This window comes from Chiloscyllium punctatum, chromosome 35, assembly GCF_047496795.1.
Source record: "Chiloscyllium punctatum isolate Juve2018m chromosome 35, sChiPun1.3, whole genome shotgun sequence".
Taxonomy (NCBI): Eukaryota; Metazoa; Chordata; class Chondrichthyes; order Orectolobiformes; family Hemiscylliidae; genus Chiloscyllium; species Chiloscyllium punctatum.
The window spans coordinates 44,058,802-44,130,890 of record NC_092773.1 but is presented as its reverse complement, the minus strand read 5'-3'; the positions used below and the strand labels follow the sequence as shown (position 1 = coordinate 44,130,890).

The window sequence follows — 72,089 nt, the reverse complement described above, 5'->3', positions numbered from 1 at the left end:
ATCACTGTTATTGTGGGAAGATCATTGATGAAGCAGCTGGAGATGGTTGGGAAGAGGAGAACTTAGGGATTCCTGAAGAGATATGCTCGAGCTGGGATGACAAACTAAGCGCTGCCATTATTTCTGGCGTTAGTTAAAACCAAACAACCAGAAAACGCCTTCTCTTGTAATATATTCAAATGTGAGGGCCAGGAGAGTTCCCATTTCCCATTTAAATAAAAATGTCAATTGATTGCCCTCATTCTAATCGTGAACACTGAACAAAGAAGCTGTTCTCAAATCCAAGCTCCCTTTACTTAACGTTTTACTCTCTCACGCAAATCTATACAATTTTCTGTTCCAGTGCAATTATTGGACATCCCATCTTAATCTCAAGACCACACAGTATCTGTCTTGTTCGCTGACTTCAATCTTCGTCAGCTGATCGCTCAACTTTATTTGGTTTTGATTGTTAGCATGTTTTACATGAAAAGGCACCTTCGGTAGAGACGTTTTCTAATTTCGTTGAAAGAAAGATATTAGATGGCCAGCAACGTCTCCAGCTTCATGACCGATACTTAGCTGATCGGTGGCAGTTGCACACTGTTCCAATTGTCAAAATTCCCTTGTATTTCAGGCACCCCCAACGTAGGAACTTTGCATTGGACTGATGTTGTCAAAACAATTACTTCAAATTTGATTTGTTTTTTGTATCAAGAACTTATTAAACAAATTGGTTATATATGAATTGTTGTGATTCAGCAACCAAAACTCAGCTACCAATTTCACAGCCATATGCCACATGTATCTATCTTGTTTCACAGCCTTTCCATTTGCCGCCTGAGCAAGCACCTCAAGTGTCCATCAAAATTCAAAAAACTCTTTCTATTTTAAAGTAGACATAAATGATTAGGTCGTATTATTAATTGGTAATGTCAAATCTGCGGTTTTAAGAATGGCACTTGTGATGGCACTGAGTGAAGAATGTTGCTGTTAAGAAACATAATGGAGAGCCTCGACCAGCGAGGCTGGAGTTGAGAGAATCAGAGGTGACATAATTGAAACAAAAAAAAGGATCCTGAGGAGAATTCACTCGGTGCATTTGGAAATCGTGCTTCCTTTTTAAAGAGCACCAACATGTGAAGATTCAACATTTCTTTTTTAAAAAGGAGATGACCCAATCTGATGAGAAAGACTGGCAAAATAAATATCTCAGACATTTTTTGGTTCTCCGCTATTCACTTTGTCAAAATGAACTTAATGCAGAAACCTTTGAGGATTTTTAGTCAAAGATGGATACACTGTTGTGCGTAAATAAGCGAAGAGGCTGCTGACTAAAAACATTATGTTGTCCTCAGTTTTATTTTCCTTTCCAGAGAGTTTGTAAACGACACGGAGTCCAAAAAGTCAATGGTTGAAGAGATTGACGGCTAATTTGATAATAGCTAACCAATGCTTTCTCAGGCTGAAGGCTTTCACTTTAAAAAGAAAAGTTTCAAAATGAAAGGGGCGCGGCCAGTTCTCGCAGCTGATCTTCAGTCAGTTTTGGCTTGGTTTCTAGCACGAGTGTGGAAGAAGTTACTGAACACAAAGAAGTAGATCCAGGCAGGTATTCTCTTTCTAATTACTATCGTGCAAGAACTTTTATTTGATTTTACTTTTTGTGTCCGGATTTCTATGCGGATTGTTGTAAATGTTTGCCCATCATTAACTGGGATGATATGTCGGGTTTTAGGAGAGGTTAAATTACTCGGGATGCTGTTTTCTGTGAAATGTGGTCCATCGATAATCCCCTCTATAAATTCTGCCTTGTTTAAAAGTAAATGATTTCAACATTGGCATTTTTCCTGAAATATCACGTTCAAGTTGCTTCAAACAAACCGGCAAAGTTATGGTCTTCTTGAAATTTTTTTGGGGTCTTCCTTGGTCCGTAAAAGTTTGTGGGCTCGTTGCAGGATTTGTAATGTATTTTCAATTTGGAATTAGGATTCTTGGACTCGACGGAAGCATATGGTAGGTTTTAGGGTCCTTTAGTTTTCTGAATGGTGAACTAAGTTGGTTTAAACTACGCTTGAAACAACAAGTTACGAAGAGTTTGCTAGGAGTGGAACAATTGATATTCGGGGTTTTACAAAAGGTGATCAAGGCCAGCCTGCTGGAATGAGAAGACACCCTGGACTTAGAGATTATTTCTTGCACGAGGAAAGGAGAGATAATGTCAGCAATTGCTCAGCATTTAAATTTGCTGGAAATGTAATCAGAATCAAAAGTAATTGAAGCTGGTGAAATTTCAATTGTCAACAAAGTACCTTTAGTTAGAGGCAAAATACAATGACGGTGCAACAGAAACGAAAGAGTTTGATGCACGAATAAAAGCAGGCGAGAGAGAAAAGGAAAGAGAGTATGAAGAGAGAGAAATTGAGAGAGAGGAAAGGAAGGCAGACAGGACTTTTGAACTTCAGAAATTGGCAATTATACAGGAAATTCGACGTAAAAGGATAGAGATGAATGCTGAAGATAAGCTTAGTGAGGAAGAGAGTGAGGATGAGCAAAACCCTGACATTCAAAGATATGGTGACAATCTGCTTAAATGCATTCATGAGTCGCCTACTTTTGCTGAGAAGGATGCGGATGCCTTTTTTGTTAATATCACGTGAGTTATTTTGATCCAAACAGAATTTGTGGTTCGAGCTGATGAGACATTTCCATCACTGTAACAGGACGGATCGGGGGGTTAGGAGGAGTTGGAGAAAGCCGTCACAATTCCATTGAAACTGGTGCAAGAAGCCTACAGAAAACGCTTCAGGAATCTAAGGAGGGAACCTGGTTAAACTTCCATTGAGTTTGAAAGGATCAAATAAAGTAATTTTCTATATTGGTCATGGCATTCAAAATAGAGCAAACCTACGACGCTCTTCGAGTCAAAACCAGTTTGGAGAAATTCACAAATACACGTCCTGAAATGGGAACAATCCATGAGGTAAAGCAGACGATCAAGACGGATAGATTTGCAGCTGAAATGGCTGATGGCTATGAATTGGGTCAGTGGTCAAGTTTGGCTTCCCTAATGAATTTCAATCAGTCAGGGACTTAAATTCGGGAAAAGAGAATTTCTCACGTGGACATGGAAAGGTAGATTTCGATGAAATTCGTGAGGATAATTTACCACAGGTTAAAATCAAACGGTTAAAAGGAACAGGGAAAAGAAATAAAAACCTCCCGTGTTTGCATTGCAATAAAGTAGAACATAGGAAATCTCACTGCTGGTAGGTGAGGAAAAGCTTTGGGAAAGCAACTGTAAGGAAACACAATAAGCCAATAAATTTTGTTGCAGTGGTGACTGACAATCCAGTGAAGGCTAGAAAACTGAACCAGAAGGTACAAGGTGGCCGGAGTTTGGTTGAGGAGGAAAAGATTTTCTTAAAATCATATTCCTGCGAATGTAAAATTTAGTCCCATATGTCAGGAGCAGGAAGGGAATAGTTGACAATTTCCTGAGATACCTCTCAATATCTGATGCTGAAAGATGAGGCGTTATAAATCTCTGAAAGTCTATTGCTGGAACAGGTCCCAGAGACAACAATTCACGGTGAAACAAGGAACGCTCTATTATGTAAAATGATGTTACAGTGTCTCAAGAACATTGGGGAAATCATAGTCGCACAAGTGCTCTTTTCCAGGAATGTAAATTGTGATTGACAATGATAAAGGTGATTCCCCACTAGAAGTGGTAGAAACTGAATGGAAACTCAGGTAATTGAATTATTCCATCACACTTATTCTAGAATTTTTGCTAACTCAATGGTATCGAGGTCACAACGTCACAAGCTGAAAGAGGAGAAAACGAGATCACAGAAAAGCAAGTTGACGTTTCATCAGCAGAGATTTGGTCTGATCACACGGTTGAAATACTTCAGGAGCAGGGAAATGACTCAGCAAGTATCTGTAGCTCAGATAAATAAACTCACTTACAGCAGAAATATGAACGCTGAAACTAATCATAACAAAATTCATACTCAGAAAAATAATCAGAATGTATGCCTGTAGCTTTAAAATTATGTCTTCGTGGGCAAATGGAGACCATCACATATTCAGGCAGACGTGTAACGTGCAGAAGTTCATCAAATTCGATTGCCGGTGGTTTAGGGAAAGGCGCTGTTGCGCGTGGCGCAGAAGCTACCTCCAATGGCTCATTTAGGAGTGAGAACAACTGAAATTAAAACAAAAAAGTGTTTTATTTAGCCTCAAGTGCACAAGGAAGTGTTTGCATTTTGCCAGCCGTGTCGTACATTTCAGGTAATTGGAAAACCAAATTCGCACCATACTACCGACTGCAAAAGTCTTGATTGTTTGTGTAGCACCCCTACCCAAAACAAAAGGTGAGATTCAGTATTTGTTAACAAAAATTGATGTTTCTAATGGATTTCCAAAGGCCGTTCCATGATGCAATATCACAGCTAAATGAATAATTGAGAGATGACTCAAATTTTTCACAAGATACGGACTACCCACAACAATACAATCACATCAGTGTCAAAACTCACATCAACTGTATTCAATTAAGTTATGGACAGCTCGCAATATAACAATTTAAATCTACTGCATACCATCCTGAGTCACAGCAAGCACTAGATTGGTGGCATCGGAAGTTAAATGCCACGTTAAGTACTTCGAGTGAAGACTATTCAGATGACTGGGGCAAGAAAATTCCGTTTGTGCTTTATTGCGATCAGAAATGCACAACATGAATCGATCAAATTCAGTCTATTTAAACCAGTTTTAGGTATGATGTGAGAGGTTAGTTAAAATTGATGAAGGAGAGTTTTCTCAGTCAGAATTCTGACACATCGCACCGTAATCTGTTAAGTTTGGAGATGCAAAGAAATATTCCAAATTTCACCACCTCAAGAAAACAATACTAATATTCTCATTCTTTAAGACCAACAAAGAACATTAGACAACGACTATTTGCAAACCTTACTCTTAAACATATCAGTTACCTCCCAATCTACAACACTGGTTTGATAAAAACACAGTATGAGATTTACAAAAAACTAAAAACGCGATTCATAGCTGGCGTGCACTGTCAATTCTCGATGTCAACTAATCTCTGTCATTTTCCTCTATCATTTTCTCTGTGTCGATTTTCCTCTGCCGATTTTCCTCACTCGATTTTTCAGTGTCATCTATTCTTCTGCCTTCTGCCGCACAAATCTCTGATGGGCAGGTAGCTTTCGAAGAGCTATTCAGTTAGCAGTCGGCTGATCTTGCCCGTTCTCGCAACTGGTTAAAGTGCCCGATTTTATGGCCGAAAACATCGAATCGTCTAATTGGTTTCATATTATCAAAAGGTTAATATTCAAATTCGAATGCATTTTGGTATGTTGAGACAAAATATAAACTGATTGTCCAAATTCGAATTCATTGTGCACGATAGCAATGCAGCTCAAGGCATTCTTTTCACAACCAAATGCTACCTTTTAAAATTGTTCAGCACACTCTGTGCTTTCAGTCTTTCCTGGCCAGGTTTCATGCTCTATTAAATGTGCAATATTCACATGCGTGTTCATAATAACAAATTGACCTATGATATAAATTGTAAAAACATTGCAGCATTCTGCAGTGCAGAGGGACCTGGTGTCCTGGTTCATTAATCAGAATAAGTTGCTTTGCAGGTGCAGCAGATAATTAAGGCAGCATATGGAACAGGTACACACCCAAAGACACAGAAAAAAACGCAGATACAGACACACATACACAAAACCTTAATCACAGAGTCATACAGAAACAATATTTTTTAAATTACAAAAATAAAAAAAATGTTTTTGATTCATAAGGGATCAAGCATTATGGGGAAGGGCAGGAGAATGACGTTAAGGAACATAGCAACCATGATTGGAGAGCAGAGCGGTACAAATGACCGAATCCTGTTTCTTTTTACGCTCTTATTGTATTATGGGATCTTAAAAAGTGTCCTTCGAGTCCAGAGTCAATTAAGGCTGCTGAACATTTGATTGGGGATTCCGTGGTAATGTGGGATAGGTTTAAGAGATTGAATTCTATATGTCTGTTTCTAATTGTTGTCTGTAGGTCCCAAAATAATTCGTTCCTTAGTGTGGGTTTAACACACTTTGATCACAATGGATCCCCGATTGAGATAAAGTTGTACCTTTCTCTTTTGCACTGTGCCGTCTGCAGTGCCCTCATCCCCAGGGAATAGCAAAAACTGGGTCTCTGTAGATGTTCAAGGCTGAACTCAACGAACCTTTGGGCATTGCAATCAATAATTATTAGGCAAATAATATTCAGACACAATCATATCATCAACGAGCATTCTGAATTGGGCAACTGTTTCGGAGCCGAATGGCCAACTCTATGCGTTTCTGTCACACTCAAGCCCTCAACACCTTTGCGCAGTGAGAGGAAGATCCCATTCAACCACTGAGGAGACGACCATTCTATCCCTCAGGAGTTACACAGGAATAGAATGAAGCCATTCAGCTCTTTACGTAATTACAAAGCACGGGACGAAGCCATTCAAACATTCTATACTGTGGCGCAGGAGCAGCTTCCCCATGCTGACCTCAACATGTTCCAGTTTGGGGGTCGAGTAACATTATTGTACGATTCAGATCAAAGAGGGAGAAAATGGAACCTGCCTGAGAAGGAATGGTCTACTGCACATTCGGTCGTTCTCTATTCTCCTCATACCAAATTGGGGGAACAGAAAACTTTTCACTCATCTTTACCACTTGTACAGGATTCCAGACGATGATGCACTGAAACTTCCCCACTGTCTGAATCAAAGGAAATCCGCAAAATCCACTTGTTCTTGGTGGAAATCCCATTGCTAACAGAATGTTTGAGCAGAATAACTTTCAGGTGCAGAATACGATTTGGGCAATCACCTATTTCTTTCATTTCTCAAGTGTTTAGGTATTGTTTGGACAATTTTTTTTTTCACATTGACGTTCTGTACAGGCGTGTGTCTGTGAATTGAGGTACAGACAGGAATGTTTGCTTCGACCCCAAGCAGATTATTCACCATCCCATTGCTGGTAGAACAGTCAAAGAATTTCTGCTCCTCATCCGTATTCCCTTTGTGACTTAAAGCCCCTCAAAACTCTGCTGAGAAGCGTGGCAGTCAGGGAAACCGGAGGATTTCATGAGCCAGCTCTGGGAGAGATTTGGGGACTTTATTGATGGTGAACCTGGGACTGCAAAAAGGCCAATAGATGAAGCATGAGTTTCGGAGAGGGTAACCTCTGTAAAGAGAAAGGAGGGGACTCTTTTGTACCCAGGCGTATTTTTCACGAGCATTGCCCAACTTACACCAAACTGTATGTGATTGATTTGATGAGGAACTGATCTCCTCTGTTGGTCTGCACCAGGTAGAAGGAGGGCTAACGGCTGGGTTTGTAGAGATAGACAGGGGTGTAGAGGTGTGCATGTTAAATAGATCGGAAGAGGTGTGGGGTCTGAAAGAGCTAAGACTGACAGGAATCAATGTCGGTTCTGGGTTTTAGAAAGATAGGAATGTTGTAGAGGTTGGAGGAGATCGGAGATATCTGGAGATGTGTAGGGAAACGTCGGGTTACGGAGACAGGGAGACAGGGAAGGGTGAAGGGGTTGGAGGACAAAACAATGTTTTTTTCAAACGTGTATAACACAGTTTGGTGCCAGAACAACAGTTCCTATTGTCGTATTGGATTATCTTGTTTTCAGTTGCTGGTAACAAATAACAACAAATCAATCGAAAGATAACATAACAGGAAACAGTCTGTGGCTGCAGGAAGAAGGACTGCAATAAAACGTCACCCAGAAGCGATATCCAGGAAAGACAATGGGAAGCAATCATTACTAATATGCCTCAACATAACCTCCATGACAATAACAAGGAGATTGGCTATTGCCATGGCCACAAAGTAGTGAACAGTGCAGGAGGAAAGGCCACATTTTCCGTTGGGCTGATTCACAATCCCTGGTAAATACATTGGAGAAGACAGAATGAAAAGTGAACGCAAATCACTGCAAACGATCTCGAATTCTGACCTACACACTCAATACAAAATGAAACGTTCATTCGTGCATGTGTGTCTGTGCGTGTGTGAGACATGTCCAGATATATCTGTGTGTGTGTGTGCTTGTGTGTGTGTGTTTGTGTGTGTGTGTGTTCGTTTGTGTGTGTGAGAGAGAGAGAGAGAGAGAGAGTGTGTGTGTGTGTGTGTGTGTGTGTGTGCGCGCACGCGCGCATCAGTCAGGGCCTACGCAGATGTTGTGATGTTGCTGCGCCTGTAAATAGTTTACGTTGTCCTTGGCATTTTATTCAGAGAGTTCGTCATAGACAGAGACTATGAAACGTTTACGTTTAAAGAGTTTTCGGGCGAGTTTGATCACAGCTAACAGATACCGCCGAAGGCAAAAAAAAATAGTCTTCAAAAGAAATACCTGTCCAATGAAAGTGGAGTAAAGGGTTTTTCTTTTGTCCAGCTGAGGTTTTCTCTGGTTTGATGTAGTGTTTGATCGTGTGGTTGCTGACTAAAAGCTGTGAGACAGTTTTAAACTGCTGGACCACACCCGCCAAAGCTCTGTGACCTCTTTCCTGTGAGACCATTTGTTTGATTTTACCTTTTATGACAAGGGGTATATAAGGTGTTTTTGCGAGCATTGAAATCAACAGAAGAATGTTGTGGTTATCTTTTGGCTTTTCTGATAGTTTCAGTTAATTTGTGTTCTGTTCTCTTTGTTCTTGTTTCATTCAGTAAATATATAAGTAAATTATATTTTGTTAAAAACGAAATGGGTAAACCAGCTGCATTCTTCCTGAATATCTACAATAAACCTGCTTAAAGCGAGTTCTAAAGTTAGGTTTAGGCCACGTTCTTGAAATGCTCTGAAGGTGCCTGATCTGATCCAAAACAGTGTTTGTTAATGAGGGAATGGATGTTATTTGCGTGAGTTTGTAAGTTATGGGAAAGGGGTTATTTCACAACTTTGATTTTGAGATTTTTATCACCACCCGAAAACAGACATAAGATGTCTGGTTCCCTTACATGAGACTAGCATTAGCCAAGCAACACGAAGAAAATTTATATGAAATACAGCAGATAATGGAGAGCTGAAACGTGGGAAAATTTGGTGAAACAGCAGATGTGACAGGGTCAGCGAAAAGACAAAATTCGTTAACGTTTCCAATCCTACATGTCACTTTTGAAGAATAACAAAGAATTGTCAATAGTTTTCAGGAATACACTTTGGTTAAAATAGGAACGAGGAGCGTTTGGAAGCTCTCCAACTTCAGTCATGTTGCCCATATAGATCTTCCAGCTTTGTACACTCCATCCGCAGCTCCGAAATTCTGCTTGAACCTCCCCTGTTTGTAAAGGTCGTTATTTTATATTAATTTGTACTTTGCTTATCGGATGAACTTGGAAAACAAATCATGAAAGCAAAACAAAATGAGCCTTCTCCATGATTCAGTTGATGCACATTTTGATGCACGGTGTGCCCCAGTATTATGCAGCTGTTCGTTCAATAATGCACTTTGCAAGACGTAACACGACAAACAGTTACTCAATAAATGGAAGGACATTAGAAAGCTCTGAGTAACAAAGGGAACTTGGGATCCTTGTTCATCGACAAATGAAATTGGCACCAAACGTTGAAACTGTACTTCGGAAGACAAATAAAGCTTCTGTCCTTTCCTGCCATGTGTACAACAGTGCAGAGAGCAGGGGCGTTCGAGTAGAGTTGTACAAATCTTCGCGTATGCCAGAGCCAGATTACAGTGTGCAGTCCCATTAGCCATGCCAACGATGCTGTGAATTCTCCGGCCGGGGTGCATCACATATCCGCCAAGGTGTTTGCTGGACAGAATAAATTTAGCCAGTAAGACAGTGTGGATAGACCTGAAGGTTTTCTTTATAGCTGAGACGGCTTTGGGTTTCCAGAGTGAGGATTATGAGTTTATGAGAGGCAACGGAGCAGTGGAATTATGTAGCAGTTTATTAAACTGATGGAAAAATAACAAAGAGGACATAATCTTACGTTATGTGTTTTGGGGCTATCAAGGATTTTGTATCGCAGCCAAAGGGTTTGGATGTCTGGAAGTGGCTGCCGGAGAGTGTAGGGGTCAGTCAAAGTGCTAAACCTCACCAATGTTAAAAAGAGTGTCAATGAACACTTGAATTCTGATGGTAGAGAACGTCATGGGCCAAGCCTTGGAATGTGGGATTAGTGTCAATAGGACAGGGCAAGATCATTTCTGAAAGTTCATTTTCTTTGCTGATTTCGCTATGACACTATGCGTGTGGAAACGTGTCAACTGATCTGGGGGTAGTGAGCACGGTTTTCCAATTCTTTCCTTTCAGCCAAAAATCGTTGAAACCACACACTAATTAACAGAATGTGCTTTCGACTTTGCAAGTCTCTCTGCATGGATCACGACATGGGAATCGATGCAGGAATGACCAGATATGACATTGCCAAATTGGACTGAGCACGCACATCACATGCTTCGCAGGTAAGGAACTTTTCTTAGCTTGTGATCTTTCCACATTATTTAATACTATGCATTAAGTATGGCTAGATGAGACACAAGTAGGTCTGTACTGGGTAATCTGTGATTGTTGGAAATGCAGCAGAGAAGCATGAGTGAGGAATCTGGTGGAGGCATGCACCACTTTGAATGGCATTGATTCGGTGAAACAAAAAAAAACCTTTGCGTTAGTCGAGATGTCAATAAGACGATTGCATAAATTAAAGTGGAAGAATTACTGTTAAAACAATACCTTGATTTACAATAAAATAAAGTAGACAAGCACACACACATAGGTGTTTCAGTTTCGTATCATTGTGTGACATATTATGGCAGAAGACAGACGAATAAAAAAAAACAAGTTCGCCTTTGAAACACAGCTGTTCTAGCAAATTCTGTAAAAAGTAGACTCCGTTAATGTTTTGCACAAAGACAGACCTGAAGGCATCAGTGTCGTACCACACTGAATGATTGATCTAAAGCGTTTGATACGATGTTTCCAACCTACCAACCCATCGGATTACAAACAAGTATTGCTGAAAATCAGTTTCGGTTGGTGTAAATTGGTACAAAAATTAGATGGACTGATATGAATTTCGTACTAATTCTAAACGGGATTTTAAATGGGAATTTGGTTTGGAGATCACTGGAATAACATTACCTCTCAGCTCTGCTGAACAAAAGCGCCCCTGCGGCTATATGCACCTGATGTATTGAGGTGGAGTGCGAGGCTACAGAGATGGGAGAAAGCAGTATTCGGTTTCCTCCTGCGAAATCTTCATCTTCGGGTGGGTCACTTTTGCATGGCTTCTGACAGGGACAAATCTGCATGGTTTCCACTTTCGCAAACGGTTTGGAGAAACAACTTTTTTTTGTATGTTATTTACAGAAACAGTTAATGAACTGAAAACTTATTCACAATGACACCACCAGGAAGTAGAGTGGAAGCAGATGACAAGAATGTTTGGATGGCTTTAAAATTTTTCAGGTGATATTTGAAAGTATAACACAATGCAGAGAGCATGCGATTAAGTACTTAATCGTACTAAGGAAAAAAGGAAGTCGGGGTTTATGCTATTATTATTTAAAATGTAAGAATCAACCAAAAAAAGAGAACGCAGCATAAACCCATGTCCAACCTTACACCGTGATTATCAACATTTTGTTTTTGGTTAGATTGTGACAAATTGACACCAACTTCCAGCATACTGTTTTCAGACGAAGATTGAATGCTCATATCATTGAATACATTGCGTCAGGATCTGTTTTATCCAGCGATGACTGCATCAGTTGTTTGTTGTCTCTGTTGGTGGTCGTGCTGCTGATAGTATCGAATAACACATTGAACAGAGCTGCTGATTAACATAATCAGGATGTCCAGGGATCCCAATTAAAAAATTGATTTTTGCAAACCCGTGTCTGGGATGTCTTTTCGCATTGATCATGGAAATCAAAAATGTGCATGATAAATGCAGAAATTTAGAATGCTTTAACTGCAGCGAATTGACAGTGACATTGGGGAATTAGATTAGTCTGTGAATTAGTTTGTTGATTAATGAGTCAAAGGAAGAAATTTCGTCAAATGAACTTTACGATAACATTGTATTCAGACTCAGAAACCTGTTTGCATGCTACCAAAGAAACGAGGAAATTTCACAGAGATTAATTTGGGAGATTGTGGAGAAGCGATATAATTTCCAGATTTAAAGTTTACAGTCGCAAAAGAACAAAATTTGGAGGGTTTGAAAAATGTGTAAGACCACTCAAAAAGCAGGACTCTAGCTTCATAAATAAAGGACAGCATATAGAAGCAAGAAAGCCTTGCACGAAATATGCATTTCCCAATCATAGCAGACGTACTTTCATTTCTTCAATTAGGATATACCGTTTACAACCACTAATGTATCTCCGGGTCAACCATGACCCATCTATTGTGCACCTATATTTCATGGTGCATGAATCGAATTGGAAAGTCTGATTTTACTTTTTGCATACGAGGAGTGATGATTACAAGATGAGATATTCTGTCTTTTCCCGATCTTTATTTCTGCTAATGTTACAGTCCATTGCTATTTTCTACCTCAGTTTCGTTGATTGTAAACATGCATTACCGTAAACGTACAATTTAAAAGGTTTGTGGAATATTTCATTTAATTCATATTCTGCAAGTACATCATAGGCATCCTTGACATTTCCATCAAAATCAAAATCGAAAAGTGTTAAATATGCAGCAGCAAGGCGATGTGAATTTCTTTTTAAATGCGCTTTGTAATTAAATTGCAAATTAAAAATCAAAGGAAACAATCATAAGTACAGTAAGCTATTTTCCAATAAAAGGAGAGGATACTCTTATAAGCCTACTAAACAATTTTCCTACAATTAGTAGGACTTTGTATCACTTGCTTCCGAACATGCAGTTTCTTTGAGGTTTACTTGATAATAATATCCAACATACTTCGAGCGATTCCACTGGGAAGACTGTTGGTACGTTTGAAAAATCAAGTTTTGATGACAGCCTCTTTCCTCCTTCTGATTTCTCATCCCGATCTTATATTTCATCAGATATAAACTGATTGCAGTGTTCCCTTTAATAATATGTTGTAATATATTTTCAATCAGCATTTCTCAGTAGATATTCCCTTCCAACTTCCTTCGGGTATATTTTCAATTTGAATTATGTGAAAATGCTAGTATATCTCTTGAAGTGCGATAACATTGGAGCCCATGGGACAAATAAAAATTTCATGTCACTTCGATGCAACCGACCTGGTGTGCTGCCGTGCCTCTTCTGTTAATTTTCATTCCATGATTTACTTTTTCTTGTTACTTATTGCTCGGACATATGTGTCGCTGCCTATTCCACAAGTGATTGCCAAACCTTTTTTTTGCCAATAGAGGTGTTTAGAAAAAAGTAAATTGTTAATGATCTGGTATCACCTTCAGGCAAGAGCAGCTAATGACTTCCTCAAAGACAACAGTGAACGGGATTTGTTTGGTTTCTTTTATACGTGAAAATCAATAATGGTCCCATGGTCATCACCAGGCTAAAATACTTCATTATATTGAAATTCCGGAAAATTATCCCTTCTCATGATCGATATGTCTGGCCTGGGAAACAGTCCATGTTTATCTATTCCTTCTATGACTTTCAACGTCTTGTACACCTCTATTAAAACATCTCTTATCCTTCTTCACTCCAATGAGATTAGCCTTTGTTCCCTCAACCTTTCGTCATAAGACATACCATCCAGTCCACGCAGCGTCCCATTAAATTTCCTCTGCACACTGTCTAAAGCTTTAGCATCTTTCGTATAATGAAGTGACCACAATTGAACACAGCTTTCCAAGTGTGGTCTAACCAAACTCTACTGATCTGCCGCATAAACTCGCAACTTTAAATCAAAATCCCCTTGCGAATAAAAGCCACCACACCATATTTCGTCCTGAAAATCCAATCAACTCGGGTGACAACTTTTCGGGATGCATGAACATGGACCTCAGATCCTTCTGTTCCTGTCAAGAATGTTGCGTTCAAACATGTATTCACCATTCAAATTCGATCTTTCAAAGTGAAAGAATTCACACTTTTCTTCGTTGCACTCCAGCTGCCACTGATCCACCCAGTTCTGCAATCTGTTAATGTTCTCTTGCCACCTACAACAGCCCTTCACACTACCCACAATTCCACGAATCTTCGTGTCATAGGCAAACGAACTAAACCTTTCTTCCAAGTCATTAATAAAGTCAGAAACAGCAGAGGTTCCAGAACCGATGTCTGTGGAACACCACTGGTCAACGAGCTCCAGCCAGTATACTTATCATCTGTCATTGCGTTTTCTCATTTGTGGGTCAGGCAAATCGGCATCCAGACAGACAGGTTTCTTTCTATCCAATGCCTCGTATTTTATGAAATTGCCTACCGTGGGAAATATTATTTAATGCCTTGCTGCATTTTATGCACATCACCTGTCAGTTTTGTGTTCTCAAAACAATGTCAGTTGCTGAACTGATAATGAGACTTCATTAATTTATTCATCAAAATAAACAAAATACGCGAGCACCCAAAATTTAATAAAACTATCTGAAATTGCATTAGGACATAGAACATAGAACATAGAAAAATACAGCGCAGTACAGGCCCTTAAGCCCTCCATGTTGCGCCGATCCAAGCACACCTAACCTATACTAGCCCACTATCCTCCATATGCCTATCCAATGCCCGTTTAAATGCCCAAAAAGAGGGAGAGTCCACCACTGCTACTGGCAGGGCATTCCATGAACTCACGACTCGCTGAGTAAAGCATCTACCGCTAACATCTGTCCTATACCCACCACCCCTTAATTTAAAGCTATGCCCCCTCGGATTAGCTGACACCACATGTGGAAAAAGGTTCTCATGGTCAACCCTATCTAAACCCCTAATCATCTTGTACACCTCTATCAAGTCACCCCTAAACATTCTTTTCTCCAATGAAAACAGCCCAAAGTGCCTCAGCTTTTCCTCATACGATCTTCCAACCATACCAGGCAACATCCTGGTAAATCTGCTCTGCACCCGTTCCAGTGCCTCCACATCCTTCCTATCATATGGAAAACAGAAGTGCACACAATACTCCAGATGCGGCCGCACCAGAGTCTTATACAACTGCAACATGACCTCCGGACTCCAGAACTAAATTCCTCTACCAATAAAAGCCAGTACGCCAGATGCCTTCTTCACTGCACTACTTACCTGGGTAGCAACTTTCAGAGATCTGTGTACATGGACACCAAGATCCCTCTGCTCATCCACACTACCAAGTATCCGACCAATAGCCCAGTACCAAATCTTTTTGTTGATCATACCAAAGTGAATCACTTCACACTTACCCACATTAAACTCCATTTGCCACCTTTCTGCCCAGCTCTGCAGCTTCTCTATATCCCGCTGTAACCCTACACATCCTTCCTCACTGTCAACAACTCCTCCAACTTTCGTATCATCCGCAAACTTGCTCACCCAACCTTCTAGCCCCTCCTCCAGGTAATTTATAAAAGTGACAAACAGCAATGGTCCCAAAACAGATCCTTTGCGGAACACCACGAGTAAGTGCACTCCAAGATGAACCTTTACCATCAACTACTACCCTCTGTCTTCTTCCAGCCAGCCAATTCCTAATCCTAACCTCCAACTCACCCTCAATGCCATACCTCCGTATTTTTTGCAGTAGCCTACCATGGGGAACCTTATCAAACGCCTTACTAAAATCCATATACACCATATGTACCGCTTTATCTTCGTCCATCTCCTTAGTCACCTTCTCAAAGAATTCAATATGTTTTGTGAGGCATGATCTGCCCTTCTCAAAACCATGCTGATTATCCTTGATCACATTATTCCTATCCAGATGTTCATAAATCCTATCCCTTACAATTCTCTCTAAGACTTTGCCCACAATAGAAGTGAGGCTCACCGGACTATAGTTACTAGGGTTATCCCGACTCCCCTTCTTGAACGAGGGAACTGCATTTGCTATCCTCCAGTCTTCTGGCACTATTCCTGTAGACAACGAGGACATAAAAATCAAGGCCAATGGCTCTGCAATCTCCTCCCTTGCTTCCCAGAGAATCCGAGGATAAATGCCATCAGGCCCAGGGGACTTATCTATTTTCACCCTTTCCAGAATGTCCAACACCTCTTCCCTACATACCTCAAAGCCGTCCATTCTAATTGCTTATATTCAGACTGTAGTTGAATATAATTCTTCTTCTGCTGTTGTTGTGGTTTCCAGCACCACATTAATGTCACGAATTCTCTACTTAGTGAATTTCAGAAAGCTAGACTTTGAAAGCATGTAAAGAGGATGTTTTGACCTGTAAAGGAAATGCTTGCAGTGAAGAATGAGTGATGAATAATTGAATCATAGACTCTCAGAATCATGCAATATTTAGACAGAGCATTCGACCCAACTCGTCCATGCTCACCAGTTTTCCTGATGTCAACAAGTTCTATTTTTCTTTTTTTGGCACATACACCTCCAAACATTTCCCTATTCAGGTACCCATCAAATTGTCTTTTAAATGTTGTAATTGAACTCCACAATACTACTTCCGCTAACAGTGCACTACATTAATGCACCACCCACTTTGAGATATAACTGCCCCTTAGATTTCTTTTAAATCTATCCCCCTCACCTTCAACCTAACCTCTCTGGTTATGGATCACCCCCACCCTGGGGAAAAGACTTTGCTATTCATCCTATCTGTACCACTAATGATTTTATAAACCTATATTAAGTCGCCCCTCAGCCTCCAATGCAAAACTAACAAAATCCTAGGCCATCATATGTCTCAAAATCTACAGTATCCACTCCATAATTTTAAATATTTTATCCCCTTTCCAGTTTACATCATTCTTCCTGTAGCAGGCCTTTAAGATTGCACTCAGTGATCCAAATGTGGCCTTAGCATTCCCTTGTACAGCCACAGCATAATGCCACAATTCCTCTTCTCATTGTTAATGGCTTCTTCACAGCCCTGTCTACCTGCGACTCCACTTTCAATGAACTAAGTAGCTGGTCCCTGTATCTCTTTGTTCCATAACACTCCCTAGGTCCCTACCATTAAGTAACTAAATCCTGCCCTGATTTGTCTCACAAAATGCAATACCTCACATCTATCTGCATGAAGCTCCATCCACCATACCTCAGACCACTGACCCAGGAGATCAAGATCTCATTGTTCTCTGCGATAGCCTTCTTCGCTGTCCATCATCACACAAATGTTTCGTATCGTCTGCAAACTATCCATGATTCCTATATTGTCATCCAAATCTTTTACGAAAACAATGAACAACAGCAACCTGGTCACTGTGGCAAACCGCTAGTCACAGGCGTCCAATTCGAACAAGTAATCTCTCCCAGCGCCCTCGGTCCCTTACTGTCAAGCCATTTTTGAATCTGATTGGATCGCCCTCCCTGTTATTTCACCTTCTTGATCAATCTCCCATACGGATTTGTGTTGGGCATCACTAATTTGTACGCAGATAACTGATGCTGTTTATCTTCCCCTGTCTTCTAGGTCACCTCTTCAAAAATTGCAATCTAGTTTGTGAGACATGCTTTCCCACATAGAAAAAACATGCTGACTATTATGGCAGTCCTTGCCTTTCGAAATGCACGCAAAGTCTGCCCCTGAGACTTTTCAACATACGCTTACTCACACTTGATATCAGACTCACCAGTCTGTAGTTCAATGGCTTTTCCTTGCAGACTTTTTTATATATAATGTAACAGCATTAATTGTTTTCCAGTTTTCCAGCACCTCACCCGTGGCTGTCAGTGGTACAAATTTAATTAGAAAGAACTGCAGATTCTGCAAATCAGACACAAAGTCAGAAGTTACTGCAAAAGCTCAGCAGGTCTGGCAGAATCTGAGCAGAAAAATCAGAGATAAAGTTTCAGGTCCAGTGATCCTTCCTCAGACCTCTGACGAATGACATGAATACCTCAGCTAGTGACCCCGTAGTTTCTTCCCCAGCTTTCTGCAAAGGACTGCGATACAGGTGAACAGATCCCGGGTATTTATCTACGATTATGCATTTTAAGACCTCCAGCATTTCTTCTTCTGGAATGTGGTCACGTTTCAAAATCACTTATTTTTATTTCCCCGAGTTCCCTCACTTCCATATATTTCGCCACAGTAAATACTGACATGATAGATTCATGTGGAATCTCAGCCATGGAACAGTAGCAGGCTATAAGGCAGCGGGGGAGGGCGATTCCTTGTGAGAAGTGTGAGCCTAGCATTGCCAGGAACTTCGGGGCTGTACTGTTGAACTGTGTTTTTGTGGCTTTTTCCTCTTTGACAGGAAGGGCTGCAATGTTTTACATTTTAACTTTCTTTGCTTTATTTTCTGCTTTGTAACAAGATTCTGTACATGGGTGTGTGGAATTTTGTACCTATGATTATGTCAACTGTGCAGACATGCAAACTTTTCACTGTCTCCTGTGAGTACATGTGACAATGACACGAATAAACCTAATTAGTCTCCTGTGAAACTACATATACATGGCTGTTTGATTTGGAGGGGATCCTATTCTCTCTCTAGTTTTTCATCTACCTTTATTTTACTTGCATAATCGCTCTCTAATTATCTTTACCTTATCAGCTATAGCTATTTCATGCTTCCTTTTAGCCCTTCTGAGTTCCCTGGTAAGTGTTCTACTACACCCCATAAGCTAAATGGGTTCATGATCCAAGCTGCCTATTCCTGATATACACCTTATTGCTTTCCCATGACTGGACCATCAATGTATCCTGTCATGTCTTGTTCCCTACTTTTCACACTGACTGGAATATGCTGTCTCTGAGCTCTCACTATCTCGCTTTTGAAAGACTCCACTTGCCAGATGTACTTTTATCTAAGAACAGCTTTCTTTGAATCATCGTTTGAAAGTTCTTGCTCAATACTATCACAATTGGCCATGTCCCAATTTACAACATTAACTTGTGAAACAGACTTATCCTTTTCCAGAACTATTTTCAAACTAATAGAATTCTGGTCACTGGTCCGAAAGTGCTCGCACTCTAACAGCACAGTGACTTGCCCTAATTTCCAAGAGGAAGTAAAGGTGAGGACAGAATGAGGGGCGGAATAGGAATAATTCCATATAATTTCGTGTTTATGGTTTTGTGTGTGTGTGTGTATATATGTGTGTGTGTATGCGTGTGTGTCTGTTTGTGTGTGTGTGTGTGTGTGTGTGTGTGTGTGTGTCTGAGCATCTTTTTGTGTATATGCGCATGTGCATGTTTTGAATCCATTGAAATGGGAATCAAAATGTCCCTTCTCTCTCCGTCTGTCAAATCCCTTGTGTTTCAAGTGATGTATTCCCACCCTCTGCTGGCCGCCGCAGTCCATTTCAGAAGCAGCAGCTTTGTTGGGAAAAGGCACCAAAGACAGTGACTCTCTCAACTTTGAATAAAATTCACTACATTGTCACGTGCACACGAACAAAAACAGTGACATTTTAGTAATGTCTTCGCTTATGACACCACCTCAGGTGTAAGGAATCTCGGTACACATTCTTCTGTATTTGGTGTAGAAGAATATTAAGGCAAAAAGAACGGATTCGATTTACTGACCCTTACACCCGAGTGTGTGCCAACAACGAGTTTCTGGACCGCACCGGGGCTCGTGTCCAGAACACACCAGGCCCAGTTTCCAAACCGCATCCAGCCCAGTGACCAAGACGCACGAGCCCCGTCTCCAAAGTCCCCAAAGCCCAGTCTCCAGGCCACACTGTGCATTAAATCGCGACACCTTGACTCCCTCAGCAAGCCTCTGTTCTGAGACTCACCTTCACCATTACCACTGGAGTCACTTTAAAGAAAAAATAAAATTTTGTGAAGGAAAAATACACCAGAAAGCAGAATAAAAATGAGAGACACAAAGTTGATGGAAGCAGATGAGTTCCTACCCTGCCGCCATCCTTCATACTTCACACTGTTTCCTTTCATGTTCCACGCAGCATATTTCACGCTGTTTCCATCTTCCGCATATAACTTGGAGACTCAGAGCAGCTTTGTCCGATTCCTTGCAATGCTGTCCCTGAAATATGAACAGAGGGAGATGAACAAGACCATTACTATCCTGTATGCTGCCATTGGCTTTATTTCAGTACTTATGCATTCTCACTGTAATTTGGAAAAGTACATCAAAACACATTGGAAGTTAGATAGATTGATATTACCTTCATCTGAACCTCTTCCAAAGTGCTTTAACTCAGAGTGGACTGGATGCAATCGGACTGCTGTGGTCAGCATAGCTCCCCTTGCTGGAGAGTTTTATTTTTAGATTAATTCACGGCATAGCTCCCCGGGGGTGGACAGACATCCCTTCTGGATTTATAGATCAGTACGCTGCTGCCGTTGACACAGTTTTCCACACTTGGCAATTTTCTGGGTTGAACCGAGCACAGCTTGATCGATGCAGTTTTGTGTCCTTACCAGGTAGATCGACCCTCTTGGTTAATGGCTGTCTGTGGTGGATTGAGAACTTGATATAACTAACCATTTGAGTTGATCTGACACTGCGTTATATTTATGTTCTTCTTCTTGTATTTGGAACCTCCGTCTACCACTCTATTCATGATGAAGTGAGCCCATGTATAGTACATCATGTTTGTGAATTCACACTGTTCATGGCAGCCGCCACAGTCTCTTTATTCAGGAGCTGTCAGCAATTCCCATCTTATTTTTGTCTTCACGTAGAAAGGAAGGATGGCCTCTAGGATAAAGGCCGTCCCCTTGGTACATAGTTCAAAACATGCTCCCCCTCACTACTTCACACCGCCAGGCAACCACATGAAAATATTCAGTGTGTAATGAGAGCAATGCGACCACTGGAAACATTAGGTAGCAGAATATCAGCGAGATGGAGTAACACTTCCTATGTCAGAATTGGTCAGAGTGAACCTTCCAGTAATCACTGTGTCACTGAGTTCTACAATCTCTTTCGTTTCAGTAGCACACTGCATTTCATGCTTACTGACAGGTTCACAGGTTCACGTTTAATCACGTTATTTTCCAACTGCCAAATTATTGTCCTATTCTTTTCCAATCAGAGTGCCCCGAAAATATTTGATAACTTCAGTTCCTAACTATCATGGTTACAATACATCTTTTGCATTTATCTAAATCTTTGATATCGTTTGCAAATAGTTGAGGCACAGCACTGGTCACTCTGTCATTGCAGTCATTGATTTGCGTTCAAATGATAAAAATCGATTTATCCCTAAGTCATTCCTATTTAAGGCTCAATGACCTGTCCTCCCCCATTCACATGTAGCGACTTTGGAATGCTGACTATTCCCTTTCACTCCCAGTGTAACAGCCATGAGAGTTAAAAGATCTGTTCCAATTGCTGAGTAAAAGGCTCGAATGGTGAATGGCCTCATTCCGTTCCCATGGAAAACTCTTGATGGGCTGAAAAGCCAGCTTCAGTATATGGGATTAGTGGTGCTGGAAGAGCACAGCAGTTCAGGCAGCATCCAACGAGCAGCGTTTCGGGCAAAAGCCCTTCATCAGGAATAACGGCAGTGAGCCTGAAGCGTGGAGAGAAAAGCGAGAGGAGGGTGGGGGTGGGGAGAGAGTAGCATAGAGTACAATGGGTGAGTGGGGGAGGAGATGAAGGTGACAGGTCAAGGAGGAGAGGGTGGAGTGGATAGGTGGAAAAGAAGATAGGCATGTCGGACAAGTCTGGACATGTCAAGGAGACAATGCTGAGCTGGAAGTTTGAAACTAGGATGAGGTGGGGGTTGGGGAAATGAGGAAGCTGTAGAAGTCCACATCGATGTCCTGGGGTTGAAGTGTTCCGAGGCGGAAGATGAGGCGTTCTTCCTCCAGGCGTCTGGTGGTGAGGGGAGGGCGGTGAAGGAGGCCCAGGACCTCCATGTCCTCAGCAGAGTGGGAGGGGGAGTTGAAATGTTGGGCCACGGGGCGGTTTGGTTATTTGGTGCGGGTGTCTCGGAGATGTTCCCTAAAGCGCTCTGCTCGGAGGCGCCCAGTCTCCCCAATGTAGAGGAGACCGCATCGGGAGCAAAAGATACAATACATGATGTTAGTGGATGTGCAGGTAAAACTTTGATGGATTTGGAAGGCTCCTTTAGGGCCTTGGATAGAGGTGAGGGAGGAAGTGTGGGCACAGGTTTTACAGTTCCTGCGGTGGCAGGGGAAAGTGCCAGAATGGGAGGGTGGGTCGTAGGTGGGTGTGGACCTGACCAGGTAGTCACGGAGGGAACGATCTCATGGAAGTCGGAAAGGGTTGGGGAGGGAAATATCTCCCTGGTGGTGGGGTCTTTTTGGAGGTGGCGGAAATGTCGGCGGATGATTTGGTTTAAGCGAAGGTTTGTAGGGTGGAAGGTGAGCACCAGGAGCGTTCTGTCCTTGTTACGGTTGGAGGGGTGGGGTCTGAGGGCGGAGGTGCGGGATGTGGACGAGATGCGTTGGAGGGCATCTTTAACCACGTGGGAAGGTAAATTGCGGTCTCTAAAGAAGGAGGCCATCTGGTGTGTTCTATGGTGGAATTGGTCCTCCTGGGAGCAGATACAGCGGAGGTGGAGAAATTGATAATACGGGATGACATTTTTGCAAGAGATAGGGTGGGAAGAGGTGTAATCCAGGAAGCTGTGGGAGTCGGTGGGCTTGTAAAAAATGTCAGCGTCAAGTCGGTCGTCACTAATGGAGATGGAGAAGTCCAGGAAGGGGAGCGAGGTGTCAGAGATGGTCCAGGTAAATTTAAGGTCAGGGTGGAATGTGTTGGTGAAGTTGATGAGTTGCTCAACCTCCTCGCGGGAGCACGGGGTGGCGCCAATGCAGTCATCAATGTAGCGGAGGAAGAGGTGGGGAGTGGTGCCGGTGTAATTACGGAAGATCAACTGTTCTACATAGCCAACAAAGAGACAGGCATAGCTGGGGCCCATATGTGTGCCCATGGCTACGCCCTTGGTCTGGAGGAAGTGGGTGGATTCAAAGAAGAAATTGTTAAGGGTGAGGACTGATCGTTCGGCCAAACGAATGAGAGTGTCAGTGGAAGGGTACTGTTGGGGACGTCTGGAGAGGAAAAAACGGAGGGCTTGGAGGCCCTGGTCATGGTGAAGGGAGGTGTAGGGGGATTGGATATCCATGGTGAAGATAAGGCGTTGGCGGCCGGGGAAACGGAAGTCTTGGAGGAGGTGGAGGGCGTGGGTGGTTTCTCGAACGTATTTGGGGAGTTCCTGGACTAGGGGGGATAGGACAGTGTCAAGGTAGGTAGAGATGAGTTCAGTGGGGCAGGAGCATGCTGAGACAATGGGTCGGCCAGGGTGGTCAGGCTTGTGGATCTTGGGAAGGAGGTAGAACTGGGCAGTGCGGGGTTCCCGGACTATGAGGTTGGAAGCTGTGAGTGGGAGATCCCCTGAGGTGATGAGGTTCTGTATGGTCTGGGAGATGATGGTTTGGTGATGGGGGTGGGGTCATGGTCGAGGGAGCAGTAGGAAGAGGTGTCCTCGAGTTGGCGTTTGGCTTCAGCAGTGTAGACGTCAGTGCGCCAGACTACCACTGCGCCCCCTTTATCCGCTGGCTTAATGGTGAGGTTGGGATTGGAGCAGAGGGATTGGAAGTCTGCGCGTTGTGAGGGTGAGCGGTTGGAGTGGGGGAGGGGGGAAGACAGGTTGAGGCGGTTAATGTCCCTGTGGCAGTTGGAAATGAAGAGGTCGAGGGCAAGTAAAAGGCCACAGCGGGGTGTCCAGGTGGCTGCAGTGTGTTGGCGGTGGGCGAAGGGGTCCTCGGAAGGTGGGCGGGGGTCCTGATTGTGAAAGTAAGCTCGGAGGCGGAGGCGACGGAAGAGTTGTGCGATGTCACATCGTGTATTAAATTCATTGATGCGTGGACGGAGGGGGATGAAGGTGAGTCCTTTGCTGAGGACTGATCGTTCATCGTCAGTGAGTGGGAGGTGTGGAGGGTTGGTGAAAACTCGGCAGGGCCCGGAGCTGGGATCTGGTGTGGGTGTGGAGCTGGGAGTGGGGTCGGAGCCAGTACCTGGAGTGGGTGTGATGGTAGGGGGAATGGGGGTGGAGTCATGAGCTGGGGTAATGTTGCCCTCGGGGTTCTGGGGTCTGGGGATAGTGACAGTGGGGTCTGTGGGGGCGTGTCAGCAGAATGCAGGTGAGTGGTGCTGGCGGGGGCGGAAGTGGTGGTGATCATGGCAGTCGGGGTGACGGAAGTCACTGAGCGTGTGGCATCAGCGATGATGTGAGGGCCGGAAGTGGCTGTGGGAGTGGCCATGATGGGGCGGAAGTGACATCATCACTCAGCGTGGGGGTGGTAGCTGCGTCAGCCGCATGGCTAATGGCGTTCAGTAGATGTGCAGTTATGAATGTTGCAGAATATTTTGGAACAATCAGTGAACAGCCGACTTCTGACCATTTGATGGAGGGAAGGGCATCGATGCTGCAGCGGCTGATGAACTGAAGTAACTGATGGATACCCAGTTTTCATTTGCTTAGACCTTGACAAGAATGTCCTGCATCACAGGAGGTAGTGCCATATAACACAGTGGGCAGTACCTTCAGAATGAGACTGAGACATTCTCTCCATCCAGACTGTCTGCTCGGTATTCCTACTGAAGTTGTCAGAGACAGATCCATCTCTGCCAAGGTGTAGGTTGAGAATGCTTCCTTCTTGTCGTTTTCCACCATCACTTCCCACAGACTGGATGCTGTTATTTGAGGCTTCTGCCTGCTCAGACAGTGGTGGATCTGTGGAGACACGCTTTGTAATGGACATTGAAGTCCCACACCCTGAGTGCGTTCTGTTTTCTTGTCACCCTCACTGCTTCCTCTGAGGAATTGAGTTATCACCAAGGGGTGTTGCGGAAACCAGTAAATGCCGACCATCAGGAGATTTTCTGGGACTGTTACCATGAGATTTCCGGGGTTCTGCAAACAATGTTGGAGAATTGCAGGGTAACTCCTTTCCTGACTTTATCCCCGAGGATTCTCACACCACTGGTGGGTCTGCCCTTCCCGTGGGACAGGATATACCCAGGGATGATGATGCAGCTTCATTCAATATTACCCATCAGGCATGATTCTGCGAGTATGGCAGTATCAGACTGTTTCCTGACCAGTGGTCGGAAAACACAGCCCGTCAGGCAGAATTATACGAGCTGGAGAATCGATATTTCTGGCATAAGCCCTTTACCACGAATGAGGCTTGTGTGTCGTTTTTTGGGGGGAGGGAGTGCTCGAGACATAAATGGGAGGAGTGCTGTGGCTGGGGTCAAGGTAGCTGCGAATGCGATATGAAGATGGATCTGAGGGAGTAGTTGATAGTTTAGAAAATATAGTAGAGTTGATCGATGGGAAAGGCGATGGACTTGTCAAGAGGGCGGTGCCACGTTGGAGACTTGTGATTCAGATAATGCTGCAGGAGGTGAAATGAGGAAACCCGTGAAATCCACATTAACACAGTGGGATTGCAGGATCCAGTGATTGAAGTTGAGACGTTGTTCCTCCAGTCATCGGGTGGTTCGGGTTTGGTGATGGAGGAAAACCACGACCTGCATATCCTTGGTGGATTGGGAGAGGGTTTTGAAATTTTCACCCACGTGGCTCAGTGGGTGTGGGTGTCCCAAAGACGTGCTTTGAAATGATCCACGAGTTGGTGCCCTGGCTCCCCAACGTAGAGGTCATGACCTTATGTGAAATGGATACAGTAGATGCCATATGTGGAAGTTCATTTAAATTTGTGACGTATGCGGAAGGGCTCTTTGGGGCACTGGACGGAGGTGATGGGTCTTTTTGTCTGTGGTGGAATGATGGAGGATAATGCAAAGGATACGGAGTGAGGTGGGTTTGCAGGAACAGACCGGGAACATTCTGATCTTATTGCAATTGGGGAGGTGGAGTTCGAGGGCAGAGGTGCGCAAAGTGGATGAGAGGCGCTGAAGGGCATCATCGACCATGTGGGAGGTGAAATTGCGGTATTGGAAGAAGGAGGACATCTGGGATGTTTTAAGGTGGAATTGGGTCATCCTGGGAGCAGGTGAACCGTTGTCGAGTAATTGAGAATAATGGACGTCGTATTTTCCAGCAAGTAGTGTGGAAGGATGTGAAGTCGAGGTAGCTGTAGGAGTCGGTGAGGTTGTCTTAGATGTCTGTTTTGAGACGATCACCAGCGATGGAGATGCAGATTTACAGGAAGGGTAGGGACGTGTCCGGGATGGTACAGCTTAACTTGAGTTTGGGATGGAACGTGTAGGTGAAGTTGATGAACTGTACAACCTTCTCGTGGGAGCACGAATTGCCACTGATAACTTCGTCAAAGTAGCGGCAAGAAAAATGGGGAATGTTGCCAGTGTAAATGTGAAGTTTCCCCGCAGCATTCTGCACAAACCATTCTGTCTGAAACTGGAATTCCCCAGTAAATACTCTAACCAACATTCTCTGTTACATTCTACCCCCGACATTAGTTGGGAACGGCCGGATGTCATTGAATTGAAAGAACTGATCAGATCTCAAGTGAAGAGGCCCAGTTGCAGGGTGAGGGAACACTGTTACGGAGTCGCCAGAGGCAGTTAAAATGGTAAATACATTTTCCCTCCGTTTAAATTTGTTCAGTTAGCATGATCGATCACAATCGAGTCTAAAAGTCAGAAATTTCTAAAATCCATTTGTCTTCAAGGAACTGGGAGAGAATCCTTCACGAAAGCAAGGTTTCACCCTCCGTGTTAGAATATGGAAAAAAAAGTGATCTGGTCTGCTCTCCAACGATTGAGTACGTGGAAGTTTCCTCGAAACCATCTCTTCCTTTGCATCTGTCTCAGTATGTTAGGGGAGGGAATATTTCTTGTGGTTTATGCTACATTTCTGTCAGAAATTCAGATTTTCACATTTGTCATTTCAGCTCCAACTGTTTTAATAAATTCAAGAATACAGTGAACGATTTTAAAATCTCTATCTGTCCTCAATCAAATAAGTCACTTTTCCTTCATGTTGATGTACAATGTGTTTTTTTACCTTCCTCACAGCTAACGGAGTGACGACCCACGTCCTGCTTTATAAAGATTGTGGATTGTCCCCATGTGTCAGACGTTATCTGGCGGCCATGGCAGTGGCAGATCTACTGGTCATTATCCTCGACCTGATACTGAGACACATTCCCATTGTTTATCGGGAACAGTTTAATTTCATGTGGGGCATTCCCGTGTGTAATATCCACGCCGTCCTGCTTTATGCAGCCACTGACTGTTCTGTCTGGTTCACCGTCACTTTCACCTTTGATCGTTTTGCGGCCATTTGTTGCGAGAAGCTTAAAACAAAATATTGCAGTGAGGAAACGGCGGCTGTTGTTCTGGCAACAGTGACCGTGCTGACCTGTTTAAAAAATATTTTGGGGTATTTTATGTTCACAGGTGAATATCGGCTGGCGAACCAGCCCTGGTTTTGTGACGTGAGAGACGGTGTTCATTTGTCCCCTTTCTGGGTGGCAATCGAGTTCCTCCACCACATTCTAACCCCGTGTGTCCCATTTCTCCTGATCCTGCTGCTCAATGTTTTCACCGTCAGACACATTTTACTGAGCAGCAGAGCCCGCAGGAGACTCAGGGCTCACACTAGTGGAGATGCTCGGTTTGACACAGAAATGAGCAATCGCAAAAGATCTATCATTTTACTGTTTGTGATCTCGGGTAATTTCATCCTGTTATGGTCAATATTAATGATGCGTTCCATATGGTACCGGATGGATGTGATTGGGCGTCGACCTGTGACTGTACATGGCTTTTTGAAGGAACTGGGCTTCATGCTGCAGCTCCTCAGTTGCTGCACAAACACCGCAATTTATGCCGTGATGCAGACAAAGTTCAGACAGCAGCTGAAGAATGTGCTGAAATATCGCTTCACCCAAATATATCAATCAATCAGATTCACATATGAATCAATCCATCCGGGAGTCTCTCATTTTAGTTGAATTTTTCAGCGATGAAGCAGACTGCCGCTTTTGTATCAGCCTGTGGGTAGCGCGGGTTTGCCCATCCTTATCAGACAGACGTGTTACAGGGATATTTCAATCATTCTATGAACTCTGGTGCCAGTAAGTCAAGGCACCATCCCACTGACTGCATCGATCACTTCAAATTATAAACATTAAAAATGTGCATTAAAAATTACCGAGCAGCAGAGTGAAGGATCTTGTTGTTTGTCATTGTTTTGAAGAACCTGAGCCGGACAGAGGCAGAGTCAGCCACAGGTCTTCGTCGTTGGGGAAGGGGAGAGAACCGGGGCCTGAGCTCAGGAGTTCGATTTAAGTTGCTCTGTCATTGCTTTCACCTCTGGGTCCCCCCACCGACCTGGTATTTGGCACAGTTCATCTCTCTACCCCGTTGCCGCGATCTCCAATCAACCTCATCTGTCTCTCGCTTTCTCTATCACTGGTTCGCACTCGAATCCTTCATTTTCACACAGTCCCAAATTTATCTCCCCCGTTATTTCATCTCATTTTCCTCCCTCACTCCCTCTGGGCACTCGCCCTTTCTCTCCACTCTCACTTTCACTTCCATCTCTTGCCAGCCCACTTTTTGTCTCGCTCTCTCTTACCTCCATGGTTCCGCCGCCCTTATCCACTATTGTCTCTCTCCAACAACTTCTCTCTAACTCTGACTACCACCTTCATATTCGTCTCCCATTTTCTCCCTATTCTCACAGAGAGTGATTTTAAGAGAGAGAGTCTCGAGTATGAGAGATGTGGAGAGTGTGGGGTAGATGGTTGGAAGAGAGAGTGTGACGGGGCGATGGAGTGGGGAGAAATGGGAGGGGCAGGAGGAGAGAGGAGGGGTTGGGAGACAAGAGTAGAAGTGGGGCAATGAGACTTTGGGAGAGACAGAGAAAGAAAGCGAAATGGGAGAATATGAGAGAGAGTGGATCGGGCGGGAGAGCGGGAGAGGGAGAGGGACAGAGACAGAGGTTATGGGAGAGAGATAGGGAAGGGGAGAGAGAGAGTTGGGGTACAGGGGGAGGGGTAGAGAGGTAATGGCAGGGACAGAATGAGAGAGGGTGGGGGAGATGGTGAGGGAAAGAGAGGGGATTGGAAGAGAGAGAGATAAGAGTGAGAGAGGGAGGGTGGACAGTGATAGTGAGAGATGAAGAGGAGATGGAGAGAGACTGAGAGATCGCATGAGGAAGGAGGGGGAGGTTGCGCGACAGGGCGAGTGGCGGTGGAGAGCGTGGGAAGAGAAGAGGGAGAGAAAAGGAGATGGGGAGCATGGAAACGGAAGAAAAGGGGGAGGGAAGAGAGATAGTGGGCAGAGCGAGAAAGAGATATTGTGGTAGAGAGAGATAGCGCCGTGGGGATAGACAGACAGGAGAATTGGAGAGAGATGGAGGTGGAGGAAGCAAAGAGAGAGAGGTGGGAAAGGGTTAGAGCAATTGGGGATACGGAGACAGAGGGACAGGCGTGAGATAAAGTGAGCGAAACAGGCTAGAGAAAGATGGGAAAAGGGAGACCGTGGAGAGTAGGAGGGTTCTGGACAGATTAGTTTAGATTCCCGAAGTGTGGAAACAGACCTTTTGGTCCAACATGTCCATACAGACCGTCTGACTAATGAAGATAACACTACGGGCAATATAGCACGGCACATTTACGCGATCTGCGCCTCTTTGGACTGTGACAGGAAAACAGAGCACCCGGAGAAAACATGCAAACTTCATACCGAGGCTGGAATTCAACCTGGAGCTCTGGTGATGTCAGGCAGCAGTGCTAACTACTGAGACACCGTCCCACCCACTTGACTGAATCTGAAAAACGTACGAGTGAGATTTGAAAACACGACCTCTGTTTTTATAAGTATCAACGTTCACAGTAATCTCAGCTGGTGTAGGTTTCAAACCCCTGGGGTTAGAACTATTCTGCATTGGAAACTAGCTACGCAATCAACTGAGCTAAACGGACAGAGAGGATAAGAGCGGTGCTGGAAAAGCACAGCAGGTCAGGCAGCATCCAAAGAGCCGAAAAATCAACGTTCCGGGCAAAAGCCCTTCAACAGCATAAGAGGCAGGAAGCCTCCAGGGTGGAGAGAGGGGACGAGTGAGACAGAGGAAAAGAGGGGTGAATGGAAGAAAGAGAGAGAGAGGGATGTTTGGAAGGGGAGGTGGGAGAGAGAGGGACAGGGAGAGAGATGGACGGTGGGATAGACAGGGAGAGAGATGGAGACAGATAAGAGTGGGGGCGAAAGAGATAGATAAAGGGAAGCAAGTGAGAGAGAAACAGAGGAAGAATGAGAGAGTGGCAGACGGATTCAAGGGTGAGAGGGAGGGATAGGGAGGAGGGTGTGAAGAGAGAGAAGAATGAAGAAAGAGCGAGGAGGAGTGAATTGGAGATAGATGGAGGGAAAGGTTAGAGAGAAGGAAGCGGAGAGAGGCAGCGAGGTTGTAGAGACAGAGAGAGACGGAGGGAAGACAGACATGACCGGAAGAAATTGAGATAGAGAGGAGGAGAGAGAGATGAGTGGTGAGAGTGGGTATCGAAAGGGGGTCGGGGCAGACAAAAAAGAGCGGAGACAGAGGCAGCTTTTGGAGACAGAGAGAGGTGGATGGGGAGAGAGAAAGACTGGTGGGTCAAGAGAGATATAGAAAATGAGGGTTGTAGAGAGTGAGGCGCGGTGACAGAAGGAGACAGGGAGGGATTTGAGGGAGAGATGTTGGTGGGGAGAGATGGTAGGGGTAGAGAGACGGAGAGGGTGGAGAGAGAGAGGTGAGGGACAGAAAATGGAAGGAGAGAGAAAGAGAGTGGGGAGGTGTAAGAGAGGTGGAGAGAGAGGGGTTTGGAGAGAAAGGTGTAGAGGGCGAGGGAGAGAGAGGAAGGCACGGGTTAGAGAGACGGTGAAAGTGAGAAGAGGGGGGAGGAATGGAAGGGGACAGAGGACAAGACAGAGAGAAAGTGCAGAGAGAGGGAGGGGAGAGAGAGGGAAGGAGAGAGAGGGAAGAGGCTGAGTAGAAGTTCGTGGGAGAGAGAGATATGGAGAGTGGAAGAAGACAGACGGAAGGGGTAGAGATAGGGAGGGAGGAAGGATTAGAGATTGAAGGGGGGAAGAGAGAATGATTGCGGGGCAGACACCGAGAGAGACCGAAAGAGCGAGACAAACAGGAGAGAGATGAGAGAATGCGACAGTGGGGGAGGACAGGAGGTTGAGAGAAGGGACGGAGAGGGATACGGGGAGGGAGAGTGAATGGTTAAGGTAGGGTGTGAGGGAGTAGAGAGAGAGGGAGGGATGAGGGAGATTGGGTTGAAAGAGACTGGGGAGAGGAGCATGACGGCAGAAGAGAGAGAGGGAGAGAAAAGTAAGAGAGATGAGGAGAGATCGAGACACGGAGCAAGACAGGTGGGTGAGAGAGTGGGTAGAGACAGAGAATGGAGAAAGTGAGAAAGGGCAGAGAGCGACAGCAAAGGGGAAGATAGAGGGGAGAGGCAGAGAAAAAGAGGGAGGGAAAGGGGAAAGAGAGATTGGGAGGCTGGGACAAGTGGAGAGATAGTTCGTTGAGAGAGAGTGAGTGGAGAGAGGAAGACAGACAGACGTGAGAGAGGGAGAGACGTGAAGGCAGAGAGATGAGGGATAGATAAAGAGGTAGGCCGGAGAGAGACAGAGAGGGAAAGGAAGAGTCGGCTCAGATAGAGGGATAGAGAATGGTAGAGTTACAGGGAGGCACGAATGGCAGGGAGAGAAAGCGAGGAGGGTAGAGACAGTGAGCGAGAGGCTTGAGAGAGTGAGAGGAGAGGGGGAAAGAGAGAGGGCGGATGGGAGAGAGTTTGGGATGGAGAGAAAATTAAAGGGGGAGAAAGAGAGACAGGGGGTGGCACGGCGTAGGAGAGAAGAAAGAGAGGGAGGGGAAAACAGAGAAAGAGAGATGGAGGGAAGAGAGAATGAGGGAGAAGCGAAACGCAGTCAGCAAAGTTGACAGAGAGAGAGTGGGAAGAGCAGAGAGCGAAAACCACATGTGGAACAGAAGAGGGAAGAGGACAGACAGGGAGCGAGGGGTTTAGAAAGAGAGTGGTTAGAGAGATACTTGCTGGAAGAGAGAGAGGGTGGATTGGAGAGACAGAGTGTTGAAAGAGAGTGAAAGCCAGTGAGAGGAGGAGGGCGAGAAAGAGAGAGGAGAGAGAGGGAATTGTGGACGTAGAGAAGGCCGAAGAGAGTGAGAAGGAGAGTTGGAGGAACGAAAGGGGGAAAGAGAGGGTGGTGCGGCAGAGAGGGAGGGATACACAAATGGAGAGGGGAGAGAGGGAGCGGTGAGAGTGAGCGAAGGTGGTGGGGAGAGACAGAGAGGCAGAGATAAAGAGATGGAGGGGGTACAGACACGGAGAAGGAGAGGATAGAGACGGACGAGGGAGAGAAAGAGAGGCAGGGCTGAGAGACATTTGGGAGAGGAAGGCGGGAGAGAGAGAGGGAGGAGCAAAAGAGAGAGAGGGAAGTCGAGCAAAAGAGGCAGCTTGACGAGACAGAGAGGGACAGAGACAGAGGGGGTTTCAAAGAGATAGGACAGCGAATAGCAGACAGAGAGAGAGGGAGATGAATAGAGAGACTGGGAGGGAGGAGCAGTGTAGCGAGAGAGTAGAGAGAGAGCGACAGAGAGAAGGAGTCCGAGAGAGAGAGTGATGGAGAGAGCTGGAGTAGAGAGAGGGAGAGGGTGAGGGAGAGCGGATGTCATGGTGCGTGGAGAGAGGCAGGGGGAAGAGAGAGGGTAGGTAATAAGAAAGACAGAGACTGAGGGCAATAGTGAGAGCGAGGAGGTAAAAGGGAAGAAGAGAGATTACAAAGAGTGAGAGAGGACATTGCGAGTGTGATAGATAGAGAGAGCTGTGGAGCTAGAGAGAGGGAGAGACAGAGTGAATGAAGAAGGCACGGCGGAGACTGAGGGAGAGTGAAGCAGGATGGTGAATGGGGAGAGAGTGAGGGAGGACTGGAAGAAAAATGTGTGAGATTGTGGAGAGGGGAAGGCAGGAGAGAGAGAAAGGGTTAGAGAGTGGGTGGGTTGAGCAATAGCGGCATCTAGAGGAGATTGAGAAGGGAACAGAGATGGAGGGAGGTGGTCAGAGAGAGCGAACAGGGTGGGACAGAGAAAGACAGAGTAAGTAGGCTAGAGAGGGAAGGAAAAGCTATCGAGAGAGACAGGGAGGGAGTTAGAGAGAGAGAGAGATCATACGTGAAGGGGAGACAAAGTGCAAAGAGTGAGGGGGCAGATGGAGGGAGAGAGAGAGACAAAGAGAACTGTGGTTACATGGAGAGAAGTTGAGAGAAAGTAGATGGGGGCGCGGAGAGAGAGGGAGGTGGAAGAGAGAGGGAGGGGAGAGGGAGGGAGAGGGAGAGGAGAGGGAGTTCGGAGCAAAACACGCAGCTAAGGGAGAGAGAAAGATAGATGCAGAGGAAGGGGAGAGAGAAAGGACAGTCTGTTGCTGAAAAAGAGAGATAGTTTTAGAGAGAAGAATGGGAGGGGGAGACTGAGAGAAAAAGAGATTGGGGAGCGAGAGACAGAGGAGAGGACAGAGAGGGCTGGGTGGAGAGAAGGAGGCAGATGGGAAGAGAAACCTGGGGGAATGATCGAGAGAGAAAGAGCGGGTGGTAGTGTGAGAGAGTGAGAGATTGAGAGGAAGAGGTGAGGGGTGAAAAGAGTGAATGGGAATGAGGGGGAGAAAGACGAAGGCATCGAAGGAGGAAAGGAGATAAAAAGAAACTGAGGGGGAAGAAAGAGACGCTGGTGGGTGAGACAGAGAAAGAGAGGGAGATGACAGAGAGGGACGGAGCTGGGGAAGACAGGCAGAGTGCAGACAAAGACAGGCAGCCGAGAAGAGAGGGTGTATGAGGGGCGAGATAGAAACAGACGCGAGAGAGAGAGGTGGAGGTGTATCGAGCGAGGGAGAGTTTTGGATAGTGACAGTGGGAATCGAAAGAGAATGAGGGGAGGAGAGATAATTTGGACGGGTAGAGAGAGAGAGATGGACGGCTGTGGAGAGAGAAGGCAGACGGTGAGAGAGGAAGAGAGAGCCGTGGGGAACGAGAGACACAGAAAGACGTAGTGGGGTACAGAGAGGAGGGCGAGTTTACAGAATGGGAGAAGAGCAGGAAAGAATAGAGAGAGGCGTCAGAGAGGGAGAGGGTGATGGGCGACAGGGAGGGGGCGAGATAAAGGGGGGGGAAGAGAGAGTGATGAGGGAGAGGGAGAGGGAATAATGGAGACAGAGATATTGGGTTGGGGCGACACAGAGTGGCAGAAGTGGAAAAAGAGAATACGGAGGGTAGGAGAGATGGGGACATGTGGAAGAGAGGGGGAGTGGGAGCGAGAAGGAGTGGTGAGAGGGAAAGTGGGCGAGAGAGAGATGGAAGGTGCAGAGAGAAAAGTCGAGAAACGTAGACAGCGAGATAGCGAGGCTGAGACCGGGTGGAGAGAGAGTGGGAGTATGGCGTGAGACAGACAGGAAGGTGAAAGATATTGAGTCTTAATAAAATTTTGGAAAGCGTGATGACAGAGTGAGAAGACAGGTATCAAAAGAGAGACAATTGGAGTGGATAGAGAGCGAATGAAGTCGAAAAGGAGAGATGAAATGGGCTGGCAGACAGAGGGGGGAAGAACAAGAGAGAGGGCGGGGTTATAGACAGAAGGAGGGCACGAGAGGGGCTGAGTGATGTTTAAGAAAGAAAGTGGGGAGAGAGAGAGGCGAGAAAGAGTTGGAGAGAGAATGGTTAGAGGAAGGGGGTGGAGAGAGGAATGAGTGGGGAGACCCAGAAAAGCCAGGGGAGAGCGAGTTAGATGTGGAGGTAGAAAGAGAGAAGTGGGGGACGAGAGAGAGCGAAAGAGGGGTTGGCAGAGAGAGAAGGAGAGGGACGTATGGAGAGCGAGTGAGAGAGAGGAGGCAGTGAGGAGCGAAGTAGAAGGGAAGAGAGGGGGAAGGAGAGAGAAAGGGATAAGTAGGCTGTGGAGAGAGAGGTGTTAAGAGAGAAACGGGGGAGTGGGGAGTGAGAGTGCGGGGATGGAGTGAGGCAGAGAGAAACAAACCAGGGGAGAGAGTCGGAGACAGGGGCGGTTAAGAGAGGCGGGGACGGCGGGTTTGGTGAGAGAGACATGTAGAAAACGACAGAGTGAGGGAAGCGGAGAGACAGTTAAAGAGCGAGTGGGAGACAGAGTGTGAGGTGGAAGAAGGAACGGAGAGATTGGGGACAGAGAGGAGGGGCGAACGACAAAATGGGGCCGAGAGAGAGTAAGAGGAAGTGAAGAGAGAGATGCGGAGCGTGGACTGATTTTGGAGAGACAGGCGGAACGAGAGAGAATGAGTGGGAGGTGGGGGAGGGAGACGGCGGAGGAGAGTGGCAGCGACAGGCGACAGAATAGGGGTGAGAAAGAGGGAACTAACAGAGAGAGAGGCGTGCAGAGAGACAGAGAGAGAGGGGGAAATTGAGAGAAATAGAGATAGGAAGGCTAGGGGATGTGTGAGAAAGAGAGAGAGGGTGGATAGACAAAGAGAGTGAGGTGGAAGAGAAAGAGAGAGTGATTAGGGATAGAGAGACGTGAAGAGCGAGAGAGAGAGAGGCGAGAAAGAGTGAGTGGAAGGAAGGAAGGAGGGAAACAGCGGTGGAGAGTGAGAGGAAGATGTGAGAGAGAAGCGGTGAGAAAGAGGGAGGGTCAGAAAGAGAGTGAAGGTGCAGAGTGAAAGAGAGGGAAAGTGGGAGAGAGGGAGGCTGAGAGACGGGGAACAAAGAGAGGGCGGATGGTGAGAGAAAGACGGAGATGGAACAGAGAGAGAGAGAAAAATCGCAGAGATATCGAGAGATAGTGAGGCCGCGAGAAAGTATAGAGAGGGAGGGGTGGAGAGAGAGATGCAGGTGTGAGGAACGCAATAGAGAGGTGGGGCCAACGAGCAGAAAAGAGAGAGGGAGTGGAGAGAGACAGGTCGGGAGAAGTTTACTGAGAGGGAGTTGGGAGAGAGAGGGAAAGGGGGAGTGAGAGACAGGGAGAAGGAGAGATAGAGCGGGAAGGAGATAGAGAGAGGAGTGGAGAGGGGGGAAGTGAGGCGGAGAGAGAGAATGTCGGCAATATAGAGATATGAGTTGAGAGATACTGAGGGTAAGAAGAGAGAGAAGTAGGGATGCTGGGAGAGAGAGACGACAGAGAAAGGGGTTGAAGAGAGAAAGAATAGGGAAGGGGAGTGAAAGAGAGAGTGTGAGGATGGGAGAGAGAGTGAATGACGGGCTAGAGACAGATTGAAGTGGACAGAGAATGAGAGTGAGGAAGGAGAAAATACAGAGACGGGGATAGAGGATAAATAAAGGGAAGGTGCAGACAGAAGGACAGGAAAGCTGGAGAGAGGGAGATTGAGAGAGAGAGGGAAGTGGGCGAGTGAGAGAGAGGGAAGTGGGCGAGTGAGAGGGAGGGGATGAAGAGAGTGAGCGAGGGAGAGAGACAAGGAAGGGGAAGAGAGTGTCGCTGGAGAGGGATTTAAGAGAGGCTAAAGGGAGAGAGAAAGAGGATGAGATATAGAAGCTGAAAGAGACAGACAATGGAGGGGATAGACAGTTAAAGTGGGAATGGGGGATAGAGAGGTTGAGAGAGTGAGGTGGAAGAGGAAGAGTAAATGATTGGGGACAGAGAGGGGGGGGAAAACGAGAGAAAGCAGTGAGAAAGGGTGAGCGGGAGAAACAGAGAGGGATACGGCCGGGGAGAATGAGAGAGAGAGAGAGGCAAGAGAGAAGGGGTGAGAAAGAGGGAGACGTCAGAGATAGAGGGATGGTGCAGAAGAGAAAAGGAGGAAAAGTGGGAGAGAGAAGCAGTCTTGGAGAGTGGGAGAAAGAACGTGAGGGCGCAGAGAGAGAAAAAGTGTTGGGGAGAGAATGAAGGACGTGGGAGTGAATGAGCGAGTGGAGAGAGTGGGAGAGAGAAGCAGTGCGGAGAGAGCCTTAGGGGTGGAGAAAGATAGGCATTTGGGGAGTGAGATTAAGAGGTGGGGACCGAGACAGGGAAAATGGGGTTGGAGAGAGAAAAAGAGAAGAAGGGAAGGAAACAGACGGAGGGAGAGTGTGGAAGAGAGACACTGGTAGGGCCAAAGAGACAGAGAATGAGGGGGAGGTAGAGAGACAAAGGGGGAGAGCGGGAGATTGAGGGATGTGAGAGGTATGGGGACGTGGAAGACGAGAGAGAGGCGGAGAGATGGAGTGGAGACGGATAGACAGAAATTGGGAAGAGGGTAGGGAGAGAGATATAGACAGGGAGGTCGGGATAGACAGAACAGAGGGATAGAGTGGGACAGGTGTAGAGAGAGAATGCAGCAGAGAAAGGGAGCGGGAGAGCGTGAAAGGAAGCGGATGAGGGGTGGAGAGAGAGGGAGGAGGGAAGAAAGAGGGATGGTGCGCGATGAGAGAGGGGACGGGAGGGAGTGAAGGAGGGGAGGCATGAGGGAGAGAAGGGGAAGGAGGATGGAGAGAGGGAGGGACGTGAACGTGCGGCAGCAGAGGAGAAAGGTCGAGCGTGAGAGGGAGAAAAAGCGTTGGTGAGAAAGAGAGGGTGAGGGGATAGAGACACAGCGGGGGAGAGAGAAAGATAGAGACAGAGAGCAGCGGAGAGAGAGAGACAGTGGGTAGAGAGGAGGAGGAGGTGAGAGACAAAGAACGATGGGGAGGGAGAGAAGGTGGAAAGAGAGGTGTGACACAAAAGGAGAGGGGTGAAGAGTTGGGGAGACACACGGAGGGGAGGATATTGGGAAAGGGAGAGAGAGGAGAAAGAGCGAGGGATAGAGAGAGAAAGAGATGGAGGAGAGAAAAGGAGAGGGTCAGGGTAAAAGGAGAGACTGAGACACAGGGAGCAGTTACGGAGAGAAAAAACGGAGGAGGAGAGGGAGAGAAAGGGAGAGCAGGCGGTGGTGACAGACAGAGAGTGACGGGAGGGAGAGTAGAGTGAATGAAATAGAATGAGAAAGTGAGTGAGAGACGGAAGTGTGAGGAACAGAGAGAGAGCTGAGGAGGGAGCGAGAGGGAATGGAGGTGTACAACGCAGAGAATGAGAGAGGTTCAAGAGGGAAGATTGATGGGTACAGAAAGAGGGATGAAGGTTCGACGAGAGAGAGGGAGTTTGGGAGAGAAACGTGGGGAAACAAGGGGAGAGATGGAGCGGGAGTGATTGTGGATAGGTTGGAGAGAGTGAGATTGTTGCAGAGAGGGAGGAAGTGAGGGGAGAGAGAAAGACAGGGAGAGAGAGGAAAGCGGGAGATAGCATGGGCAGGGGCGATAGATTGGGAGTTGTGAGAGATTGTGGAGAGAGTACTTTGGAGAATGGAAGGATAGGAGTCGGGACAGCAAATGACAGAGAGGGAGGGGAGGAAAACTAGCAAAAGGGTGTGAAGGGAGTGAGAGTGAGGTAAGAGTGAGAGTAAACATTGGAGGGAGAGTGGGGGAAGAAGGGGCGTGTAGAGAGATTGGTGGGAGAACGTATGAGGTCAGAGAGACCAAGTGGTGGAGAGCGGGGGTGAGAGAGAGAGACAGGGAAAGTTGAAAGGGTGAGTGGACCGAGAGAAAAGTGTGAGGGGGAGAATGGGTTGGTTGCGGAAAGAGGAATGGGGAGAGAGAGGAAAGGGGAGACAGAAGCGTGTGGTGAGAGTGATGGGGAGGAAGAGAGGAAGCGAGAGATGGTGGCAGAGAGTTCACGGGGAGACTGTATAGGGGATGGGGAAGGAGTGCAGCGAGGGGATGTAGAGAGTGCGGGGAGAGAGATTGTGAGAGAGAGGGAGTGGAGATAGGGAGGCGATAGTAGGGGTAGAGAAGGTGTGTGGTGGGTTAGGAGAGATATCAGGATGGGGAAAGAGAGTTAGGAAGGCGATTAAGGTAGAGAGCGTGCGATGCTCAGTGTGAGAGAGTGTCGGGGTTAGAGAGAGTGGGATGGAAGGAGAGACAGGAGAAGGTGAGAGGGAGAGAGGATATGAGGAAGAGAGATGGGGAGGGGAGAGAGACAGGGAGAGGGAGGGCTGGGAAAGATAGAGAGGGAAACCGAGAGAGGTGAGCCAAAGAGAAAAAGAGTGATATGGGAGTGAGAGAGAGATGGAGACTGGGCAGAGAAAGAGCGCGGGCAACAAAGGCAGGGAGACAAAAAGGCTGTGGGAAAATCGAGAGGGAGAACGTGGGGTAAAGAGGGAGAGAGAGCGCAGTGGGGAGAGGCAGAGAAGGGGAGGAGAAAGGGATGGGAGAGAAAGGGAAATTGGAGAGAGAGATAGAGAGAGTGGGGGAGAGTGCGAAGGCAATAGAAGGAGTGAAAGGCAGACAGGAAGAGGAAAAGGCTGGTTGAGACAGAGACAGAGTAGGAGCAGCGGGGGGGAGATAGGGGAACGTGGGAGCGTGAGAGCGTGTGGGCTGGGCGAGAGAGGGCGAGAGGATGGGAGAGACAGTGGGAGAGAGTGGGCAGAGAGTGGGAGGTAGGGAGGAGGGAAGAGATAGCGAGAGAGATAGAAGTGAGACTGTTATGTGGAATGAGAGAGAGTGTGGAACATAGAGAGTGAGGGAGGTGGAGAGACAGTGTGGGAGAGAGAGGCGTGAGGGTGGATGGAGAGAGAAATGGAGGGGAGAGAATGAGGGAGGCAGGAGACACTGAACGAGTGGAGGGATGGTGAATCTGTAAATCGAGGCACTTTGGAGAGACACCAGGCGGGGGGAGGCAGAAAGAGAAGAAGGGAAAGAAACACATGGACAGAGAGGGAGTGAGAGAGACAGGGCTCAGAGAGGCAGAGAGTGAGGGGAGATAAAGAGCGTCAAAGGGAGAGAGCGCAAGAATGAGGGGTGTGAGAACGAAGAGGAGAGGGAGGAAGAGAGCGAGGTCTCGCCAGTCAGGGAGTGGGGAGCGAGAGAGAGAAATGGGGGACGGTTAGGGATAGAGGGGCACAGCGAAGTGGTGAGAGACAGAAAGGAGAGGGAGAGAGGGCTGGAGAGAGAATGTGGTAGAAGAACAGAGGGGCGGAGACTGAATGGGGATGACGGTAAGATGCCGAGAGAGGGAGAGGAGTGAAATGAGAAGGAGTCAGGGGGGACAGAGAGGTAAATGAGGAGAGAGAAAGAGAGGGTAGGAGGGAACGAGAAAGACAGAGAAAGTGAAGAAGTGTCCAGAGAGAAAGGGAGGGTGTTAGAGAGAGGGAGGTGGGAGAAAGAGTGATAGAGGGTGGTGGTGCGTGAGGCTTTCAGAGGCAGAGACGAAGAGAACCAGCGAGAGAGGTGCAATGCGGGAAGACAGAGAGGTGGGGAGAGGGAGAGAGAGAAAGACAGGATAGAGAGAGAGGGGGAATGATGATGTGATCAAGCGAAAGGATGGGAGAGAGGAAAGGGCAAATGTCAGAGAGCGAGACTGGAGGAAGAGAGAGAGAAAGTGACGAGGAGGAAGAGAGAGAGGAAGAGAGGCAGGCAGGGATTCGACAGGGTCAGGCGGAAGAGATGGGCAGGAGAGAAGGAGAAGAGAGGGGTTTAAAGAAAAGAGAAGTGGAGAGGGAGGGAAATGAGGGTTGAGAAGGTAGGGGACACAGAGAAAACGGGTGAAGAGCAAACAAGGGGAGAGGGACAGGGACGGGAGCGAGGGAAGGAGAGTGAAGGACGGGGCAGAGACGGTCTGGGAGGGATGAGGGACAACAGGTTGAGAGTGGGTGGAGAGAGGAATGGGGAGAGAGAGACTTGATGTGGAAGAGAGGGAAGGTGAGAGTGGCCAGAAGGACAAAAGTGAGAGTGAGGAAAGAGGAAGAGAGAGTGGGATAGTGGATGAAGAGAGGGAACAGTAGAGATAAAGAATGGGTTGGGAGAGAAAAGGAAAGGAAATGGGGCAGAGAGAGGGAGGAGGATGGATAGAGACTAGGGTGTGAGAGAGTGTTTGGGCGGTGATAGGAACTCGTGGACCGGGGGTGGGTGAAATGGGGAGAGTGAGACACAGAGACAGAAGGACAGAGAGACAGTCATGAGGGAGAGAAAGATAGGTAGGTGTGGGGGTGAGAGAGGAGTGAGAGGGAGTGATAACAGAGAGTGAGAAGCGGGAGTGAAGGGGAGAGAGAGAGGGAGAGGAGAGAGAGAGATTGGACTGGCAGAGGGGGTAAGTGAGAGAGTGAGAGATGGGAAAGAGAGAGTCGTATGATAGTTAGAGAAAGAGGGCGGGTATAGATAAAAAGAGCTGGAAGGGGGCAGACGGAGAGAGAGAGAGAAGGTTGGTTGAGTGATAGGGATGGGAGAATGGGGGAAAGACATACAGGAGCGAGAAAGAAAAGAGAGAGGGTAGAGACAGAGTGGGGCAATCAAGAAAGCGAGATAAAGAGTTGGAGACGCGTGAGACACAGGGAAGGGGAGAGAAATGGAGAGAAGACAGAGAAAGAGTGGTGGAGAGCGGAAGAAATGCGTGGGGAAGCGAGAGGGAGAGAAAGAGAGGGAAGGCAGTGAGACAGTAAGTGAGTTAGAAGGAGGAAGATAGGGAGATATGGTGTGGGGAAAGTGATGGACAGGTTGAGTGAGAAGTTGGGAGGGAAGGGAGAGGGTAGAGATAAACAGAGAGGGAGGCGAAGAAAGGGAACACCAGAGAGAGAGAGACAACGGGGAGAGCGACAGAGGGATGGGGAGGGGGTAGAGAGGGAAGCGTTTATCAAGTGAGACGCCGGTGATAAAGGGAACGGGGGATTAGGAGTGGGAGAGAGAACGACGGAGGCGTTGCTCTCTTAGAGAGAGAGGAAACAGAGAGAGGGTGAAGTCGAGAGGGAGACTGGAGAGAGAAAGGGGAGAGACAGAGACAGAGAGGGGATGGAGTAGATATAGAGAGTGGGAGGGGAAGAGCGAGGGGAGAGAAATTCAAATCGAGGGGAGTGACAGTGTTGGGGAGAGTCAGAGTGAGGAAGAGGGAATGAGATGGAAGGCAGAGTCAGAGGGAGGGTTTGAGTGGGAGGGAGGTGCCTGGTACAGAGAAGGTGAAAGAGGGAGAAGAAAGATAGTGGACGGGAGAGATAGCTGTGGAGGAGTGGAAAGGGTTGGGGTAATGGAGAGAGAGCGGGAAGGAAGCAAAAGAGTGGGGCAGTGGGGAGAGCGCGAGAGAGAGGCAAGATGTAGAGGGCGAATGAGAGGGGTGCAGAGACAGAGAGAGAAATGGTAGGGAATAGGGAGAGATAGAGAATGAGGGTGCAGACAGAGAGAGGCAGTGTGGTGGCACAGAGAGAGAGAGATCGGGGAGTGAGAAACTCAGGGGAGGAAAGAGAATGGGGAGAGCAGGATAGCAAGAGGGGGAAAGTTTCAGAGAGGATGGAGAGAGAGTGTAACGGCGAGAGAGATTTGAGAGAGAGAGAGATAGAGTGAGGGGGAGGTTTAGAGAGACAGGGTGAGGGAGCTAGGGAGAGGGAGATCTGCAGAGACCAAGTGAGAGGCAAGAGAGAGAGGAAGAAATAAGAGGTTTGGAGTTTGTGTGTGGGGCGTGGAAGAGAGAGTGAGAGGCAACGGGAGAATGTGGTCGGGGAATGACAGTGATAGTTTGGCGGAAAGAGAGAGATGGAGTGGTTATACTGAGAAAGCTGCATGGTGCAAGCGAGCTGGAGTCAGAGTCAGCTGGTGTAAGCCCTTCTGTCTTCATATTGGAAAGCTGTAATACCAATTTCTTTCTATGTTCTTGTAGAGCCCATACCAGAAATAGCTGAAAGCAATTTACGCAAGAAAGACAAACTAAAATGTGTTTGGTCAATGTAGCAAAATGTAGAAATTCTTTTTTTAAATACTGAATATGATAAAAATAATGAATAAAAATGAATTAGATTTATTTCTTACAATGCAACGAAAACGAATTTCTTACAGACTCTTCAAGATTTTTTGTAAATTCTGAATTGGTGCCAAAACAGCTCAGAGCCAATGTAATGAGTGGCAAAATAGTTCAGAGCCAAAACGGCATGGCCAAATGATCAGCGGAAAAAGGGCGGCGCCAAAAAGTCCCATTCCGAATATTTGGCAAGTATGACACGTTTGTCGAAGGGTAAACATATGCTCGTGAAGTCCAGGCCAATAAAAATGATTTTGCACCTAACCCTGAGTCTTTTATACACCATGGTGACCTTCCCTTTGGAAGTAAAGCAGGGCATGCGACTGAGGTGTCAGAAAGGGGAGCACTTTGGGGACGGCGACCATAATTCGATTTATAATAAAATAGTGATGGAAAAGGATAGACCAGATCGAATAGTTGAATATCTAAATTGGCGAAAGACCAATTTTGACGGCATTAGGCGAGAACCTTTGCAAGTTGATTGGAGGCAGATGTTCTCTGGTGAAGGGACGGATGGAAAATGGGAAGCCTTCAGAAATGAAATAACAAAAAATCGAGTCGAAGTATATTTCTGTCAAGATGAAAGGAAAGTCTGGTAGGTATAGGAAATGCTGGACGAAGAAAGAAATTGAGGGTTTAGTAAAGATAAAGAAGGAATGTATATGTCAGGTAGAGACAGGGTAGATCGAGTGAATCCTTCGAAGAGTATAAAGGAAATAGTTGTATACTGAAGAAGGAAATCAGGAGTGAAAATAGGGGACATGAGATAGCTTTCCCAAATTGAATTAATGAGAATCCAAATGACGTTTGTAAATATATTAAGAATAAAAGGGGAACTAGGGAGAGAATATGGCCCCTCAAAGATCAGCAAGGCGGCCTTTGGTTGGAACCACAGAAAATGGGTGCAATACGAAATGAATATTTTGCATCAGTAATTACTGTGGAAAAGGATATGGAAGATATAGATGGAAGGGAAATAGACGGTGACATCTTGCAAAATGTCCATATTACAGAGGAGGAATTGCTGGATGCCTTGAAACGGGTAAAGGTGGATAAATCCCCAGGACCTGATCAGGTGTACCCGAGAACTCTGTGGGAAGCTAGAGAAGTAATTTCTGGGCCTCTTGCTGAAAAACTTGTATAATCAATAGTGACAGGTGAGGTGCCAGAAGACTGGAGGTTGACTCACGTGGTGTCACTGTTTAAGAAGGGTGTCAGGCCAAGCCAGGGACTTATACATCGGTGAGCGTAACCTCGGTGGTGGGCAGTTGTTGTAGGGAATCCTGAGGGACAGGACGTACGTATATTTGGTAAGGCAAGGACTACTTAGGGATATTCAACATGGCTTTGTGCGTGGAAAATCATGTCTCATAAAACTGATTGAGTTTTTTGAAGAAGTAACTAAGAAGATTGATAAGGGCAGAGCAGTACATGTGATCTATATGGACTTCTGTAAGGCATTCGACAAGGTTTCACATGGGAGACTGATTAGCAAGTTAGATATCATGGAATACAGGGAGAACTAGCTATTTCGAGACAGAACTGTCTCAAAGTTTGTAAAAAGAGGATGGTGGTGGAGGATTGTTTTTCAGACTGGAGGCCTGCGTTCAGTGAAGTGCCACAAGAATCAGTGCTGGGCCCTCTACGTTTTGTCATTTACATAAATGATTTGGATGAGAGCATGAGAGATACAGTCAGTAGGTTTGCAGATGACACCAACATTAGAGGTGTCGTGTACAGCGAAGATGGTTACATCAGTTTACAGCAGGATCTGGAACAGGTGGGCCAATGGGTTGTGATGTGATAGATGGAGTTCAACTTAACTAATTGCGGGGTGCTGCATTTTGGAAAAGCAAATCTTAGCAGGACATGCACACTAAATGGTAAGGTCCGAGGGAGGGTTGCTGAACAAACAGACGTTGAAGTGCAGGTTCAAAGCACGTTGAAAATGGATTCGCAGGTGGGTAGGGTAGTGAAGAAGACGTTTGGTTTGCTTGCCTGTATTTGTCAGAGTATTGAGTGCAGGAGTTGGGAGATCATGTTGCAGCTGCACAGGACATTAATTAGGCCACTGCTGGAATATTGCGTGCAATTCCCGTCTCCTTCTTATCGGAAAAATGTTGTGAAACTTGAAAGGGTTCAGAAAAGATTCACCTAGCTGTTGTCAGGGTTGGAGGATTTGAGCTATAGGGAGAGGCTGAACAGACTGGGGCTATTTTCCATGAAGTGTCGGAGGCTGAGGGGTGATCTTCTCGAGGTTTACAAAATATTGAGTGGCATGGATTGCATAAATAGACAAATAATTTTCACTGGGATCGTGGAGACCAGAACTAGATGGCATAGTTTGAGGGTGAGAAAGGAAAGATTTGAAAGAGATCAACAGAACAGCTGTTTCACAGGGAGGGTGTTAAATGCATGAAACGAGCTGCCAGAGGAATTGGTGGAGGCTGATGCAACTGCAACATCGAAGAAACATTTGGATGAGTTGATGAAGAGGAAGAGTTTGGAGGGGTATTGGCTGGGTTGGGACTACATTGGGTTGGGATATCTTGTGGTAATGGATGGGTTGGACAGAGCAAACTGTTTCCATGCTGTACATCTCTATTCTTCTTTAACGTCCTCTAGTGTTATCACATCGTTCCTGTAGTGTAATTCCCAGAACTGCAGACAGTCCCAGCCTGCTTAATGCTTTGTAAAATTCCAAACATACCTCCTTTCTCCTAAACAGTGACACAATTGATGAAGGTAAATGTGGTCTATGCCTCATTAACTATCATAACCACGTCTTCTACTGACTTCAGAAAATTGTGAATGATTACCTGAAGATCAGAATATTCGTCCAAGCTTCCCAGCGTCCTGCCTTTCATTAAATTCTACTCCGTCTCTATTTCCTTAACAAGGTTCAAAACAATGTGCGATTGTCCTACCGATCTGATCAACTCTTCCAAGTTGTGTTTCGTGTTTTCGCAGATGACACCAAATTACGTGGTGTTGTTTACACTGAAGAAGATTATCTCTGAATACGACAGTACCTTGAGTCAGATCGTCGACTGGGTGGTGGAGTGGAAAAATAGAGCTTACATTAATTACATGCATTGTAATACATTTGGAAAGTCAAATCACACAAACATCCATACTTCGTAATGAAGGACTGTGGCCAAAACGTCCATTCCCCTCCTCCTCGGATGCTGGCTGACCTGATGTGCTTTTCCAGCATCACACTCTCGACACTGACCTTCAGCATCTTCAGTTCACAGTTTTCTCTATGAATCTAATGGTAGAACCTGGGATGCGTTACTGTGAAAATAGAGCTTGGGGTGTAGATTCATAGTTCCTTGAAAGTGCAGTCGTTGGCAGACAGGATGGGACAGAAGGTGATTTGCATCCCTTCATTTATTTAGCATGGCATTGAGTAGAACTTTGGGAGGTTGCAGGTGTGCAACACATTGGTGAGGCCACTTTCAAATAATGGATCGCAATCTGATATCTTTCCGATCGAAAGGAAACCATTAAAAATTAAAGTTGAGACAAGATTCCCTGGGATGGTGAATTTCTGTGGCGACAAGCTCTCTGAAGCGCAACAGGATGACGCGTGACCTTATCGAGACTTACAAAGTCATGAGGATCATGGTAAAGGCGAGTAACTCAGATCTTCTTCCCACTGTTGGAGAGTACAAACACTGAGTGCATAAGGTTAGTGTGAGAGAAGAAAAAACTAAGACAGAAATGATGTAACGTTTTGATCCCAATTGTGATGCACGTACAGAATAAATTGCATTGGGATGTATTGGAGGAGGGGACATTTCCAACATTTGAAAGTCATCTGGATGGCTTTCATGAATTGGAAATGCTTAATTCTGGCAAATGGAAGGAGATCGGTTTAGAGGCATGTTGAGGTAAAGAAATATTTCATGTTATTTAAAGGCTATGACTCTTGACTGATAGACTCTGTCTATCAGTCCTTCTGGTAACCTCAGTGGATTTATTAATTTGAAATTATCACACGCCGAACAAAGTCAGACATCAGAGCGAAAGCTACATGGGAGATTCAAAGTTTTATTTCAGCTCATAGTTTTATGCGTGGGTTTGCTGCTTAAACGTTTTAACCAGATGCTGCGAATAAAAAACGAGCACCCATACATCGTCAGTTAACATTTACTGGAGCAATTTAGTGTGACCATCAGAAAGAAAATTATAATGTATTTGTCCAATCGATAGCCTTACAGAAACTCAGAGGCCATGAAGATTACTCCATATCAATCTGTTAAGTATCAGTGACGGTTCGGAAGTCTGCAATCTGCCTCCTTTCAGGAAATTCTTGTGTTACCACTCGTTTTAATCTTATTCAGGAAATATCTCTCCTGATGATTAAAACAACTTCACACTCAGCTCAATCTCACTGAACATGGACCAGAAATGAAACTTCACCGATGTTCTGCCACTGTCAAGCCATTTCCTCAAACATCAGAAGATTAAATATTGAAACTTCATAAAAGAAGAAATAAAAAACAAGCAGAGCTTTACCTCTCCGCTGAATGATGTCAAATGCGAAATTCTGGGGACACCCGTCCGAATTTTGCGTCCTTGCCGTGTTGACCTAAGCATACAATATCAGTGTCATTTTTTAAACGTCACACGGCACCAGATTAATGTCCAACAGTTTGAATTGGAAGTACTACATTTCGGATCACTGCTCCTTCTTCAGGTTACTGTGGAGTATAAGATCTGAAGATGGAGCATTTCTAATCAAGTTTAAGAGTGAGTTAACTGAAATGATATATTAAAAATTACCTGGATTATTTGTTAACTCTCTTATCTTTTACAAAGCCAATCTTGCTTTCAGTTCTTTCATATGTAAAATAGTAGAAAACGTTTTAAAGTTCTATTCTCAAGTGAACTTTAACAAGATGTGCCATGTCAGCGCAGAGAATGCATTGAAGGTTCGAGGTTACTTGCGTGAGGCTACCTGGGTACCAATGTACACACTGAATGTCATGTTCAAAAGTGATTCACAGAATCTTACATGGATTCATGCTGTTTTTGAGCAAAGTACAACATAATTCTTCAAGTACAAATTCAACTCATAAATTAAGTTGTGTCTGCGTGAAAATGTGACTGTTTGTTTTGGGGAGCATCAGTGTCTGTGAAAGAGTGTGTGTATGTGTATATGTGTGATTGTAAGTGGTAAGGGGTTTTACGGGCATGAGAGAGTTCGCTGTTGGTGTGCGCATGGGAGTGTATGTGTGATCGAATGAAAGAGGGGAGTGTGTGTGTCTGTGCGATGGAGAGAGAAAGTGTGTGTGTCTCCGTGTGTACCTGCGTGCTTGAGAGAGAGAGAGAGACAGACAGAAAGAGAGACAGAGAGAGAGAGGCAAAGATACCGAACTTGGTTACCAGCCTCTCCATATTGACAACAATGAGTTGGCGATGCCGTTGTTGGACTGGGTGAAAGTTAAGAAAGTTAAAAATCACACAACACTAGATTACATTCCAACATGTTTAATTGGAAGCACTTGCTTTCGGAGCGCTGCTCCTTTATCAGGTATTTGTGGAGTAAATGCTTGCAAAACATAGAATTTACAGCAATATTTTTCAGTCTGATGTAACTGGAATTTATTATTGAAAATAGAACCTGGATTTTTTAAAAGCCTCTTGTCTGTTAGAATGACCATGTTGCTTTCAGTTCTTCTATCGTTAAATTGCAAAACTTTTTGAAAAGTCAGATTCTCAAGTGAACTGTGACGATTGGTGTCATGATGCGGCTAGCACTGCTGCCTCAGAGCACCAGGGCTCCAGGTTCGATTCTGGCCTCGGGCAGCTGTCTCTGTGGTGTTTGCGCATTCGTCACGTGTCTGCGTGGGTTTCCTCCGGTAGCTCCGGTTTCCTCCCACAATCCAAAGATGTGCAGGTCAAGTAAATCGGTCTTGCTAAAGTGCCATAGTGTAAGGTGCATTAGTCAAATGGAAATAAGTCTGGGTGGATTACTCTTCGGAGGGTCGGTGTGGACTTGTTGCTAACATCATGTATTAAATGTATGAGCTTCCTTGTGTGAGGCTATGTGAGCCACATTGGTCAGACCGATTATGGAATAAAAATGGGCATTTACCGAATGTTACATGGATTCATGAAGTGTGCGAGCCAACTAAAATGCAATTCTGAAAATATAGACAAATGATAGATATTTATATTTATATGTGTGTGTGTGTGTTGGAGGAGTGTCTTATGTGTGTAAGTGAGACAGATTGCATGATTGTGAGTCTAAAGGGGTATAACTGTGTGAGAGGGTGCGTGTTTGAGTGTGGGAGTGTATGTGTATGTAATGCTCAATGATATTCACCTCCCAAAGAATGTCATCGCACTTCAATGCAAGCTCTCCACCAATCCAACAATCCACCCAACCATCCGAGCCGCTTCCTTTGCCACCGCAGGAATTGCAAAACCTGGGCCCACATATCCCACCAACCAGGGTCCAAAGCGACAAAGCAACCTTCCACATCCATCAGACTTTTCCCTCCATTTCAATACATGTCAGTTACTGTATTCATTGCTCCCAATGCAGTCTCCTCTACGTTTACAAGACAGGATGCTGACTCGAAGAGCGCTTCAGTGAACACCTGCAGGACACCTGCACCGACCGCCTAATTTCCAAACAACTTCAATTACCCTCCCACTCCACCGAGGACATGCCGCTCCTGGGCCTCCTCCATCGCCACTCCCTTCCCACCCGACTTTGCAGAAATCACGCCTCATCTTCAGCCACGGGAACCACCAGCCCAATGGCATCAATGTGGATTTCACCAGTTTCCGCATGTCCCCTCCCCCCACCTAATCCCAGTTCCAAACGTTCATCTCAGCACGGCGCTCATGACTTGTCATACCTGTCCATCCTGCTTCCCACTTATCCGCCCACTCTTCCCTCTGACCTATCACCACTCCCCCACTTCCATTCACCTTTTTCACTCTCAGCTGCCTTTCCCCACGCCCCACGCACCCGCCATTTAATCTCTCCAACGCCGAGGCTCAAACCCTCAACTCCAATGAAGGGCTTTTTCTGAATTTTCGATTTTCCTGCTCCTCGGAAGATGCCTGAACTGCTGTCCTTTTCGAGCAACACACTCCTGACTAATCTCCAGGTTCTGCACTTCTCCATTCCTTCTGTGTAATTCAAGCTGTGTTTTGAGTGTCAGCTTCATTCTATTTGTGTATTGGACCCACTGTCCGCCCACAAATCTCACGCATGAGATCTGATCTTGTTCTTGATTGCAGATGCTGCTTCTCATTCGCTGTTTTTATTCTGACATTTTCAATGTGTCATTGTTTTCTCGATTCTGTACCTTCATTCTCAGGGTGATGACCGATGAACTGCGCATTAGCAGAAATTCGGTGCACTTTCTCTCGCACCAAAGAATCACCACATTACTTTTGATTCCTACAAGACTTCACTGTCCAAGAAAGAGAAAAGAACACCTTTAGTAACTTAAGATCAGTTGAGTTGAAGAATCCCCATCTTTAACTGCTGTGGTCAGATCGACTCGACCGTCCTTCTCTTGAGGAGTGCTGTGAGTTTATAAAATAATCATACACAGTTGCATGAGTTTCAAGAAACAGATCAAACATTGGTGTAAAGTTTTCCAACCTATTTATTAACTTGTGTCCGAATTGTGGATTGTTCTTAATCATCCCAATCAAAGTGTGCAGACTCATCCTGATTATGCTCGCTGCATTCCTGCCCATTCCCTTTGAGAATGAATTCTCTCCTGACTGGTTAAAGATAGTTCCCTACGGGAGAAAGTGTCACTGTATGGATGATGTCAAAATGAAGCCCGATTCTCGGGGACACATAAATCATTACATGTCCGGCTGTTCCGCAAAGAGTAACATGTATTTAGGACCCACTCCAGTGTAGCTTCACAGTGAATTCACACGTTGTTTATTTCACATATAACACATCATATCAGCACCTTTACTGAAAGCTGAACATCGTGGTATATACGAAATTCCAGGTGCAGTCATTAAAATGAATGTTTGCCACAACGTCTGTCTACGTGGGCCTGCTCTGATTGGTCGTGAAGAGATTATCAAATGTCACTTCCGAAAACACAATTTATTGGCGAGCAATCGAAATATCTCCAAAGAAGCATATCAACTTGTTCAAATCATCTCAACTTTCTCGACTTTAACTGTAACCTGGGTAGATACTACATTCAAAGGTTCTCCTGAAGTACATCAGAAACGAGTTATTTCATTTTGATTGTCACTCAACTGGAAGCTCCTTGGTAGATTTTAACTTGCTTGGTTATTGGGATTGATCAGCGCCTGACACCTGTTCTAAATGCAGCCAATATGACGCAAGATTCCTCTGCTCCTCCACACTTTCAGGAATCCTTTAACCCTGTATTCTGCATTGAAATTCGCACTTTCACACTTGTTCGGGTTTAACTCCATCTGCCACATATCAGCCCAGTTGTGCAACCTCGCAATGTTCCATTGCAATCCACAACAGCCGAATACACTATCGAAAATTCCACCAACCTTCATGTCATCGGCAAAATTACTACCTCACCTCTCTTCTACCTCATCTAACTCATTCATAAAAATCGCAAAGAGCAGATTTCCCCTAACCAATCCCTAAGGACGTTCACTGGACACCGACCTCCACGATGCCCTATCCAATAATCTTCAGTGTACACTTGATGGTCACTGTTATTGAGGAACTGTTTTTAATGTAGGTTATTCAGCCTGCCAAAGCTAACGGTAACAGATGAAAATTAACTGATTATCCTGCATTACTTTGCCGCTTTGGAAAGTTAAGGAAATACTTCTGTCTCTAATTTATCCTCATGCATTAAAGAAAAAAGGCTTTCATGGTGAAGGAAGAAACGGAAATCAATCTTTACATCGTATAGATTTAACGAAGGATTGAAGCATTTCATATCTGTCCCTCCTGACTCTGTCAGCTCATGTCTCGTTATATAGTCTCCACTCACGAATATGCTTACTTATCATTGGATAAAATTAACAGATGTCGGCAGTGTTACTAAAACATTTATCATCTGCACAGCTGCCAAGATGTCTCAGCAGGTCGGATGATTGTTTGAATCGCTTCCAACACGAGGAATAAATGAATGGCTTCTCCCCGATGTGAACCCACAGGTGCCTCAGCAGCTTGAACCCCTGAGAGTATCCTTTACCACACACAGCATTATTCATAGAGAGTGGTGCAAGTATAGAATGAGTTGGCAGAGGGAGTGGTAGAGGCTGGTAGAAGTACAAAGTTTATAATGCATCACGATTGGTAAATAAGTCGGAAGGGTTGAGAGAGTTATGTGTCAAATGCTGACAGATGAGATGAGAGTTATTAATGATATATTGTCAGCGTGGACAAGTTGGCCTGAAGCATCTGATTCTGTGCTTTCAATTTCTATGTCTCTCTCTCTCACTCTCTCTCTGTCATATCTCGCTGCGATCTGCCCTCAGTTCAGTCAAACAGCTGGGATTGGGGCTGGGTCAGTGGAAATTGGATAACTCCCACTTCGAACCATTTTTACCCCATCATATCCCTGGGAGTGGATAAACTGAAGTCTACTCCAGTACTGGCAGACTTCGAGTTTGTTCCAAGCAATGAAGGTGTGTGTGACGAAGACATGGAGGATATGAGAGACGGAGAGTGGGAGAATGTGGGTAAAAAACATGGTGAAGCTGTGTGAGACAAAAACAGAAATGATGTATGTGACCAGACAGGCAGCGTATGTGTGGCAAAGACAGGCAGAATACTTGTGTCCTCAAACATGAGAGAGGTTTTTGATAATGTATTTATGTTCGGACTTACCATTGAATGATTTGATGGACAGTTTGCTTATCCAGCTGCCATTTGATGTTGTTTTGTGGATATATTAGCATGAAGTATTTTATATACAATCCCTTAGCACTTTCACTCCGACAGCGCTCTTTCACACAACACGGAACGGGCGACGATGATACTTACTCAGCACTGACCCTGTGACAGTACCCTCTAGCTCAGTACTGACACTCCAACAGTACCTGCTCCCTCAACACTAACCCTCTGACAGTGCCCACTCCCTCAGCATTGATCCTGTTACAGTACCGGTCCTTCATCAAGAACCATCTGAGAGTATCTGCATCCTCAGCACTGATGCTCAGACAGCGTGAGCTCCAACAACACTGATACTCCAAAAGCGCCGCTCTTTCAGCACAAACCTTTTGCATTGGAAAGGGAAAGCACCGTTCTGTCAGTTCTGGCACTCCGAAAATAGATGCTGTCTTGGCTCTCTCATTGGAGCCTGGTCCTGGTGCACTATTTTACTCTCTTGCACAGTGTTCAGAAGATTTGAAGCAACCAAAGATATCATCGGTGAATTCCTGCGCCAAATGATAATAATCTCCTGGGACTTAAGGAAACAGAGGGAGATGAGCTGAAAAGCTATTTGTCCCTTTCAACTTTGATGAATTCCTGTCTCATCATCAACACAGTTCTAAAACTTGTGGCTCTTACTAAGAGTCACAGGCAACATTGGATTTGGTAAAAGGTAATGGACGGGCCAGGGGTTAGATTTGGATGGAGGTGATTGCAAACACAATTCGGTTATGTTTACTTAAGCAATAGAAAGGGATAGTTACAAACTGCAGGGAAAGTCTTATGGCTGACGAAAAGGCAATTATGATGCGATTTAGCAAGATTTAGTATGCACAGGATGTGGAAGGAAACGGATGGGATGACCACAATTGAAATGTGGAACTTACTCAAGGAACTGCTGTTGCACGTACTTGATGAGTATGTACCTGTCAGGCATGAAGGAAGTTGTCGAGCAAAGCAGCCGTGGTTTACTAAAGAAGTTAAAGTTCATGTCAAGAGAAAGAAGGAGGCTTATGTTCGGGTTTGACGTGAAGGCTCAGTTAGAGCGATTGAGAGTTACAAGTTAGTTAGGAAAGACCTGAACAGTGAGTCCAGCAGAGCCAGGGGAGGAAATGAGAAGTCGCTTGCAGATTGAATCCTAGAAAACCCGAACGCTTTCTACGTGTATATGGGGAATAAAATAATGACGAGAGTAAGATTAGGACCAATCAAAGATAGTAGTGAGGAATTGTGTGTGGAGTCAGAGGAGATAGGAAGGCACCAAATGAATAACTTTCGTTAGTATTCATATTGAATTAGGTCAACGTTGTCAAGGAGAATCTAAGATACAGGCTACTGGACTAGATGGGACTGAGGTTTACAAGGAGGACTTGTTAACAATTCTGGAAGGTGTAAAAACAAGTCAGTCCCCTGGGTCGGATGGGATCTATCCAAGGATTTCCTGGGAAGCCAGGGAGGAGATTGAGAGCCTTTGCCGTTGATCTTTATTTCGTTATTGCCGACAAGAATATCACTCGAAGATTGGAGGATAGCAGAAGTTGTTCCCTTGTTCAGGAAGGGTAATACAGATGACCCAAGTAATCATAGATCAATGAGTCTTACGTCTGTTGTATGAACAAATTATGTAAAGGATTATTGAGATAGGATTGACAATCATTCAGCAAGCAACAGTTTGATTTCAGATGGTCAACATGTTTTCGTGAGTTTTTTGAGAAGGTGACCAAACATGTGGATCAGGGTAGGGCAATTGATGTGGAGTACATGGACGTCTGTAAAACCTTTGATAAGATTCCACATGTTAGGTTGTTGGAGAAAATGCGGAGGCATGGTATTGACGATGATTTCGCAGTTTGGATTAGAAACTGGCTTTCTGTTAGAATGCAGCACGTGGTGACTATTGGAAAATATTCAGACTGGAGTCCGGTTACGAGTGGTGTGGCACAAAGATCGATTTTGGGACCACTGTTGTTTGCCGTTTTCATAAATGACTAAAACGCAGGCATAGGTGGATGGGTTAGTAAGCTTGTAGATAACACTAAAGTTGGTGGAGTAGTGGACAGTGTCGAAAAATGTTGCAGTTTGCTGGGGAGGTCGGATAAACTGCAGAATTGGTCTTAGAGGACGCAAATAGAGTTCATTGCATCTACATTTGAGGTGATTCACTTTGGCAACATCAGTAGGAAGGCAGAAAACTGAGTTAATTGAAAGATTCTTGGTAATGTGGATGTGCAGCGGGTTGTTGGAGTCCATGTCCATAGATTCTTAAAAGTTTCCAGCCAGGTTGATAGTGCTGTTAAGAAGGCATACGTTGTGTTAGGTTTCATTGAGAGAGGATTGGGTTCCTGAGTCATAATGCAAAGCCGCAACTATACAAAACACTTGTGTGGCTCCACTTGGAATATTTTGTGCTGCCTCGTCGCCCCATTCCAGGAAGGATGTGGAAGCATTGGAAAAGTTGCAGTCGAGATTAAACAGGATATTTCCTGTTCCAGAGGGAAAGTCGTATGAGGAACATCTGAGAGACTTGGGTCTGTTCTCATTGGAAAGAAGAAGGCTAAGAGCGGATTTGATACAGAGTTGCAAGATGATAAGAGGATTCGATAGGGTAAACAATGGAAGTCTTTTTTCTTAGGATGATGATGTCAGCTTGTATGGGTGGCCATAAATACAAATTGAGGGGTTATAGATTTAAGCCAGATGTCACAGGCAGGTTCTTTGCTCAGAGAGTGGTAAGGACGTGGAATGCCCTGCCTGTCGATGTAGATAGCTCAGCCACATGAGGGAGATGTAAACAATTCTTGCATAACCACATGGATGATGATGGGATAGTATGGGGGGATGAGCTGAGAAATACTCACAGGTCGACGCAACATCGAAAGCCAAAGGGTCTGTGTTGCTTTGTATTGTTCTATGTTCTGAAGCCAAATCTCCACTTCGGTAACCTCCAACCCCATGCCATCAAAGGGGTTGCACCAGTTTCCACATTTCCCCTCCCCCACCTTACCCCACTTCACAACTTCCAGCTCAGCACCGTACTTATGAGCTGTCCCATTTGTCCCATTTCCTTCCCACCCATGTACATCACCCTCCCCTCCAAACTATCAACATTGCACCCTCCCCCGTGCACCTATTGCTATCTCAGCTACCTCCAGCCCAGCCCCATCATCTCACATTTATCTCTTCACACTCGAGGCTTCCAACCAAATTCCTGATGAAAGGCTTTTGCATGAATCGTGGTTTTCCTGCTCCTCAGATGCTACCTGACATGCTGTGCTTTTCCAGCACCACATTCTTGACTCTAATCTCTAGCATCTGCACTACTCACTTTCCCCTATTAATAATGGGTGTCCTTAACTTCCACTCTCCCTTTCCTGACTCCATTTTCAATAAAGTTTAGAGACCTGTAAACAATAAATCAGCTATGTCCCAAGAACAGCACGAGACATATCTTTTTTTCGATTAATTTGCAGGCTCCTTCATTTCAGTCATTCCATGGGATATCATCTCTTTCATTTTGAGCATTACGAAAGGGCATTAATTTTAGCAGAAAAAAATCAGTCTATCACTAACCATTGTTTGTTTCATGCACAAGGGCACCCAGACTCCTCCAAAACGCACATTTTTGGAGTTTCTCTTGATTTTAATTGCAGTCAGTCTTTTGAATCTTTCTACCAAATGCATGACCTCAAACGCCCGACATGAAATTGCGCCTTCAAGGATTTTGCCCACCCACTGAACCTGTGTCTTTCCATTTCCAGATTCCGCTGTCCTCATCACAACATGCTCTCCCACCTGTTGTGGATCGTCAGTAAAACTGGACACATTTCACTCAGCCAATTCGTACAAGTCATGAATTCAGATATAAATCATTGAAGTCCTATGACTGACCTTTCCAGCACTTGAGTAATTACATCTTTGCAATTTAAAATATACCCAATAATCCAGATTTTGGGTCTTCCATTAAGTAAACAACGGACAAGCCTGGCCTTTTTGTATACTTAACACCGTGAACTCCTACCTTGTGTAATGGCTTTTGATGTGGTCATTATGGAATGCCGAACAAAAATTGATCAACTCGGCATGTAATATTATCAAAGAACTCTGACAAAGTTGTCAAGTGTGTTTTTCCTTTCAACTAATGATGTTGACTCAGTTTGTCTCCAATCAACTTTTCTAAATGTCCTGCTATTTCTTTCTTCACAATGGTCTTTCGCAGCTCTCAAGTGACAGACAAGACGTTGGAACAGATGGAAGCTATTCAGACCATCAGGTCGTCTCCACCTTTTAATGAGATCATGTCTGACTTGGTTAAATCTCAACTGCAAAGTTCCGCCTTATCCCCGTTTCCCTGTATTCCCCAAGTGACTAATTGGCTCGCCATCTCAGTCTTGGTCATACCCAGCATTGACAGCTCTCTATTGGGAAGAATTCTGCAGATTTGCTATCCTCTGTAAGAGAGAAAATCCTTCTCATCCGTGTGTCAAATGATTAACAGTTCACCTGAGATTAGGCTCTATATATTCTACACAAATGTCGTTTTTCAGTAAATAGTTTCAGTCCCAGTCCTCTGGAACCTGACGCTAATCGGTAGCAACATTTCCTCCAGAACACCAACCCGCCCCTCCGCAATGCGCCCTCCCCCATCATTATTAACAGACCACGGTTACAGAATCACGAGAAAACTCGGGAACACACAAGTTACGAAAAACGCTCGAAGACAGCCAGACTGCTGTTGTAGAAAAGTTGGTTTCTGTGACATGGATGTATTTGCAGAGGGTACAGAACTGTTTCCATGTCATTACAGTGAATGTCCCAGGATTTATTTTGGAAAAATAAAACTGAGTGAGGATAACAATCGTTTCGGGATGGGCAGGCTGAAGTTTGAGTTCGTGAAAAGCCTGTTTTATGGATCGTGCAACGAATCAGCCCACCCGTCTTTGTTGCGTAATTGGTCAACACGTTCATCCATTAACCGAACAGTTGGTTTTTTGGGACCACCCAGGAACGGATCTCTCATGGCTCATACTTCATTTGTTTCCTTTCCTGCACAGCTTCGGGTTTTTAATGTGGTCAGGAAAATGTTCCCCAAACAGGAATCCAATCCGGAACCAGAATGGAATTTCTGTATTGTTTTAATGGCTAATGTAAAGGAATTTGGATTTTCAGAATCTGAAACAACAATAGAAAACGCTGGGTACAGACTGGGGATTGCCAGTACTACTGGGAGAAAGCAGAGTTTGAATAACTTCTGAAGAAGTTCTGAAACGTTGAATCGCCCTTTCCCAGCCCAGATCCTGCTAGACCTACTGAGTATTTTCCTGCTACTTCCACCTTCTTTTAAGCTGAATATCGATTCCACCTTTCGGGGTGCAACACCCAGACCCAATTTGTCCCGACATTTCATCGATTTGAAAGCTGTGGATTTTGAATTCAAATAAACCAAACAATGATTCATTACTGCTGAGTTCACCAGAGACAAAAACCTGGAAATGATTAATCCAACAGTCAGCTCGTGTCCTTATGTAGTTGTGGCCGAGTGGTTAAGGCGATGGACTTGAAATCCATTGGGGCATTCCCACGCAGGTTCGAATCCTGTCAACTACGATGAAGGGCGGAGTTTACTTTCCACTTTCATTTTTGGGGATTCAGATCACGGCGGATAGAATCACTTCATTCAGGTCACGAATGGTGCAAATCTCCAGTGCACTCAAAGAACTGCACAGATGTACACTTGCATTGCCAAATTTGTTTAGACTCGTTACGACACAGGGTAAACCCTCCTGCTTCATATAAAACACAGAAACAATTTATACCGTACAGTAATCTGCAAAAGTTTGATTGGCCAAGAACTGCACAAAGTAAAAATTAAGAACTTTATTTCTAAAGTAAAAGAGTAATAAATTAACAAACCACGATTGACAATGTATTTCTATTACCCATTGTGATGTTCCATTCAATAATACTATTCAGATAAAACTCCCAATTAAAGTTAACAAAACAGCTCTTCTTTTCTCAAAGCCAGGCAGCTGTCGGTTCTTTTCTTCGGATCTTCCTGTGTCTTCTTTTTCCTTGTTAGGAAATTCTGTGTCACACGTAACCGATCGAAAAGGTATTTTTCAGAGATATATTTTTTCAAGAAGATTGTTACATGCAGGACTTGGCAGTCCTCCTCTCATCTGTTCAATGTCCCCCGTATCATACCCCAGAGCATCTGATTGTGTCATTCCTTTTTAAGATTTTCAATAGACACAATTCAAATTTGAATTGAAATTAATATTTTATTCTGGATAATATTTAAGCTGAGTGGTCAACTCGAAATGTTTATGTCTCTAGGCAATGAACTAATTGAGTTGTTCGATCCAGTATAACGTTGTTGTATTCTTGATAACACTTGTTGCAGTGTCTGGTTATTCTGCTGCTTTCACCAGTCTTAGCCATGCAACAATATGTTTAAAGCACCTCGTCTATTCAGGAAAAATGAACCACCATAATGAGAGCATTTTTTCATTTTAATTTTTAAATACTTTACCCTGACATACCGATAAATTTCGTATAATATCGCCTTAACTTTTTCCTATAGACACACATAAAACATTAAATAAAGACAAATCTCATCTAAATGCCATAAGTTGAATCTGCGATAATCTGTCTGGGAATAGATTCTACAGACACGCAACATGTACGATTTATAAATTGAAAGTCTCTACCATAATAAGCCAACGAAATAGTATCATATTTTTGTATCTAAAACGTCTTAGCGGATTGTGGTCAGTGTACATAACCGTTTCTGAAACATTATTCGCGTATATACATTAAATTTGTAAAGCCAGTACCAAACTCAATAGTTCTTTTTCGATTGTGGAGCATTTTCTCTGGTAGATGTTGATTTTCTTTGAAAAGTAACCAACTGGCAGTTCAATCCCATGCTTATTTTTCCTGTTGAAGTACAGCTCCAACACAAACGTCACTACCATCGATGGCGACTTTAAATGTTTTTGAGAAGTTTGGTGTAGGTACAACTGGTTTGGTGGTTAATATCGACTTCAAATGGTCGAATGTCTCCTGGTGTGGTACTATCCACTGAAATGTTGTGTTCTTATTCAGCAAATCGGTTAACGGTGCCACGATACGAATATAGTTTGGAACCGACTTCTGGCAGACTCCGCTGAGTCTGAAGAATTGAAGAAACTCTTTCTTCGAAGTTGATCATGGAAATTCCTCTGTCGCCTTCGTCTTTACGCTCCGGGGGGAATCGACCTTCCATGACCGCTGTTCCATCCCAAGAACGTCACCTCTGCTTTCGTGAATTATGTTTTATTTATGTTTAGCATCAATTTTGGTTCTCGTGGTCGTTCAAAGACCTCTGCCAACAGTCTTTTGTGATCATTCCTTGAATTGCTAAAGATCACGACATCGTCCAAATGCACTGCACAGTATGTCAACCCAGCCACAACTCTGTACATGTGTGTTTGGAGTGTGGCGGGCATGTTCTTCAGTCGGGGAGAAAGTGAGGACTGCAGATGCTGGATATCAGAACTGAAAATGTGTTGCTGGAAAAGCGCAGCAGGTCAGGCAGCATCCAAGGAACAGGAGAATCGACGTTTCGGGCATGATTCCTGAAGAAGGGCTTATGCCCGAAACGTCGATTCTCCTGTTCCTTGGATGCTGCCTGAACTGTTGTTCTTCAGTTGAACGTGCATCACTTTAAACGGATATAGCCTGTATGGACTTACAAACGCAGAAATCTGTTCACCAACTTTGATAATAGTATCTGCCCGTGGCTATGCATTATGCTCACATGATGACCCATCTGATCAAGATCCTGTTGTAATCTGTGGTAACCTTCTTGGCTGTCCACTCATCCTCCAATTTTGATGTCATCTGCAAACTTACTGACTATGCCTCTTATCCTCAAATCCAAATCATTTATATAAATGAAGAAAAGTAGAGGACACAGCACCGATCGTTTTGGCACTCCACTGGTCACAGGCCTCCAGTCTGAAATGCCACCCTCCACCACCATCCTCTGCCTTCTACCGTTAAGACTGTTCTGTATCTAAATGGCTAGTTCTCCCAGTATTCCTTCAGATCTGACCTTGCTTCCCATGGGAAACCTTCTTCAACGCCTGACTGAAGTCCATATAGATGACATCTACCGCTGTGCCCTCATGAATCCTCTTACTGGAATGGAAAATTATCCATTTACAATGAAATTTGAAAGATAATGTAGAGGCGCTCAATTTATTTTGGAAATGAGGAGACATTTTTTCAACTAGAGAAAAGCATGAATTCATTTCCATGGAGCGGAGCAGAGGCCGGGACGAGGGGTATCTTCAAGGCAGAGATTGATACATTCTTGATCACACAAGAAATGAAGGGCAATGGAGAGACTGCATATAAATGGAATTGAAACTCCCATTAGCCATGATTAAACAGCGGAGTGAAGTCGATCGGCCCAATGTCGTTGCTTCCACTCTTATGCCTTATGGTTTTATGCTCTTATTTGGGAATTTAGAAGAGTGGGAATGGCTGTTAGGTCAATTGAATATTCCTCCTGCACTATGTGGAAGGTAAGAGTCACCTCTCGTGTCCCTACTGACTTCATTTTGGGAATTGCACTTAATTCCAGCTCCTCAAGAAAAAAGGCAAGGTTCGTGATGCCTCTGATGGAGATTTTGGAATCCTTAAGGGGAATGGGAGGGCACATAGGCACTGACGACACAGGTAGGAAGAAAGGTGGGGATCTAAAACAGAAATTCAGTGATCAAGGATTGAAACATTGAGCTAGAACAAGCAGAGTTGCTATGTTATTTTTATTGCCCGCGCCACGTGCTAGTGATTCGAGGAAAAGAGAGAGAGAGTGGAGACGAACACGTGAATGCAGGGATGGAGCAGGAGGGAGAACTTTGGATTCTTGGATAATTGGTTTTCGTTCTGGGGAAGGTGGGTCATCGACAAACAGGATGATCTTCACTTGAACCAGAGGGATACCAAAATCGTGGGGGAGTGAACTTTGCTCATGCTGTTCGCGGGATTTTATCTCATGCAACATGGAGATGCTAACCTGAATTTTAATTCCAGTGGAAAAGAGGTTGAGGGTAGTGAGATTAGGGACAGGTTTCCAAGGTTAGGAGAAGGCACCAATTTGAAATGTGTGTGATTCAATGCCAGGATCATCCAGAATATGTTGGCTGCACATGCCCATAGGATTTCGACGTTGTGGCGACCTCGGAGACATGGATATAGGAGGAACATGAGTGGTTGTTTCAGATTCCTGGATTTAGTTATTTTAATAAGAACGGAGAAGATAGTAAAACGGGGTGATGGTGTTAATCAAGTTAGTGTTATAGCAGCTGCGATAACGTTTGACGACTCGTCTACTGAGAAAGATTGGGCTGAGGTCAGAAACAGAAAAGAATAGGTCTCTCTGTTGGAAGTTTTCTACAGGCCTCCGAATTGTTTCAGTGATGTAGAGGATAGGATAACAAAGATGATGATTGATAGTTTTTTTGGGGGACTTTAACTTTCAAGGTTGACTGTGAAAAATATAGTTCGAGTAGTTCAGAAGCGTCAGTTTTGTTCAGTGTGCAGGAGGGTTTTCTGACACAGTATGTAGCCAGGCCAACAAGGGGCGATGCCAGATTGGATCTGGTATTGGGGAATGAACCTAGCCAGGTGTTAGATTTGGAGGTAGGCGGGCACGTTGGTGATAATGACCACAATGCAGTTATATTTATAACAGCAATGGGCAGGGATAGGTATATACGGCAGGGAAAGAGGTATAACTGGGGGAAAGGGAAGTATGATGTGATTAGGCAAGATGTCGAATGCATAGGATCGGGAAGGAAATGTAAATGTGGATGTAAATAATTGAAATGTGGAGTTTATTCAATGAACAGCTACTGTGGGTCCTTGATAATTATATTCCAATCAGGCAGGGAGGTATTTGTCGATTAGTCGAGAGAGGGAGCCATGGTTGAATAAAGAAGTTGAAGTTCTTAGTAAGAGGAAGAAAAACGCTAATGTGAGGAGGAGAAGGAAAAGCTTATGGTGGGGGTGGGGGTGGGGGGTGTAAATGGCGAGATTTATTAGTTAGCCAAATAAGATCTGAAGATAGGGCCGAGAACAGCCAGGAGGGTACATGAGAAGTTGTAGGCGGACAGGATCAAGGCCTTCTATAGATATATCATGAATAAAAGAATGACTTGAGTAAGATTAGTGCTAATCAAATATATAAGTGGGACGTTGTATGTGGCACCTCTGCACAATTGGAAACTGTTGATGACACCTTTCGTCAGTATTCACATTGGTAAACGGCAATGTTGGTAGTTATACGGAGATAAAGGTGACAAGATTAGATGGGATTGCAGTTGATAAAGATGTGGAGGAATTAGCAATTTTGGAAGATCTGAAATTAGAGGGGACCCGTGAGCCCAAATGGGACTTACGTCGGACTCTCTGGGAAGCCAGGGAGGAGATTTCAGAACATTTTGATTTCATCTTCATGTATCATTGTTGGACAGGAACTTAAAGGCCTGTGAGCTTTACTTTGATTGTGGGTAAGGTGCTGGAAAAGGTTTTGAGAGATAGTATTTATAATCATCTGGAAAGGAACAATTTGATTGGGGACAGTCAATACGGTTTGTTGAAGTGTAGTTGTGCCTCACCCAAGTTATTGAGTTCTTCGAAAAGATTGCAAAACTGGTGGAGAAGGTCAAGTGGTTGATATAGTGTATATAGACTTCAGTAAGGTTTTGCTAATGTTAGGCTATTGCACCAAATACGGAGTTTTGATATTGAAGGCGATTTAGCGATTTGGATCAGAAATTAGCTCGCTGAAAAAAGAGAGTTGCTGGTGGTTGGAGAGATATGTTCATCCCAGAGCACAGTTACCAGTGGTGTGCCGCAAGGATCTGTTTTGCGACCACTTTTTTTAAATAAATGATCTCGATGTAAGCGCAGAAAGAAGGGGAAGTAAATTTGTGAATGTTGCTAGGACAGTCAGCATTGTGGAAAGTGATGAAGGCTTTTGTGGGTTCCAGACTGACATGGATAAGATGCAGAGCTGGGCTGAGAAGTGGCAAATGGAGTTTAATGCCGAAAGTTGTGAGGTAGTTCACTTCAGAAGAACTAACAGTTCTGTGTTAATCATAAAATTATAGACAGTGAAGATGAACAGGGAAATCCCGGTAACCAGGTGTATAAATCTCTGGGAGCTGCTACTCAGGTTGATAGAGATGTTCAGAAGGCATATGGTTCGTTGATATTCATTGGGAGGATGGATGGGGTTTCGTAGCCACGAGGTGATGCTTCAGCTGAACAAGACACTGGTAAGACCGCACCTGCAGTATTGTGTACAGTTCAGATCACCATGTGAGAGGAAGATTGTGAAAGCTTTGGAAACAGGTCGGAAGAGGTTTAATAGGATGTTGACTGGTATGGAAAGACGGTCTTACGAAGAAAAGCTGAGGGAATTGGGGATATTTTCGTTAGAGAGAAGAATGTTGAGAGGTGATGAAATCGAAACGTATCAAAAAATCATCGGGTTAGACAGAGTGGACAGTGAGACCGTTTTGTTTCCTCGAATTGTGAAGGCTAATACGAGGGGACATAGCTTTAAACTGCGGGATTATGGATTTAGGATACATAACAGAAATATCTTTATGCACAGAATAAGAGGCTCATGTAATGGCCTGCTCGCAACAACAGTACACTAGCCAGCGTTAAGGGTATTTAATGTTCATTAGGCATACATATGGATAATAATGGAATTATGTAGTTTAGATGGACATCAGATTAATTTCACATGTCGGTGCAACTTCAAGAGCTGAAGGGCCTGCACTACGCTGTCACGTTCTATGTTCTATGTTACATTAAATAAATTATAGCGGTATCCTGTTCCAGTACACCTAAGTAGGAATAAAATTATAAATTAAAACTTAGAATCTCAAATTCCAAACTGGATATGTTATCTGGAATGGTTCTCTGTCTCTCCAGTCATAAACGCTTCTCTTTCCGCTGATTCATCCTTCATGGATGTTCTCTATGGGACATTGTTTTCTGTTTTGGAAGCGTATCTCATTGAGTTATGGTGCCAAGAATATTACCTATATGCACCATACACCTTCATGACCGGATGGTCATTTTTTAGAGAGATTGGAGACTTCTGTCAGAACGAGATGGTCTCTTTTTTTTTTACCTCAGGTGGCAGTTGGCTTTCCCTCTTATTTTCAAATTCCACTTTATTTCAACAGCTAACATATTAATTTATTTAAAAGCAGATTTCTTCAGGCAGTGATAACTAACAGATTTAAATATAAAAGGGTTTTGGTATCGAGATCCTGGTTTAACATAGTTGGCTAATATTCAAACTAGTTGCCGGCACACCAAAACAAGCTGAGGTTGCCAAGCACTCAGCCAATTGATACATACGTTTCATTTTCGCAACGTCAGTTGCTTGTAGACACTTTTTAAAAAATCTCCAACTATTGAAAAGCTCATCACCTCTTTTACTGGCAGTGCACTCTTCCCTTCCATTCATTTTTACTAATAAATTCTAGCTTACAGCCTGCCACTTCAAACACACTCCACGCAATTTCGGAACATAATTCCATTTCTTATTTCCTTAACAACGGTGCCACTTCATAAATTAATCAGTGTTTCTTAAAACTTCTGTCTTCCTCGGAAGTTAATACACTTGCCTTGTCGCCTCTTGCCTTTCTTTACAAACATTTGCCCTCAAGATTTTAACACCTCCCTGAATAACTAATCAAATTTCCATTCCACCCCGTTCATTTGGTCCATCATCCTTTCTTTACGATGATTTTTAACATTTACAAGCACTGTCCAAACAATGGTAAAAGGCTGGAAATTTGCCACAGTGGCGCAGTGAGCAGCCTTCTGCCTCACAGCGCCAGTAACTCGGGTTCAATTCCAGCCTCTGGCGACTGTCCATGTCGAGTTGGCACATTCTCCCGGTGTCTTCGTGGGTTTCCATCCAGTCTTCTTTTTTCTCCCACAGTCCATGTTAAGTGAATTGGATGAGCTAAATTGCCCGTAATGTTCAGGATATGTAGGTTTGGTGCCTTCGTCAGTGATAGGTGTAGAGTGATGGGAGTCTTTGTAGTTTGGGATAGGGAGTCTCAATGCGGACTTGTTGGGCCGAACCGACTGTTTCCAGCCTGTATGGATTCTTTGAATTTACAATTAATTAACGAACTTACAGTCCGTGCATGTCTTTATATCACGAAAATTGTGATCGTCCTTCGTGATGACAGGTTGACATGCAGTGAAAGATTGAATGGCGCTGGGACCCTGCGACTCCTTGCTGCCAAATGTAAAGTTAATGGAAGGGGCATAGATGATCCTGAAATACCACAGCAGATTTTAAATAGATTCAATGCGTAAAGGCAAACGAGGTGAAGAAGTAGCTGGAAGGTATTTGCACATTTACCTAAAACACATTTCATGGATCCATGACAATGTGTATAGAACTAATAGAAAAGAAGTTGCTATTTGTTAATTTAACAAATAAGGAAGACCAGCTGGGGAGTTGATTACAAATGAAGATAAATTTATAACTATCTTTGGAAGAATATTTTGTGCAAGTAGAAAGTTATGTTAGTAACAGTATGATTAGAGTCTCTGGAAATTCGGAATGACAACTGATGATACACAGAACGCAAAAGTCCCGAAAAGCTATTTCTGCAACTACTTTAACGAAAAAATGGATTGAGTTACAATTGTAGAAAATGAAACCGAAGAATTTCTTTTTCAGGTGGTTCAAATAACACTATTCGTGAACCACCAATTTTATTTATGAATGGAAATTTCAGATGAATCAGTACAAAATGGCTGTATTCCATGCTTGTGAAGAAAACAAAAGAAAGTCAGAATATGTATATTGTAAAACATTTTACACAAAGATGGGACCGTTTGATAAGGTTCCCCAGGTAGACAAATGGAGAAAGTGAAGTCACATGGTGTGCAGGGTGTTCTAGCTAGGTGAATGAAGAACTGGTTGAGCCACAAGGGACAGAGAGTAGCAGTTGAAGGGAGTTTCTTGAAATGGAGAAAGGTCAGAAGTGGTGTTCCACAGGGGTCAGTGTTGGGACCAGTGTTGTTTGTAAGATAGATAAATGATCTGGAAGAGGGCACTGTTGATATGATCAGCAAGTTTACAGATGACACGAAGATTGGTGGAGTAGCAAAGAACATAAGAGACTTTCAAAGAATACAAGAGGGGACAGATAGACTGGAGATTTGGGTAGAAAAGTGGCAGATGGACTCCAATCCAGACAAATGTGAGGTGATGCATTTAGGCAACACTAATTCCAGAGAGAATTATACAATGAACGGCAGAGCCTTGTGAAAAGTTCATGGGCAGAGAGATCTGGGAGTGCAGGTCCATTGTACACTGGAGGTTGCTGCACAGGTGGATAGAGTGATCAAGAAAGCATATAGTATGTTTGCCTTCATTGGACGGGGTGTAATAGCTAGCAAGTCATCTTAAAATTTTACAGGACTTTGATTCGGCAGCATTTGGAATAATGTGTACAGTTCTGGTCGCCACATTACCAAAAGTATGTGGACGCGTTGGAGACGGTGCAGAGAAGGATTACAAGGATGTTGCCTGGTGGAGAAGGTGTTATGACGACAGGTTGAGTGGGTTAGGTTTATTCTCATTAAAAAAGAGCAGATTGATAAGGGACCTGATTGAGGTTCACAAAAATCATGAAGGGTATAGGCTGGGTGGATAGAGACAAGGATTTTATTCCCAGGGTGAAGAATCCCACAACGAGAGGTCACGCTTTCAAGGTGAGAGGTGGGAAGCTTAAGGGGGATAAACGAAGCAAGTACTTCTCACAGAGGGTGTCGGGCATCTGGAACGTGTTGCCAGCACAGGTGGCAGAGGCAGGCACGGTAGATTCTGGATATATGCATGGGTAGCTGGGGAACAGATGGATGCAGAGCTTAGGAATTGACCGATAGGTTTAGACAGTACATTTGGATCGTTCCTGGGCTGTAAAGTTTCTTTGTTCTTTGTATTGTATATTGTATGGATTTGACGACGCAAGTTAGTTGCTAAATCAGAACAGGAAACTTTAACATAGTACTTTTTACACCAATTGCTGATAGTGTTACTTTAACCCGTATCAGAAAATAAGACAATCAAAATCAGGTATAACTGTCCCCTCAATATTCAAGCCGTATCTTGTAAATGAAGGCTACCAGTTATGTTTGATAGTATGGTGGATGGTATTTATTTGCCCGAAAAAAAATTCGTCTGAGAGGAAATTGGATTTCTCACCATTTCTTATGTGTTTACTATGGCATTGACGTTGTTGAAATGTATTTGCATTGAACAGTATGAATATTTCCCAATTTCTAAGATATGCAATTTTTAAAATTAATCCCTGGGAAATGTAGTAAAGAAATTGTTATTGGAGGATTTTTTTTTCATTGACTCGCATAGACAGTTATTTTGACTTTCCTCTGTCATATTTTAGACATCCAATTACCGTGTACGATCACAGCATGTACTTTCAAATTATCTTGTTAGACTATAACAAGTTGTCTTATTGTGTGAAGAGATAACAAAATATATTTAACTTTTCAAAACATGCAACACATCGCTCTGGAATTAAAAGAAAACAAAAAGAATCTCATTCGAGTAGCAACACATGAAATTTCCAGTTCAATGAAGAGAACAAACTCTTCAAATAATTATTTTGGGAACTAATCTGTCTATTTAACAAGTTGCAGGATGGTCCGAAATATATTTCTGCGATTCATGCAGTGGAAGTTCCTTGCGAAGGGCCTTGTTGATCTCATGGAGCACGGGAGCTGCAGCAGTTCAAAAGGGCAGCTCATCGCCACCATCGCAAGGACAATTTGGTCCAGGTAATAAATTTTGGCCAGCCAGTGACGAGCACAACTGAAGATTTTTTATTACAAAACTTACAATGACATTGTCAGCATTGATCAGTTTTCACATCTTTTTTTGTGTTATCAGCTTAGAAACTTTGACAGCAGCTTGACACTGATTCGTTGCAGGCTGGACATTCGCCTTCAGCATTTTTAATGAATGGCAGCAGGAAATGCAGGAAGCAGTAGACTGCACTAAAAAAATACATCAGGGCAGCGTTCCTGCAAGCATGCGATTTTTCAGATTCGTTCTCCATGGCTTATTCTCTCTGCAGTAGAATTGTCCTGCATGACTTTCAGTCGGTTGTGATCATGGCTTCTTCAGAAATGTCAGATGGGCAGCAACTGGGCAGAACTGCCAGAGAAATCAAATCATTTCCACTATTTTACTGCAGTGAATTGTCATTTTCTATAATTTAAATATCAAACAACGCAGGCAGATAATTTGACAGCTTCTTCCAAACATTAAGGGTTAAAGTAAGCGCGACGTTACTCAATGAGGAGTGAAGGAATGTCAATTGATCATGGTTTAGGATGCCAGGTAAGTATGGCGGTAGTTTGATAAAGTGTAACGAGGGAGAGGATAGGGTACAAACCAGTAGAATGGAGGGTGATTATTCATCCCAGGGCAGGAGGCTAGGTTGCATACATTTGAACGTTCCGTATGGTCAGTCTCCGAGGACGTCAGGGTGCAGGTTTACAATGTGGCCAGGTATGTGATGGACTCTGTAAAGAATATCACAGTGCAATGGAGAGTCAGAGTTGCTGAAGTAAGGGAGAGAGCTTGTGGCTATTACATGGGTTCAGGTCCTCATGTGTGCAAAATTGTTGACGCAGGTGGCATACTTTTTTTGATCACAAAAAGAGTCAGTGAGCTAGGGCAGGGAAGAGTGCCGATTCAGTACTGGAACAGAGTCAGGAGCCCCTTTTTATTGATGGGAGTGTCAGGTTTGTTTGCGCTGAGTTGTGAAAGCACGAGGTAACGCCGATTTAATCATTGATGTAGCAGCAGACAAGGTTGGAAATGATGCCAGTGTTGCTGTGGAAGGTGGACTGTTCCGCTTATGCGACAAACAGGCAGGCTTTGCTTAGACCCATGCGTGTGTCCATGGCTACCCCTTTTGCTTGGAGGAAGTGGGAAGATTGTAATGAGAAACTGTTATGGGTGAGAACCAGTTCAGCCATGTAGATCAGTGGAAGATTACTGGTTAGGACAGAGTGAAAGGAAGAACCGGAGGGCTTGCAGGCCTTCATCGTGGTGGATAGATGAATGCAGGGGAGGGATAGCCATGGTGAAGATAGGATGGGGCCACGGAAAGGAAAGTATTGGAAGGGCTGAAAGGCGTGAATGGTGTCCCGAATATAGGTGAGGAGATCCTGGACTAAGGTGGACAGGATTGCATCAAGGTAGGCAGAGATGGATTCAGTGGGACAGGTGCAGGCCGAGACAATGATTCAGCCGGGGCAGTCAAGTTCATGAATCATCATCGGAGGTAGGATCAGGCAGTGTGTAGTTCTTGGACTATGATGCTGGAGGCTTTGGATTGAAGATCCCTGGAAGTGTTGAGATTGTGGATAGTTTGGGAGACGATGGTTTGGTGATTGGATTTGAGATCATGGTCGAGTGGGCAAAAGAAGGAGCTGTCAGCGAGTTGGCACCTGACTTCAGTTGTGTAGAAGTCAATGCGCCAAGCTGGCACTGTACCCCGCCCCCACTGTCAGTTGGTTTGCTGGCGAGCTTGGGGTTGGAGTGGACGTCGTGGAGTGCTGCTCGTTGCGAGGGCGGGACATTGGAGTTGGTGAGGGGGTGAAACAGCCGAGATGGTCTACATCATGGCAGCAGTTAGAAATGGAAGGGTAACAGGCCAGCACGGGGTGTTCAGGTAGGTTGGCGGTGTTGGAGATGAGAGAGGGCGTCTGCGGAGTGTGGGCAAGAGTTTGGATTGAATAAGTGGGCCAGAAGGGAGAAGCAGTAAAATAAATGTTCCATGTAACAACGTGTGTGGAACTCAATAATCTGGGAGAATTGAATGATGAAGTTGAGGCCATTGCTAAGGACTGAACGTTCATCCGCAGTAAGGGGGAGGTCTGGGGAAATAGTGAAAATGCAGCAGTGTAGGGACACAGGACCTGGGGTCTGGCTGGAGCTGGGACTGGGGGCAGAGACTGCCACGGGAATTGGCCCGCCAAGGTGTTGGGATGACATCACCAACGTCCATGACACTGATCATAGAGGCGGAAATGGGGCTGATTGCAGGACATGCGGGACGAAGTGGCATAACGCGTGATGACAACGTCGTCAGCTGAGCTCTGGTGAGTGACATCACTGATGCCAGAATTGATGTCATGCTTTAGCCGTCGGTGTTCTGGTGAGTGATATATCTTGGGATGGAAGTGACTGCGGTGGCGACATTTGCGATGGCAGAAGTGACATACAGGTTAGGTATCTCATCGGTGCTGGCGATCACGGCAGCAGGAGATCTTGCGACGGTCGCGGAGGGGGTCATCTTCCCAGGGATAATGAAGTTTGTTGTCTGGATGGCGATCGTGAAGGATGCGCAGTTGGCAGTAGCTGTGATCTTTGGTTCAGTGGGTGGGGAAGACGCTCATAATTCTCCACGGCGTCGGCCTGAAGTGGCTGAGTCGCTAATTGCCTCTGAACGGTTCAAGAGGCCAAGAGAAGGTTCTGGGATGGTCGAGCAAATCCGAGTTTTGATTTAAGTACATGAACGTTTGTTTAACGTACGTTCTTTTATGGCGGATATGGTAAAGAAAAAAACATTTATTTAGCGTGTGAATACTTCTGAGAATGTAAAATAACAGAGGTCATTTGCATGTCTGTGATACTGTGGCCCTGAGGGGAGACAGGAATGATAGTAAGGAGGGGAATTGGCAGCAAATAGTTACGAGTGTAGAATGGAGGATCCAAAAGGAAAACCATTTCTTAATGTTTCAGATTTGTCATATGTTCTTGTTGTCCTGTTGAACTCCAAATCCTACTTTTCCAGAGTACATGCGTGATCAGTCGACTCTGTCGGCAAGTACTGGGGAAGAAGATGTGGCTATAGTAGCGAGTCTGCTTGAAAACATGCCTGAAGAACTTCAAGGTAGAGAGCGACTCACTGGGATCCTTGTGGAGAGGGAGGAGAACTTCTATAAGGTAGGCATCATTGGAAGGGGCTTCGCAGGAGTTTTAAAATCAACTGGGAGAAAGTAAGGACTCCATATGCTGGAGAACACGGTGGACGATTGTAGCTGCAAAGGATCCAATGGAGGTTTTACTCGTCGTGTGTTAGATTAGTAAGGGGCGTGTTTAATATATGTTTAATATATGTTTAATAATGTTCTTAAGTATCTACCTTTTTCTGAATAACAATTTATTTCATTTCAATAGACCTCGTGTGATTTAGGATTGATATGAATTTTTCATACATCTTCAGGTGGAGAAAAATCGCATGGGAAATATTCAATT

At 44.7% G+C, this 72,089-nt stretch overlaps 1 non-coding gene across 1 annotated transcript; it reads left to right on the top strand.

The window, feature by feature from the left end:
- The first annotated feature begins 58,212 nt into the window (after positions 1–58,212).
- Positions 58,213–58,294, top strand: trnas-uga (transfer RNA serine (anticodon UGA)). The gene has a single exon. It is a non-coding gene; the product is annotated as a tRNA-Ser (tRNA).
- Positions 58,295–72,089: the final 13,795 nt, after the last annotated feature.